The sequence below is a fragment of the Dysidea avara genome, chromosome 4, assembly GCF_963678975.1.
Source record: "Dysidea avara chromosome 4, odDysAvar1.4, whole genome shotgun sequence".
Lineage (NCBI taxonomy): Eukaryota > Metazoa > Porifera > Demospongiae > Dictyoceratida > Dysideidae > Dysidea > Dysidea avara.
The window spans coordinates 11,164,836-11,221,936 of record NC_089275.1 but is presented as its reverse complement, the minus strand read 5'-3'; the positions used below and the strand labels follow the sequence as shown (position 1 = coordinate 11,221,936).

The 57,101-nt window shown below is 36.4% G+C and overlaps 1 protein-coding gene and 1 long non-coding RNA gene across 3 annotated transcripts; one reads left to right on the top strand and one right to left on the bottom strand.

Moving 5' to 3' along the window:
* The first annotated feature begins 31,520 nt into the window (after positions 1 to 31,520).
* LOC136253348 (extracellular serine proteinase-like) lies at positions 31,521 to 33,430 on the top strand. 2 transcript variants are annotated; one of them, XM_066046003.1, is made up of 3 exons: positions 31,521 to 31,580; positions 31,663 to 31,956; positions 32,174 to 33,430. In XM_066046003.1, the coding sequence occupies exons 2-3, from the start codon at positions 31,669 to 31,671 to the stop codon at positions 33,320 to 33,322; spliced, it is 1,437 nt and encodes a 478-aa protein (XP_065902075.1). In that variant the 5' UTR covers positions 31,521 to 31,580; positions 31,663 to 31,668; the 3' UTR covers positions 33,323 to 33,430. The 2 variants fall into 2 exon arrangements, with proteins under 2 accessions (XP_065902075.1, XP_065902076.1); XM_066046004.1 differs by lacking the exon at positions 31,521 to 31,580 and having other exon boundaries at positions 31,662 to 31,956.
* Positions 33,431 to 34,488: 1,058 nt separating this feature from the next.
* LOC136254478 (uncharacterized) lies at positions 34,489 to 52,960 on the bottom strand. Its single transcript, XR_010700506.1, has 4 exons — positions 52,756 to 52,960; positions 43,363 to 43,414; positions 43,244 to 43,307; positions 34,489 to 34,651 (listed from the first exon to the last, which is right to left on the bottom strand). It is a non-coding gene; the product is annotated as an uncharacterized lncRNA (long non-coding RNA).
* Positions 52,961 to 57,101: the final 4,141 nt, after the last annotated feature.

The window sequence follows — 57,101 nt, the reverse complement described above, 5'->3', positions numbered from 1 at the left end:
ACATACTATAACCAACTTGTTAGCTATATGTGACCGAATCTGCAAAAAGGGGTCTATAGACTATGTATTTGGCAATCCATGACTTGTGTACCAGCCTGAAATTTGGTCATTTTACACTCTTACATAGGCTATTCCTGGATGTAATTTTAAGACAATAGGTTAAACACATGATGAGTTATGACTCGTCATCCTTTTTTGCAGATCTGGTCACATATGGGTTGTTCATAATTTGCACCATTAATACTTTTTACTTGAGTCAGATCAAGATCTTTATGCACCATAAACACTGACATTGTCCATTTCATTTATAATATCAAAATCGCATTTAGACATTCCTGATTATATGACTAGCTATTCATTGAATAATCAAATGTATTTAGATTTTTTTTAAATGCGTGTTCATGAATCATGATCACCCACATATATAATTGTGTTCACTGGCTGTGGCAAGTGGACATTACATGCAACATTACATGACCAACTGCAGTCATGAAGCAAACCAAATGCTGCAGCCTTTAGCAAAATCGACTATAAATGACTGTATCAACACTTTATTTCTGTTGCATGTTTATTATTAGCCACTGTACCTATCCTGTAAGGGCCATATTCTTAAGTAAATGGGAAAAGGGATAACTGGGTCCCTAATGCACTATTGTAGTGCATCACACAACAGTTTTAAATGATCAACGATAAGCATTGTAGACAATTCTTTGCAGAGATAATGGCACTACTATTGAAGAGAAATAGTAAGAAAGGATTATAGACTCGGAGGTTATAGTGATGTGCTTCTACTTCTCACGTCTCGGGTCAGTAGCCTTGTGCATATATCTAAATTTGGGGAAACCGTGAATGTATGCACATCAATAGACTGTGAGATATGTGAATTTAAACATTTCAATCCAGTATAGCTGAGCAAGGCCATAAGCTACAAATATGAAATTTTCACCATAAACACAGCAAACCATAGTGTGTAACCCACAGCAAAAACTAGCTACTGATATAATTATGATTGTGAACAACTTTTTTCATGATGGTATCAGGTGGTGGTGGAGGGTGGTGCATGGGCAATTGGTATATGAACAGAAATTGGCCAAGCATTTCATATGGAGTCTCCAGCCTAAATATACGCATCAGGATCTAAGGACCACCTGTGCCACTCAAAGTGAAAGAAATATATACAGAAACCATCTGGGCAACTATCCAAGGAGTGTCCATAGACTCCATACCTATATCTGTGTGCATAATCACTAGCTGTTATTTTGACTATAACATTTAAACACAAGAGTGTACCACACATTCTATTAGAATGATAATTGGATAATTAGTGATATATTGTCAATGAAAAAGGAAGCAGTTAGCTTAGCGTTTTGGAGCAAAAATCCTTAGCCCTTATGTCAAAAATGCATAATTGTGTTCTGTTGTCTCTTTCAAAAAACCCTTTGAAAGGATATAAGCCCTATCACAGTTAATACAATCAATTAGCAGCAAAAGATGGTGCAGTGAACTATCTTGTGAGTGATAAAAGAGGGAGCTCAAATTGTGTCATTTCATTCTCCTAAATGTGCTTCTGATACTGCTCAAGTTGAAGTCAAACTATTGTCAAATCTCTGTTCACAATGATAATCATCAATGAATACTTACAGAATATACAGAACATTCAAATATTAAAAGTATAAAAACACTTTAATGCTTTGCAGCATCTTCCCTCAGAACCAGCAAGAGCAAAACTTTTCCCACTAAAACATTCGCTCTTTTACACTGTGAATATCATTTCACTCCTCACTATAAACTGTGTGCCCTCATATGTAGGGGTACAAATTTCCTAAACTATTTTCAGTATACACTGTAAACTTTGTCTTCAGGGTGCACATATAGTCATATAGTCATCAACATAATAATATAGCACATATTTCTCATCTTGGTGATTATAATGATTGTGTATGTTTAAGCTATAGCACAGTACCAATAGGAGTGATTATGTCTAACTAAGGGATATACTTTAACATAATATAAAGTAAAACATTACACACCTAGTCAGCAGTAGTTCATTGTCAGGGCTACACCCAGTTACCCTAATGCACTTGTAATACATACACTGGTAAGTGCTGAAGATGAAAGCAGGATATTGCACCTTTATATAACCCTGTAAACAAACTAATGATGGATGACATTAGCAATAAGCAATAACTCATGGGTCCAACTACGTAGATGACTTAAATGTGTATGCATGTATAAATACACTACATCTCATTGAAGGATCAAATGTGTTACACTTTTGCATATAACTGGTATACTTTGGATTGTGGCTACACATTCATTTAATATATACATGTGGTGTACTTTACACCTATCGCAAAATCCTAAGCTATAATTTCTAATTCCAACTCGCCATTAGTTGCCTGGATTGTTCACTATATCATTGATGCAATCTCTCCGTTATGGACATTTTAATGATCACAAGTGTTTTACTGTAAAGCATTAATACAATAAAAAAACATGTCATTGACCAATCATCTTTAGTGCCACACCTACGTACAGCCTATACACCTGTATGTATCTCACACAAGTAGTGTGCAATCATGTGTAGACACACTTGCACTGCATCTCTCAAAACAGTAGCAAATATTGTAGTATTACATAACATCTTTGTTTGCCATTGCCGAATTATTGTCGAGTTACTGTACATGCAATAATACAACATATGCCATGCATGGGCATGATACACTACAAAAGAATCATGATATTATACAAGAGCTGCTTGTCAATATTAATGTTAGTGATGGGTGTATATACGTATGTGTACATACATTTTGTTTCTTATATACAAGTATATGTTTACTGTGGTGTCTACCTGTTAATAGGTAAGTGGATAAACTAGTTTGTAGTAAAAGGATATGATTAAGCAGGCGACTTGCCAGGAAATATTTGCCAGTAGATAATGCGTACGTCAGCAAATCTACAATCAGATCACAACTCTTTTAAGTATGGTAAAGCTGGGTAAAGATGACAGTAATAAAATAGCCTCGCTCTTGCTGCCACTGGGAAAATGAACTGAACACATATGGCACATCATCTAGCAACCATATTCTTAAACATAAAAACTGAGCACACCATTTGTTACTTCAAATTCATTTATAGTACTGATTATCATTCAGGTATGTATTGTACTTACTCACATACAATTCAGAGAATCCTGCTATAACAACCTTGCTGTGTATATGTGGGTGGGTACATGTTTGATAATTAATCTATAACAGAGAAACAACTCACTGAACGATACTTTGGTGTACGTCTAATTTCCTGATATCATTTTCATATGTGTACCTATCAAAATACCTAGTATGTTTGAATGTCCATGAAATGGCTAAATGGCAAGCTTTACTCTGAGGTGCCTTCTTTTTGCCAGTTTTAAAACAGGTTTAGCGATTCTCTACAGACTTTGTGAGCTACCTTTCAATTGGGTTTTACAGGCATTGAAAGACTGATAAACAATTTAAAACAATGATGTATTACGCTTTGTCGGTTAACAGGGATAGTGTATCTCTTTGCATCAAAACGTGATGTGTCCCCTTCATGCATGGAACAAAACCAAAGACAGCCTAGAGACTGTATCTAAAGAATTTGTGTAAGTAAACATGACAGACAAACTATAAAACAGTGAAGAAGACACTTCTGCATGTAATTTGTGGTTTGTTCAAGTTGTACTTCCTTAGCAGTGCATAACAATGATAATTGATGTATTACAAAATACTTCAATTACAATAGCTAAACAATTTGCATGTAGCTATAATAGTTAATTACATGGCATTCATATGTAAATAACTAAACTTTAAACATGGTCGATTACTTCCCTATTTATTTAGTACCCGGGTGCCTGGTTTTTACAAGTATGCAGTGTAACATCAAACTGTTACATATAAGATGCACAAGTACAGTAACTGTTATCACTCACAAAAATAACATCAGAGTTTATAATGTGTACCATTTGCATGTGTAACATTTATCCATTTTAATAACCCTAATAGCTTATTGTAACTAACTATAGTGATGTTACATATACATATCCGAAAGTCAGAATTTTATTTTATTTTTTGATGTCACATGCAGTCACATGCATTAAGAACTGCATGCTTTAACAATAATGATTTTGCTCTTAGCAACATAATAATGTTCTACTACTATAGTATGTTCACGTTGAGCTGAATCCTCAAAAACATTTAATAACTCATGGATGCAATTACACACGATCTTGAAATTTGGCTCATTTGTAGTAATGCTTGACCCGCTAAAAATAATTCAAAATCTTTTTGTTCAAATGTTTGACATAATATTTACAGCCAATCAAAATTTTCACAATACATTTCCTATGTGGAAGCCATATAAGTACAGTGTCCAGTACAGCCCTTTCCTGAACTTGTAATGGAGCCAAACCATACGTGTTTGTTGTTGACACCTTTGTTGTTACCAATAATCATCTGGTTGGCTGAAATGTTAACTCTGTTGAGAAAAATACACTTATAATTTTTAGCTGTTTTTCAGGATTCAGCTCAACGTGAACATACTATAATTCTGCTAAACTAGTGTTAGGTCTGCTATTGATACCTGTTGTAAGCATGACCAAAAAGTAAGTTGTGGAAATACATCAGCAACGATATGCCTAGTTTGGGATTTCTACGTATGTGGACTTCTGAATACAGATCAAGGAAGTCAATAAAATTCCTGCGTATGGACACGTACGTACAGATGTTCTTGCACTAGACATTTTTTTTTTATCCAAACAAAAGCCATGAGTGTTCACTGTCCCTAACACATGTTCATGTTAACTATAACAAGCTGTTATGCTTCCTGAATAGAACGTAATGTTTTTAATTTAAAATATTTTACCGCAAGCAGGGAGAAGACTGTAAAGGCTGGGAGTAAGAGTAAGAAGAGAGGGAGTAAGAATTATGACATTAAAAAACCCTGCTGAATGCTGAAAAAATTTATGCACAGTAGCTTTGTTTTATGTAACCAAAATAGAATAAAACACAGCATTGTAAAGTTGAAAGGTTGATAAATAAGCATTGATTTTAATTACTGCAACCTCATACAAGCATAATTATGTGACCACCTTAGCAAAAACCCACCTAATTCTGAATTTCTTTTATTTTCTCAGCATAATCTACAGCCAAGAAATGAATCACCAAAGTTTCAGCTTATTGTATAGTTAGTAGTTGTGGAATTATAGTGCTAGACAGTAGGAAGAACAAGAAAATTGATTTGTACAGCAACTATATACACTGAAAATACATCAAATTATAGGCACTTACATTCACAGCCATAACTTTCATTTGCATAGTTTACAGTTTTGGGATTTGGCTTAAAAAAATTCACCATGGATTGGCAAAAATCAACAAAGGTATGGTTTTAGCCCTGTATAGTCACTTGTGCATACAGGCAGTTTTATTGAAGAAATTACAATGATCTTGTTTATGTCTACTGCTTCATAAACAAACACATGTGGCATGCATACCATTGGGACTACAGAAACGAAACAAAGATTTTCTTCTAACTGTTCATGAGCAGGCGAATAAGATGTTGTATAGGTTTAATTGATTTGTAACTGGTGCTCTTGAGTAATGGCTCGATTAAAACTTTGTTGTAGCACATGTAATTTCACTATTATTTTCAAATTTCTTTTTTTTCCAAAATGCATGCTTGTGCAAACTAGGGCAGGTTTTAGCTGAGACAGTCACATATACATATAGAATCTGCAGTGGGTGAAACTTATTGTATTAAGATACGTAAAAATAATTCAATATTAATTTAAAAAGCAAACATGTGTTGGTAAATAAGTAGGTTTTGGTCATTCACTGCTTGAAACATGAGTTACTTGACAACATGAGTACTACAAAGTTGCAAAATATTCAGTGCTGTGCTGCCATGTAAAGTACTTGTTTGGTCACTGAAAATTTAAAACCGCTTAATGGCAATAAGAAGATAAATCACAAGGTAACTATAAGGTATTGTATATCTACAGAACTTGCACTAATTACACAAAATTAATGTACACACTTGATCTATCAGACTCACACAGAAGCCTATTGTAGTACCACAAAACTTACAAGTGTTTCCTCTTTGTTATGCACTTAAGGTAACTCATTTTGTATGGGAGAGTTAATGACAGTAGACTTTTTTTTTACCAAGGACTCTACTACGTATTTAAATTCATTGGGGTCAAACAGAAGCCTAATATTTACAATAAGTACACATGCTTCCTGATTTACACTTTACAGGTACATTAGTTATTTAATAACATGTACAGCTAATGCATTTTGTGTGGGGGAGAAAAGTGCCACACTTTCACACAATGAATCCATTGAACAGCAACTGACACATGTACAGATCAAGAGAGATTGTTGAAGTTAATCATCCGGCATTACAACATCAATTTACGTAGCTACATTAAGCTATACACTTGTACTCGGCTTCAATTCACCGACAGTTGTGTCTGCAAACAATTATATTTTGTATTTCATTTAGTAATGGTTGTCTGGTCATTGACAGCTCTGTGTACATATGTAAGAATACGTGTACAGTAAGGGAATAAAAGTGCATGTACAGTGAAACCTCACTAAGCAGCCACCCCTTCAATAAGACTACTCCATTATAATGGGTACGTACCTTCACTAAGGTGTACTTTAAGACCTCATTGATGACACCACCTTAGTAGTACGGATCCAATAGGTAGCAGGTCCATTTGTAACATTTAATATCATTGTTCAACTATCCCTCTAGGGACAGGAAACAAGTTAGCCTGTGGCACAGGGAGTCAGAAACCTGAACCTAGCTGAAAACTATGTTGACTGCAGAAAAAAATACCATCATACTAGAGTTCCTATGGACTAACAAAGTTAGCCTCAATGAGGTCATAGTTTTATTATTATTTTAAAAATACAATAGCTGCTGCTGTCGCTGTCTCCACCTCTCCTGCTATTGTTGCTGCTGTAGTAGCAAGTGTACTGCTTTAAGCTTGCCTTAGCAACCATAACAAAGTACACTATTGGTTGCAAAACGAATGAATGTTGTACAATCATCACAATGTTACTTCCCCTAATTAAATACTTTACAGTGACCAGCACTGAAGGTCTGACAGCAACATGTGCTGCAGCCTTAGGATTACTTAACCTATTTCAAGGACTTAGGCGTAATGACTTATAGCTGATAAGGTGTAACAGAAAAGGGGCCAAAGTAAGGAATTGTGCATACATAAATAACAGAGTAATATTCTACTGTGGATTATCATTTCAGACAATAATACATACACATCCTTGGACATGCAGCCAAACCAAATGGGCGTGTCAACCGGCATTGTGGTAGCAAAACATTTAAGCATGTACACAGGATTTCAATATCAATGCTATTCTGACCTCAGTGTTTTTAGCATTTGTAAGACGATGGAAGGAGGCACGTTTAGTTTTAGTAGTTCAATAATCTGTATGATAACAGTTCATGATGAATTAACACCAAATAACAGTTACCAGACTCACTATCTTTGAGACTTCTCTGTTGATGGGGGCTCCACTAAGTTGAACTAACTCCCACAATTCATCTGCAATGTATAACAATGTTAGGAATAGTTTGTACACAATGCCAATATGTGAACGCATCAAGTAAAAATCAGGCCTTAACGCACCAACCATTTTAGAGAAATAAACTGTTTTATACCGAGAAACATTCACTGGATGCATGCTATATAGTGGTATAATTGAAAATGAACAGTGGTACAAATTTACTTGATACATGGACATGGTACATTCAATTTGAATAAAATTTTTACAGTGAATAGACCATGAATAGCTATGTAAGTTAATTACAATTAAAAAAGCATTTTTAGTTGAGTGATCTGAAGGCCTGGTTTTTACTTGATGCATTCACATATGTGTAACAGGTAAATAATGTTTGATTATGTTAATTTTATAGGTGCTCTGTTTATGAGATTTCATCATATAAAAATACACTATGTGTTAATTAACAAACTGTGTTGACCAAAATATTCTGTAAAGTTGGAAGTTACTAACATGTGACCTAATTTTCAAAAATTAATAGTGCTTCCAGTGTGTACAAAATTTTGAGATATTGCAATTTGCATTATTCAGTATATTATTTTAAAGTTTGTTGTTAGTGAGTTCCAGATACGTACATGTACAGAATTCCATAGAGTATTTCATGGCATTCAAAATCAATCCATATTAGCTCACGGCTAATTTTCATATATATATACTAATGGCAGCTTCAGATGTACTGTAGGGATGGTGGCTGATCAAATGGTGTTATCCTGTAGCATGCCAAAAATACTGTAGAAGCAAGTCATAGAATAGGCCTAATAATGATATATCAAGAGTACAATTTCATCAGAACAGTACATACGTATTAGTTAGTTCAGTATATAGAGAATTCAAGTCGGCAGTATCTCATCACAGTTGGCCAAAGCCGTCTTAAGCTATTCCCAGTATTTTAGTAGCCCAAAAAGCCTCATCAACTTCCAAAGTCTTTACTTGTCAGGTCACTTGTGCTACGTATCTAATTTTTCCTTCCACCTTTACCAATATCAAACCACGTGGAGTTCACTGCACTATTAAATTATGCTATAAAGATAGCTTTCATTTGGCACTTTAATCAATATCCCATAAAGTAGTTTTTAAAATTACTTTATAACAAACCCTATCAGCTCACATGAGTGTGTCATACATCCTCTGGAGTTTCCCCAGCAATACAAATTGTAACTGTTCCACACAAATGCTTGTAAACTGCCAACAGGAGAATTTCATTCTCTATCCATATTTCCCAGAATGATCTTTATCTCCTTGTACCACAGGTGCCATACCAAAAATGGCAAACATTACTCAACAATGACAATAATTTGTCATCCACATGGTTAAGAATACAACTAGACTAAATTATTTTGCTGGTTTACATCAAGAGATAGAATATAGCATTGATACAGAAACATGAATAGACAAATAGATATGTCAGTATGATATTGGCCTAAGCATAGTAGTCCAGTTGACAATGTTAAGCTGCCAGAATACTGCATAATGCCATTACACATGTACATTAAGAATAAGTATAAAACAGTAACCACATAAGAAAAAAATGACTATTACATCAATAGACTATTGATATTAACTCCACTAACCAGCCTAAATGAAAAGCATAGAATATATACATATATTGGGTCCATGACTTTACCTTATAGTTGTTAGCAATGGAGACATCATATATTATTCATTAACACAACGTCTGTGCCTCATTCGACCATGGTTATGTGAATGTACTTCGCACTGTAACCAAGGAAACAATATGAATTTAATGAGTTGGCATAATGGTTGTTATGTAACAAGGACCACAAAGAAACAAATGTTAGATCATAAAGAAGCAACAAATTAGTATCAATATTCTTGTAAAACCAATAGCACCACGGCACCACAGTAATGACTGAACAAGTGAGTGCAAAAATATGCTTTCATGCTAATTTGCATAAAGAGACAGCCTCCTTGGCAATACAAATTGTGTTTCTGTTTTGCAAAATTGTTCACAAACTAGAGTCACAGTAACAATTTCATGCTTAATAGAAACTTCATATTTCTTGTACCACAGATACTATATGGACCTACATACATACATACGTAACAGCATGACAAATCTTAGTTGGGGTTGCTTGTTGCCAACGATGACAACTGCACAAATGCCTTGAGTGATAATAGTGGAGCAGGTACTTAAAAAAAACAACAGAAAATAGTGTGATGCACAATCACAGCTACATACACATATGCAAACCACCAAGAAAGATTATATAAGCACAGTCCAAAGTTGAATTGTATAATTGTGTACATACAGCATTATGAATACATTTACAGACAATTAAAAGGGAATACAAAACTAATAAAATTACAGAAACAGCTGCCATGTAAGAAAAGAAAAAACTGTGTATACATGTGTATACATATAATAGTATACATGCACCTCATTGCATGTATACTGTGTATACATGCAATGAGGTGCATGCATGTATGAACATATCAGAATATTGGATCAATATTGTTATAGGAAACTTACTGCTAAACAGTAACTCACATGCTAGAAAATCACACAAAATAAATTCGTTAACTTTTTTTTACATTTCTTGGCCAAGGGTACATCAGTCTATGTAACTAAACTTACATACCCCCCTCCCGCATCATGATACGGTGAACAGTGTTTAAACAATATTGGGATCAATATAGTTCAACCTAACTACGCAGTAAGATGCATGCAATATTAGCTGCATGTGCATATATTTATACATAAAAACACATGAGTCAAATAATTATGTATTTTATCACCACAGATATGTACCTCATAGCTATTACCAAGTGGGTGAGAATATATGTAGGTATGTATCATTTATTTCATAAATAATGCTAATCACAATACTACAAGATGTAGTACCCAACCACAACCGTTTCATAATCAATCATACTGGTATTTATATATGCAAGTATATACCAGCAATCTAAAACACACACAAACACATACATACTCCCCTACATCAACTACGTATACATTCCTTAAACTAACAAAGCATATTAAACCAGATGGGCATCTGACCAGATAGCATGATATCAGAAGCACAACTGGTTGATCCAGTTGATCCAGAAGCATAGCTGGTTTAACCAGAAGCATAGTGGTTGAATTAAAAAAGATAACTGGCTGATCCAGTTGATCCAGAAGCATAATTGGTTGATCCAGTTGATCTAGATGCATGAACCAGAAGGATAATGGTTGAATCGAAAACATAACTGGCTGATTCAATTGATCCAGAAGCATACTGGTTGAACCAGAAGCATAACTGGTTGAACCAGAAGCATAGCAGTTGAATCAGAAGCATAACTGGTTAAGCCATAAGCACAACTGTCTGAACCAGAAGCACAGCTGGTTGAACCAGAACCAGAACTCAAAGAAAAACCTTTTCTATGCATTTCAAGCCTATCATATGTGCTATGTAATTTTCCAAGAGTACCATACACCATTAAGCTACTATGAACTTATGTACTATGAATAAAAAAAGTTTGAAAAGTATCCACTAAAGGTACATATGTGAAATAAACATGCTACTGTATGTCACCAACTGGATTTGAACACACAACCTCTGCACTGCAATTGCACATAAACCAGACACTCTACCAGTTGAACAGCTTGTCTACATTGCACTAACTTACCACAAAACTATTTATAAAGGGATGCACAAGTTGAATGACACAGGTGTTTATTTGCATGCATGTGGTTTACTTGAAGAATTCTAGCCAGTTTTGCTCTACACTAGTACTGTTGCGTTCAAGGCACTGTAGACAGCGAACAGCAGCCATTAAGAGCTTCATTTAAACACAATTGAGTCCCAGATAATGAGCACTTCATTGCATAATAACCACTTTGACGTATGCAGCAGCTGGCGAGATAATAGTCTGACTGTAGACAGATGGCTTTTCAGATATAGTTGAAAAGTGCTGTGGTAGAGACAAAACTGAGGGCTAATTAAGAGCACAGTCTTAGTTTTCTGTGGACAAAGGCAGCCCTCATTTGTCCAATACACACCATTATTGTGCTAGGTGTGGTAGGCAAGATATCAAGCCCTGGAAAATGGACAATATGCAAGGCTAAGGTTATCAGGGAAGGCAAGCACTACTAGTGGCAATGATGAAATGCTTGAGCTGACATGTGGCAGCAGATAGCAACACTAGTACTGGCACAAAACTCCAAGCTCACTCTCGTCCACTAAACTTCAATAATATTAGTAAAAATTGTTGGAATTGTTATGAAAATTTTACTACAAATATAACATGTTGCATAATGGTATCGTACAGTGCATAAACACTGTATACAGTGGAGAGTAAATTATCCAAACGAATATGGGGGAGGTGTTAGTATAACTAATATAGGAAGGGTGTCAGTATAACTTGAAAAAATCAAATGGTCTTTTTCATTTATAAAATTATACAGAACTTTGTTTAATTACTCTAATAGAACATACACCTGTTAACAAAATACCCTAATTGAACAGCCATTTTGGAATTTTGATAATTGGTGGTCTAATAACTGACTGTCTATTGTAGTAGTGATTACAGAGGTTTGAATATTTCTGCCAAAAACGCTGAATAAAGATCAGTGACACTATATCTTCACAGCACCTTGGCACAAGAGAAGATTCAGTGGGTGATGAAGTAACTGACTAAAGTTTTTAGTAGTATAAAAAACTACTGGTATACAGTAGGTGTAATTGTATTTTAAAGCATAAGCAATGGAAATATGACAAAAATGAAGGGGGAGAGCTTAGCTATTCTAAGAATCAAAAATCTAAATACTCTAATAGAACATCCCAAACAAAGCTTGCCATACTATATTAGCGTGAGATGAAACTGAACTTCTTCTTGACCTCTCTTCTATTGTCTCACAACTGTGCAAAACAATCTGCTAACTAATATTAATTTCATCACAGAACATTCGACTTCTGTGGAATATTGCAGACACCTTGGGATCATGTTAAAGGTATGTATCTAAATAAAAATCAGTCCATAGTCTTTAGTGGGCTGACTTAAATGGCATGACTCATGGTTAATAGCAAATTGACTGGCATTTAAATATGTATTAGTAAACTACAGTATATCCCTTCTTACTCCTCAAACCAAATTTCATTGTGCAGTCAAAAAGAGTTGGAAAGCAGATATTTACAAAAAAATTCAACTAAACTATTTTGTGTAGCTATCAACGTCAGGTAAGAGGCACAGGGAAAATTGACTTTTCACCTGATTAGGGATCACAGAATTAGAAGTAATGAAACAAAAGAGGTCGCATGATGTACCTGCAGATATAATATAGTGGAAATTTAATCTTAGGGCTAGATTAAAACATGATTTAAATGTCCACTTGTAGGTGCAGGTAAACTCCCTTGTTTCACTACCTTTTTTTATTTCTATACTGAATTCGGGATTAGGTGTCTGCTAGATCTTCAGGTGTAGGTGACCTAACTATTAAAATTCATAAATTTTGTATTTGTATAAGAGTATCTAATCAAAAACAGCCAAGCTGTAAAAAAAGGAGTGCGGCCCTTGAAAAGGCTATGGTGGGTGAAAAAAAGATGTGAAATCCAAGGTGGCGGCCAAGAAATGGCTGTGATGGTAGGTTAATGGTACAAATTTTAATAATGACAATTCAGGTGAATTTGGTGCCGCTTGGTCAATTGGCACAAAATTCACCTGAATTGTCGTTATTAAAATTTTTACCATTAACCTACCATCACAGCCATTTCTTGGCCGCCACCTTGGATTTCACATCTTTTTTCACCATAGCCTTTTCAAGGGCCTCACTCCTTTTTTTATAGCTTGGCTGTTTTTGATTAGATTTCACTTCTTTTTGTATTTGTATAACCCAAAGCCGGCCTATGGCCAGCTTTGGGGCTTTTTAACCTATATAATTTTCTTTTCCACAGGAAATAGAAAAAGATGAAGCAGATTTTATAAATACTTTAACTCATTCTGATTTTATCAGTAAATGTACAAATTATATATATAATGCAAATATCAAGAGTTCATTATAATATGAACTATTGCATATATTTATTACATGTCAATTAATCCCCACAGGATAATTTGCAGCTGATCTCTCTACTGGGTGACTTGAAATGTAGCTGAACTCTCTACAGGGTGATCTGCTTGTATGTAGATGAACTTTTTACAGGATTCTCTCTACAGGGTGACTTGACTCTAGCTGAACTCTCTGCAGGGTTATCTGTTTGTAGTTGAATTCTCTACGGGTATATTTGTTTGCAGCTGAACTCTCTACAAGGTAACTTCTTCTAGTTGATCTGTCTACAGGGTGACTTGTTTCTAGCTGGTCTCTCTACAGGGAGATTTGTTTGCAGCTGAACTCTCTACATGGTGGTTGCTTTGTAGCTGAACTCTCTAAAAGGTGACTTCTTCTAGCTGAGCTCTCTACAGGATGATCCTTTCATAGCTGAACTCTCTACAGGATGATTTGTTTGCAGCTGAACTCTCTACATGATGATTTCTTTGTAGCTGAGCTCTCTACAGGTGATTTGTTTGTAGCTGAACTCTCTACAAGGTGATACTTCTAGGTGATCTCTCTACAGGATGACTTGTTTCTAACTAAACTCTCAACAGGGTGATCTGTTCATAGTTGAACTTTCTACTGGGTGATTTGTTTGCAGCTGAACTCTCTACATGGTGGTTTCTTTGTAGCTGAACTCTCTACAAGGTAACTTCTTCTAGCTGCATTGATCTCTCTACAGGATGACTTGTTTGTAGCTGAACTCTCTACAAGGTGATACTTCTAGGTGATCTCTCTACAGGATGACTTGTTTCTAACTGAACTCTCAACAGGGTGATCTGTTCATAGCTGAACTTTATACTGGGTGATTTGTTTGCAACTGAACTCTCTACATGGTGGTTTCTTTGTAGCTGAACTCTCTACAAGGTAACTTCTCCTAGCTGAACTCTCTACAGGGTGACTTGTTTCTAGCTGATCTCTCTACAGGGTGATCTGTTCATAGCTGAACTTTATACTGGGTGATTTGTTTGCAGCTGAACTCTCTGCATGGTAGTTTCTTTGTAGCTGAACTCTCTACAAGGTAACTTCTTCTAGCTGATATTTTTACAGAGCATATTTGTTTGTAGCTGAGTTCTCTACAGGGTGATTTGTTTGCCGCTGAACTCTCTACATGGGAGTTTCATTGTAGCTGAACTCTCTACAATGTGACTTCTTCTAGCTGAACTCTCTACAGGGTGACTTGTTTCTAGCTGAACTCTCTACAGGTGATTTGTTTGCAGCTGAACTCTCTACATGGTGGTTTCTTTGTAGCTGAACTCTCTACAAGGTAACTTCTTCTAGCTGATATTTTTACAGAGCATATTTGTTTGTAGCTGAGTTCTCTACAGGGTGATTTGTTTGCCGCTGAACTCTCTACATGGGAGTTTCATTGTAGCTGAACTCTCTACAATGTGACTTCTTCTAGCTGAACTCTCTACAGGGTGACTTGTTTCTAGCTGATCTCTCTACAGGGGGACTTGTTTCTAGCTCAACTCTCTACAGGTGATTTGTTTGCAGCTGAACTCTCTACATGATGGTTTCTTTGTAGCTGAACTCTCTACAAGGTAATTTCTTCTAGCTGATCTTTCTACAGGGTGATTTGTTTGTAGCTGGATTCTCTACAGGGTGATTTATTTGCAGCTGAACTCTCTACAAGGTGACTTCTTCTAGCTGAACTCTCTACAGAGTGATTGATTTTTTTTGCAGCTGAACTCTCTACATGGTGGTTGCTTTGTAGCTGAACTCTCTAAAAGGTGACTTCTTCTAGCTGAACTCTCTACAGGGTGATCTTTTCATAGCTGAATTCTCTACAGGATGATTTGTTTTCAGCTGAACTCTCTACATGATGATTTCTTTGTAGCTGAACTCTCTACAGGGTGATTTGTTTGTAGCTGAACTCCCTACAAGGTAACTTCTTCTAGCTAATCTTTCTACAGGCGATTTGTTTGTAGCTGAGTTCTCTACAGGGTGTTTGCTTGCAGCTGAACTCTCTACATGGTAGTTTCTTTGTAGCTGAACTCTCTACAATGTGACTTCTTCTAGCTGAACTCTCTACAGGGTGACTTGTTTCTAGCTGATCTCTCTACAAGGTGACTTCTTCTATCTTAACTCTCTACAGAGTGATTGATTTTTTTGCAGCTGAACTCTACATGGTGGTTTCTTTGTAACTGAACTCTCTACAGGGTGATTTGTTTGTAGCTGAACTCTCTACAGGGTGATCTGTTCGTAGCTGAACTCCCTACAAGGTAACTTCTTCTAGCTGATCTCTTTACAGGGCATATTTGTTTTGTAGCTGAGTTCTCTACAGGGTGTTTGTTTGCAGCTGAACTCTCTACATGGTAGTTTCTTTGTAGCTGAGCTCTCTCCGATGTGACTTCTTCTAGCTGAACTCTCTACAGGGTGACTTGTTTCTAGCTGATCTCTCTACAGGGTGACTTGTTTCTAGCTGAACTCTCTACAGATGATTTGTTTGCAGCTGAACTCTCTACATGGTGGTTTCTTTGTAGCTGAACCCTCTACAAGGTAACTTCTTCTAGCTGATCTTTCTCCAGGGTGATTTGTTTGTAGCTGAATTCTCTACAAGGTGATTTATTTGCAGCTGAACTCTCTACAGAGTGATTGATTTTTTGCAGATGAACTCTCTACATGGTGATTTGTTTGTAGCTGAACTCTCTACAGGGTGATCTGTTTGTAGCTGAACTCCCTACAAGGTAACTCTTCTAGCTGATCTTCCTACAGGGAATATTTGTTTGTAGCTGAGTTCTCTACAGGGTGATTTGTTTGCAGCTGAACTCTCTACATGGTGGTTTCTTTGTAGCTGAACTCTCTACAATGTGACTTCTTCTAGCTGATCTCTCTACAAGATGACTTGTTTCTAACTGAACTCTCTACAGTGTGATTTGTTTGTAGCTGAACTCTCTACAGGGTGATTTGTTTGTAGCTGAACTCTCTACAGGGTGATCTGTTCGTAGCTGAACTCCCTACAAGGTAACTTCATCTAGCTGATCTCTCTACAAGATGACTTGTTTCTAACTGAACTCTCTACAGTGTGATCTGTTCATAGCGGAACTTTCTACTGGGTGATTTGTTTGCAGCTGAACTCTTTGTATGACTGTTTCTTTGTAACTGAACTCTCTATAAGGTAACTTCTTCTAGCTGATCTCTCTACAGGGCAATTTGTTTGAGCAGAACTCTCTACATGATGGTTTCTTTGTAGCTGAACTCTCCATTAGGTACCTTCTTCTGGCTGATCTGACTACAGGGTGGCTTGTTTGTAGCTGAATTCCCTACAGAATAACTTGCAATGTAATATAATTGAGTAAATTATAAATGCAGCTGAATGCTTTATTAGGGTGACTGTTCTATTAGAGTATCTCGATCTCGCATTTGTTACACGTAGTTGTCTTTCGAATCATAACTCAGTGGTTTGTAATCCGATTCTTCTGTACTACTGCAAGGGCTTTCTATGATGATTAAGCGGTTTGCCTGGTAGACACGAAAACTAACAGTTTCTTTATTCATAAAAATCGATCGCGTAATTTTGACACAGGTCGGGTTTTGTGTCATATCTCCATGGTCTTTATCCCGATTCCTTTCAAACCACAAAAAGGCACTCCTACGATGGTTGCTCCATCTACATATCAATTTTCAACTGATTCTTCAAAGGAGTTTACCCTGTAGGCGTGACAGACCTTCGACCTTATTATACGCAAATAATCGGTCATAACTCCGTGAATGTTCATCGCATTCCTACCAAAGTTGGTACAGAGATCCGCCTTAATGAGCCCTTTAAGTGTGCCAAATTTCAGCCCGATCCGAACACGCATTCGTGTTTTATGGCGGATTTTGCGAAGTGTGCGAAATGAAGAAGTAGAAGAAAAAACGAAGAAATTAAAACGAAATTTTGTTCGCTCGTATCTCGGAAATGGCTGGAGCGATTTTCTTCAAAGTTGGTGTGTAGACTCCCCTAGCTGGTCGGCACGTCTGTAGCAAATTTGGTTCCAATCGGATAAGGGATCACAGAGCTACATAGGTGTGAAAATTGCGTTTTCTTTCTTCCTGCATGTTAATATACTCACGGGTGGCATGCCGGCTTCTTGGGCCGCACGACACACTACCGTGTGTCTTGATCTCATAAAATCCCTTTATGCAAAATTCAAATATGTACCTATACAAGAAGAAAAACTGATAGAAAACCCATAGCTAGTCAGTGGCCTTAAAATGATGTCAATTGTGTTGCCTAGGACACAAACAACTTCAATCAATCATCAATATAAATTTTATGTTAATTGATTTTTTAACTTGTCTGACACAAACATATTACACATTGGAAAGACCTTTTTAATGTGCATATGCATTTGAAACTTAAGATACTTGCATAGTCCCTACACTAAAACAGCCAAGTTGTGAAATATTGAGAAGCATGTAGCCTTCAAAAAGCCATGGTTACAATTAGACAGGAAAAGCAACAATCTTTTAAGTTTTCTAAAACTGGACTTCAATTAATTAAGTCTTAGGTATAGGCCTGTGTCAAATACGCCAGCATAATAAAAAGCATAATAGGCTAGAGTGTTAAGCTAGCATATTAAATGCTAGCATATTAGGTGGATATTATTTTCAAACTATGGAGCTTAATTCCATGAAAATAGATCGATACTCCCTAATAGAGCAGTCAGTAGAAACCAATCTTGTACATAGCTCCTCTCTCTAATGGAACAGTCACTGTGAAATACTCTAATAGGGCATTCACAGATTAAAATGTTCCAAGATAATTGAAGAAATGTTGTTAACCTAGGAGAATAATGGAAGCATAGTGAGAGTACTGAAAAACATAAGTGAAAAATTTGGGAAATTTTTGAAAGCATTTTGGGCATATGTGACCAGTTCTGCCAAAAGGGGTCTTATAGCCTTTCCAAATTTCCAAGTTTGACAAGTCATAACTCATCATGTGTTTAACCCATTGTTTTAAAATTACATCCAGAAATAGTGCTATGTTAGGAGGGTAAGGTGACCAAATTTCAGGCTGGTACCGTACACACAAGTCAAGTTATGGATTGCCAAGTACATGCAACTGGAAAGGCTATAAGACCCCTTTTTGCAGATCCAGTCACAATTATTTGACTCCAGCCTACTTAGGACATATATGCAAGCATCTTAACTTTCATTATGTGCACAATAAAAGGTGTTTTGCACTTTATAACCCTTAAATCTCCCAGCATCTATTTTTCCATACATTTTTTGCATCCGATTGAAATGCGTTTTTTTTGTAACTGAATGGAAAGTGTTTTGTCTAGACCACCCATTTTTATCAGTTCAGTAACTTCTTAGCTATAACTAGAAGTATAAATTTCCATAAAAAGATCTTGTTTATACCAGATGACAAATAAATTGCCATTATATTCCTATTCTTTCACACGCCAATGAATAATCTTATTCCTGTCATAAAAATATTATAGAATATTCTTTTCTGCTCCAGTTTTTTCTGCTTTTAGCTGAATACTGTGGCTATCCAATGAAACACCAAAAATTGCCAATAAATGTACTTTTGGTAAAAATATTTTTTACATTTAAACCTATCACAATCCTAACTGGTTCTATGATCACACCAATGTTCTCAATTGGTCACTGGACAGTAGAGAACTAGTCCTGAAAATTTCATCATGATTACTTATGCATGTAGGAGATAACAAAGCAATAAGTGAAGTAATGTAAAACGACTGCACAATACTAGGGAGATTAAGGGATAATAAACATGATGTCATCAGCTTGATGTCTGAAAAGTTAAAAAATCAACTAACATATATATACATATACTGTTACATAAAGCATTTTAATGATACGAATGAAGTTGTTTGCGTCCTAGGCAACACAGTTGATATCATTCCAGCGGCCACTATATGGCTTATTTATTTTTTCATACATTTGCCATAAAAGGATTTTACTAAATATGCTTGTAACAGATCCCATATGTACTGTACAATCCAATAGACAGTAAGTCTGTGGTAGTAGAGTCCAATATCAACCAAATGCTGAGATCATAAGGGTATAATACTAGTCACCCATGCCATAAAACGTCTGACTCCATATATAGCTTGTCTTTTGATATGTCTCAGCAAGTAGACACTGTGCCTGACAACCTACTCACTTTACACACTTATACATACCGATGTACATTAATTATAGACGTTAAATTGATGATTTCAGTTGGCAGTAACCAAAGAATTAAAACATCATTGAGACTGTTGTTAAGGAAAGCAATTGTATGGTGTAGCAGTTGTTACGCATACAACAAGATCACCAAATTTGTATCAATATTCTTGTGAACACACTTTTACCACAATGAGAAAATAGCAAGTACGTATGTAGTTGACCATAACGTGCACAATTATTATGCTGAGAGTTTCCTTGGTAATACAAATTGTTCTTTTGTTCTATATGATTATTTGTAAACCATCGCTGGTAGCGTTACAGTAACAATTTCATGCTCAACAACGTACAAGTTAATCTTCTTGTATCTCACAGGTGGCACACAGTAAACTTTAGTTGACTTGTTCACTGCTGATGATACCAACTATTAATGTCCTCCACATAACTAAAAAAGTTTCAGTCACACAGACTTACAAATTACAAACTAAGCATTGCATAATTATTTTATTACATATATCTCAGGTTACTTCATTTCTTACTTCTGGACACTTGGCATGCAAAAGTAAAACAATGGTTGAACAGCTTCAATGCTAGCGTATTTAAGAGCTGGCAAGGGGATGGGGCACCCACAACAAAGGGTTGGGGAGAGAATTCTTTAGATATAATGTTGATACAGGCACTCTCAATTTTACAGTGAGGTATTTATTGCATGTGAGTGTTAGACCTCTAAGTATGACGTATAGCTTAGTACCAAAATCAAAAATCTTGTTGAATAATAACTGAAACACAATAATTATATTGCAGTGACCTTTCTATTAGAGTTAGAGTAAATGGCTGTTCTATTAGAGTATTTTGATTGTGTATTTCAGTTTGATTAAGGTGGAGAGATCTAGTGTTCCCTTAATAATTGCTGCAATAAAACTGTTTAGATCCTTTATACAGTACGTACCATGTGTCCTTAGCTAGTATTCATTAAGCTGCAACTTGAAAAGTAGCAGCTACAGGTGGTGGGGGGGACATTTGCCTCAAATGCCCAATACTGGATCTGCCCTTAATAGTTAGGGGTAGATGCAGGAGCTGGCAAGGGAAGTTGCACACCAAGGCTAAGATGGAGGTGTGGAGAGTAATGTTTTATAGCTCTATATATATACATAGCACTAACAATTTCAAATCATTATTGCACCTGAATATATAGTTAGCTGAATGGGTTGAATAGATATTCAGTAGACATTAAAGCACATGCATTGCAATGACTGTACATCTGTTAAGCTGTAGAGGGTTGTGGGAGGATGCATTGGACCCCTCCTTATAGCATAAATACAGTACATACCTTGTATAGGACCATGCTAGCTAGCAAACACTTAAACTTCTGCAACTTGAAAGTTGGAAGTTTGGTCATTTGTCCCATATGTCCATGCTGGATCCGCCTGCCATTTTATGGTAACCAGTTTCATAAACTTACTTAATGGTAATTGAGGTGTATACAATACTCATCTTTTTAACTTAACATAGCTAAGCACATTACAAGCACACACCTCCATGTACAAATCAAACATTAGTTACTGCATTCCTCTGACTATCATTGATAACAAGCCTATGTAGATCTGTTAACCAGGTAGACAGCTGAAATGAGCTATGTACATATATATAGATGCACATCTACTTTTAAATCACCTAGCTACAAATTCGTGTATCAAATAAAATCATTTATGCAAGAGAATGAATTGCAAGCCATACTGACTTTAAAACACTTGAATGATGTCAATTGTGTTGCCTAGGAGACAAACAACTTCAAGCTAATGGTATCAATACATCCACATCTTTTATGTTAATTGATTTTTGACTTGTCAGCCAACAAGCTGATGATATCACATTTATTATACAGTGGAAAGAACTTTGTAAAAGGCACATCTGAAAATTATAGTCCCCACACTATAACTGAAGTCCAGCATTTCAGTACTAAAGTGGCCAAGCTGTGAGAAATAGATGTAGCCTTCAAAGCAGCCAGGGTTAAAAAGGTTTGGCTGGAAATCATAGGTGGTGGCCAAGATGTCAGTAGGTTTTCTATGCTAAAGACTAGGCTGGACTTCAAGTAGCTAAGTGTGCAGACTATGTAGGCATCTTAATTTCCAATTTAAAGATCTTAATAACATGATATCATCAGTGTGATGGTGTATTGTCTGACAAGTTAAAAGTCAATTAACATAAGAAATGTGTACATGTTAATTTATATGTATGATTGAAGTTTTTTGTATCCTAGGCAACACAATTGACATCACTGAAGTGGTTTTAAGGTAATTCTAAGTTTTTTCTTGTACTGTCAATACTTTGCATTAACGGATTTTACAAAAGTGTAGCTAGTGGATCAAATCCCTTGATTACTAATAGACCATAAGTTCAAGGTTCTAAAGTTCAAAATCAACCATATAATAAAGCATAAAGGTGTGCCATAGTATACTAGTCACTTGTGTTATAAAATGTATAGCTTGTCTTTAGACATACGTATGCCAGCCAAGCAAACACTGTATGTATATACCTGCACACCACAACCTATGAATTTTGTACACTTGTACATATGGATAATGTACACTAATAATACTGGTTTAAGTTGATGATTTCAGTCGGCATTAACCAAGGAGTGTCTATATTGTTAAAAGACGCCATCAAGACTGTAGTTAAGAAAATGAATATGAATACAATTATGTGGTGTAGCAGTTGTTACGCATACAAGAAGATCACAAAGAAACAACTAATATTCATGTTTTACCACATTGATGAGAAAATAACAACTACGTAATTGACCGTAACATGTACGCACATGCTTTCACATGACCTTGCTGAAGCGAGTTTCCTTGGAAATACAAATTGTTTTCTTTTAGTTATTTGTAAACCATCGATGGCAAAGTTTCAGTAACAATTTCATGCTCAATAAAATACAAGTGTGTACCACCATAGATTAATTATATATGTGTATACCTGGTAAGGTATATATTATCTATATGGTACCACAATGATCTTCAATCTCTTCATCTTCTTGTATCTCACAGGTGGCGCACCTAACTAAGCTTGCAATTGGTCAATAATGACAACCAATTGTCTTTCACATAACTAAAATTTCAATCACACAGAAACTCCAAGTTTCACTATTAATATATGTATACACATTAACACATACGTACACTTAGCTTACTTTGACAGTTACAAAATGGGATTGAGACATACAACTAGAACTACGTAGCAGCATTGTAGCTATTGTTGGCGTGTATTTGTAAGTTTTGAACAATAATTACGCCGGGAGAGAAAACCATTAGCTATTAATTAATGGGGAAGAACCCTTGTGCAGGCGTAGCCTTTTGGTGCCACCCCTTCCTCTTTGGATAAATCAGACAATTAATTACTTAATTAATTTAAATAGATAAATAAATAATGAGGAGACATATAGCTAATAAATACAATACATTGTTAAGAAGATGAAACCAACTGAGTATTTTATCAGAAACATAAAAACTGATAACCCACCTTAATGTAAGCGGAACTACCATAGCTATTTCACTTTTCTGTTGGAAAATAATTTTTCGCATTAAAAAGTTAGCTACTGTAGCTATACGAAAAAGCTCTTACACCAAACATTTATTGCACAACTAAGATCGAGATACTCTAATAGAGCAGTCACTTAACTTTGACGAATATATATGTGTGCGTCTGTAATAAGGCAGAGTTATACGGTATCACAAAGATCATAACTTTGAGGGATTTGTCTCCGGCAGGGGCAAATCTAGGGTTTCCAGAAACTGGTAAATTATGTTCAGGCGATTGAAAATATATTAATTTTTTTGTGCGTACAATCCTAAGGCTGCAGCACATGTTGCTGTCAGACCTTTAGTGCTGGTCACTGTAAAGTGTTAATAACAAAACATTCAGATCAAAATACTCTAATAGAGCAGTCAACCACCATATTATATAAAAGTCACATTTTGTATCTACAGTCTGATACAGTCAGATTTGTATCTAGCTACAGTCTGTTATCTGTAACAACAGTCTAAAATCCTACCTCAGCGTGTTTACAATACAATTTTCCTGGAGGCATGCCCCCAGACCCCCAGAATGGCATCCATATCTGTTGTACGTACATATGATTCAAACCTCACATTTCCCCACACTATACTCTTTGGTCTGCTTCATCAGTACTGATGTTGTACCAGCAGAAACAAACTAGCTATATATAATGTGTAAGTTTATGTCGATAAGCTCTAAACATAATTATGTGGAGAAAAACACCAGCTTATAAAGACTTTTTTTTGCTCTCAGATTCAATTTCAGACTACATAGCTACTACTCAAAGAATTTTCTGGGAAAGCATCTCCCTCCAGTGCCTAACTGGTAAAGTAGATCTAGATAAAAACAACAACAAAGATAAACAAACAAATCTCCCAGACTCCCCTAGATTTAGCATACTATAAGTGTGCTTGAATCAGGAAGTTTGGAAACCAGTCACCACAATTCCTGGAGAGGCCCTTGTGTCTGATTTACGTATTATATGCTGCACCTGTAGGCAGTAATTCACTGAAGCATTGTACAAAATCCAAGACTAAGTCTCTAACAAATTGCTAAGACCAATTAGTCTCTAACAAATTGCTAATAAGCACTATTATATCACATTCCTGTCAGTGTAAATATAGTACTACTGGACAATTGGTTTGCAACAGTGAAATAACTTGTGATTGAATGGCTTCAATGTTGAAATAAATAGAGTTTTCTGTTAGACTAACTGAATGCTCTACTAAAGTATCCAGAATGTGTATTTCAGTTTAATAACTTGAACAAGTATAGCCGGCATTTGCCAAAAATGCCCCATACTGGGACCGTCCTTGAATTGCGGGGGCAGAACCGGCAGATGCAGGAGAAGGCTAGGGAGTCACACAGTGAAGGTGTACATGTCAGAGAGAAATGTACACATCTACAGCCCGGATTTACAAAAAAAAGGGGTCTTCCACACACATCTAACTTTGTAAACTTGGAAGACCATAACTAAGTGTTCAAGTTATATATTATTCTATAATGTTCATCATCTATTCAGCTATGTTGGTGTTCACTTCTGATCAAATTTCAAGTCAATAGCTCTTTCTAATCTGACGTTATGTGTTGTCAAAGTTGGTAAATTGGATGTGTGTGGAAGACCCCTTTTTGCAAATCCGGTCACATAATTATAGTGCTAAATCTATACATACGATTTCACATCATTATTGAATCTGAGTAGTACATAGCTATGATGGATTTAAAAGATAGTAAAAACTAACTTGAATCATTGTAGTGACTGTACACACTATTAGACTGCTCTATTGAAACTGCATGCTTTGTAGTTACAAGAAGGTTGTGGAGGGAATATTTGGTCCCTAAGCTACGTAGCATGAATACAGCTTCTCTTTACATACTTTGACCTTGAAGTTTAACAACTACATCCTGTAGTAGCTGTTGTCCTAACTGCCTATGCTGGATCCGTCATTATAATGAACTTCACTTGGTAGAATAATGTTCATTCTCTTTGGCTATCCAATATGCCATTGTATGTATACATAATATGGGATTTCAAACCACCACCATGTATCTACATAATTATTATAAAATTCCTTTTCTGCAAATGTACCTACAAGGTAATACAACCCATAGTAGCCATTGAATGATGTCAATTGTGTTGCTTAGGATATAAACAATTCAACCATATCATTAACATCTACACAATTTTTAACTTTACTTATTTATTTTTAACTTTACTTATTTATTTTTAACAAACTGATGATATCATGCTTATTATACAATGGAAAGTACTTGGTAAAATGAAAATTCAGACACTTGCATTGTCCCCACACTTTAATTGAATCCAGTGAATCTATACCAAAATGATCAAACTGTGAAATAGACATAGCAGGGTTAAAAAACCTTGGTACAAAAATCAAAAGTGGTGGAAAGCTGGTGATACCTATCAAGTTTATTATACAGTGGAAAAAAACTTTAAATGTCCACATCTGAAATTTAAGATGCTTGCTTGGACCAGACACTTAATTGAAGTCTGGTCTTCAACATTATTGCTAACATCATTGGAAACAGGATGGAGGGACAGGGAGCCTCCACCGGTATAGGTCAATGCTTATTGAGATAGAACAGTCAGCTACTCCATAAGAAGCTGAACAGTCATATTTTGCATGAAATTGCATCTTAAAACTGTAAATAACTAATTTACCTGCACCAACACTGCAAAACTATGCAGTCTAAGCTTCTTATATTAAGAACTGGAAGCCAGGAAATGTATAATTACATACATAGTATGCAGGGTTTTATTCTGATAAAACATCTAGCCACAACCTTCGACAAAGCATACTTTGTGGATTCCTAACAAACTCCAGTCGTATAGACCGATGTCTAAATAATGAAGATATGCAATGCTAGGGCTCTTCAGTGGATAAACGGGCTCGGGAATTATGTAACAATTATACTTCTGCCCTACCTCAGCGTAGAGCTGTGACAATTAACCGGTTAACCAATTAATCGATCAGTTATTTTTATAAATTCAGATATCGGTTATCTTTATCTCATAACCGGATAACCGATCCCTAATATTTTCACTCAAAAATGTATGGTTTGGAAACTCTTTTCATTCTTCAACATTGATATCACACTTGTTGTAGGATTCAGTTTTACGTATAATGACTTGTTGCTTATTACTTTGGCCACTACAAGTATAATCAACTATAAATTTAAGGTGCACATAGCTTAAAGATTAAGTCCAGCATAAAAAATAGAGAAAATTTTGTAAGTTCAGTTAACCGGATAACCAGCAGTTATGATTTGCCCAATAACTGGTTATGATATTCTGTCCAATTTCACAGCTCTACCTCAGAGATTATTACATCATTTCTTTGAAGTTGTACCACTGAAGAATCCTAGTACCACATTCCTTACCTGTACACAATATCTCCTGGGGACATGGATGCCCTAGATCCTTTTGAAAGACATCCATGTGCACATGCCTGCTGCGTATACCTCAAATTCCACCGTGTAACTTCTTTTCCACAGTTTCTTTGCCCCACCTTTTGGCCTCCTTGTCTGTACAGGTGTTCTATCCCTCCATTCAATTCCTGCTACCTGGATGTGTCTTTATGCATCTGTCCCTAATACTCATGCCAGAGTTGGGGTAGTTACTTCAGAAAAGTAACTAGTTACTAGATACTTTCATCAATAAGTTACGTTTGTTTATAAACTTTTGTATTTTGATTATTTTGCCCAGAGCAAGGATGATGAGAACTATATAATAATTATACGCACACTTTCTGAAAATAACGATTCTGTAGCCATTTCAGCTCAGTTGCAACTGCTACGTCTGTATACTCAAGCTGAATCATGAAGAACAGTACACAGAAAGTGTTTACTTAATGTGGCTGTAGCACAAAATTGACTTTTAAAGCATAATTACCTATAGTTACAGTGTAACTATTGTAACTTAGTTACTTTCAGACAGTTGTAACTAGTTACAAGTTACTAGTTACAAAGCAAGTAACTAGTTATATTACTAGTTGCTTTGTTAAGTAACTACTAACTAGTTATGTAACTTAGTTACAAAGTAACTAGTTACCCCCAACTCTGCTCATGGCAAATTAAAGTGTTAATTTGTGCAAATAGTATAAGAATTGACTAAACAAACTTTATTACATATTCTAAACATATCCATGGTGGGAAAATAATGGCAAGCTTTGGAAAATGGTGTAGCACACTCTAGTGACAGTAGCATTAACTTTATGACTGTTCTATTAGATAGCAATCATATTCTTTGATCTACTAGTTACTTTATCAATTGAATTTGATATGATACCATTGAATAGATTATTGCTAACTATTAAATTAAATGTAATAATACCATTGCTGCATAAGCTCAGCACTATTTGTAAATAATTTAGGCATGTACAGATGATTATGTAAGGCCTATATTACAATTCATAGAGTCCACACACACACACACACACACACACACACACACACACACACACACACACACACACACACACACACACACACACACACACACACACACACACACACACACACACACACACACACACACACACACACACACACACACACACACACACACACACACACGCACACACACACACACACACACACACACACACACACACACACACACACACATGCACAAAGCAAGCAAAGCAAAGCCTATGGTAGCCGTATGAAATACAGCTATTGCTGCCCAGTGAACCAGCACTGGGATGCCTCTGCACCACTCAGGCGCTTGAGCCTTGTGCAGGCAAATCCTCCTGGGGTAGGGCTAGTAACCTGCAGGAGAACTGTCCAGGTCTCACAGAGAGAGGTCATGGAATCCAAAGTTCCACAACGACCTCAACACCGCTAAACGAGACAAGGACAGTTGGGAATTTGCTTCCCCAGTTAATACTAGGTACTCATTGATGTTACAGCTGGGTGGGCTGCTTCTCCAGTTGACACCAGGCCACTAGGTCCACATTTAAACAGCTGGGTAGACTGGAGCAATGTGAGTAAAGTTTCCTGCTCAAGGAAACAACAACAAAACCGAAGTGGCATAGCCGAGAATTGAACCTGGAACCTCTCGATCACCAGGCAGATGCCCTAACCATTTGGCTATACTGCCTCACAACACACACACACACACACACAACATACACAAGCACGCCAATTTTCTTATCACACTATCCACGTGCACACAGATTTCCTATGTAATAGCAATGAATCAGTAGATACAGTAATGTAAGCATTATGTAACAGCATACATACTGAATTATCTTTTACTATAATGTTAACAGTCTATATTATGAAGACCAAACTAAGCTTTATAAATATGCTTTCCATATGCATCCACTCATGTGCAGCAAGTAAGGAAACTCATCTCATGAAACATTTAGTACTTAAGTGTAGATAAACAAAACAAATTCACTATGAGCAGGAAAATGTGATGGTATCTGCTTATCAATATGAACATTAATTCACTGTGTACATAAATAATTATGTGAAATAGTTATATTCTGTAACATGCACATTTTAGTGATTTACCCCACGTGTTTCAATGTTTCTATTACCAAAATAGAATTTTGCAAACATGGCAGGCTTTCTAACAGCCGATGACTAATGTCTTCAACATTTTTTGCTTTGGTTTTGATATCTTCATTAAGCCAGTCATGATTTTCTTTTTTATTGATAAACACACATCAGAAAAACCACCTGGAATTTGTGCTTTGTTACCAAATTGCTTGCAACATATAATATATTGGTACAAAACAATAGAAATATCTGTAATGGCATCTAGATGGAAGATGTCAGACGAGATGTTGTATTAAAACTATAGTGGTATTAGAAATATATAGCAGAAGTTAATATTTAAGTATGGGTTAAATGCAGAGAAGATTTCAGATCCCAGCTGTTGTGGTTCCCTTGGTGCACGCCTAAATGGCATGTTGCTGTGGATCCAGTCACCAACAGGTCTGGGGATTTTTTTTCTGTATTCCAGAGTTTTAGTTACATGTTTCTGACTCCTTGTATTTTCACTTTAATACCATACCTGTTTCACTGCCCGTACAAAAGTCTCAATAGTAGCAGTGAAATTTATCCCGTATTTCACTGACAGCAGTGGAAAAGTTGTAATTGCAATTTCATTGGCTAGAATTTATGTTAACAATGTAGCGCCAATTAGTGTCGACTCGTGTTTAGTACATAGTGACAAATTGCGTACATAGCAAAGCTAATGCAGCATATGCAGCGAGTATGGTATTAACTGGGAATAGCATGGGTTATGATGATGGGTAGCAGTGAAATTTGGGATAAATACCACTCTTGTTGTATTGGAAATGGTAAATTTCACTCGGCTTCGCCTCGTGAAATTTATCCCCATTTCCAATACAACACTCGTGATATTTATCCCAAATTTCACTGCTACCCATGCTATTACTAGTACTAATCACAAGTCCCTAGTGGGATAGCATCTCAACATATACACATTTAATAGTCTCATCTATACATATGCACATATCAATCAGTGAAGTACAGGTAGTACTTAGAGGGAAACTTTTGGTGAATTTGGCGTGATTTGCTGTAAAATTGCCAACGTTTAACCCGCCATTTACTCATAACGCCTCACATTAGCATCTTTATAGCTAAACATTGAGGTTGAATTTGCCAAAGTTTATTTTGCCAAAGTTTATTTTGCCATATGCAATTTAATTAGCTTGCAATTTGCCAAAGTTTACCCCCACCAAAGTTTCCCTCTACATATATGGTATGTGTTGGAAGTACCTTTATTGAGCACATCCAGGTGTTGTAACAAAGCTTGTAACTAAATAGTACTGATTTCTGTAAATAATGTTGCAACCACCTGTTTTCAATCATATATGATTTCGCACTGCTGAATTTAAGATGGATTTTCTTTAAATGCAAGCACAAAAAATCCACACGCTTGATTGTATGCACACATCACATTTATAATAACAAACCATAAGTTGGTAAAACATCATATAACATTACCTGCATCATCATGATCATCAAGTGGTTCCATATCCAATTACCTTGTGTGCATGAATTGAAACAGCTGCAAATCATCTTTATTTTGCAGCCAAACTATGAGTTACATTATTATATTGTGACTTGAAACCAGTCACTTCAAACTTGACAAATCATAGTACATCTTGCAAATAAGGTAGAAACTAGCGTTGAAACGAACAGCAATTTTTACTATTCAAATAGTTGTGAACAAATCAATCGAACATTCGATTATTCATTAAGCTTATATACTTCTATTGAATAAGTACTGAAACCTTTTGTTAGGGAGCAAGGTAAACCCTAAGAACTATTTCTATCTTTTCTAAAATAGAATTTTTACAGCATAGATCACTTCATTCACAATCTTAAGTTTCAAGCTGGCTTTCCCATTTGAATACAGTGTACAAAGTGCTAACGATTATTCGAATAGCATTTTAACGAATCGAATAGTGTCATACCGACCAAATAGTCAAATAACCGAATAATCGTTTCAGCACTAGTAGCAACTATTACCTTGCAATTGGTCAGTTTAAAGCTAGCTGTTACATAGTAGAATAATGTGACAAAGTTTCACTAGATTTATTTAAAGACTTGGAAAGTTTCGTGTTACCAAAAGTAATCTTACATGCATGAAGCAAGCACTAAGTGTGTCATCTCAACATTTCATATACCAGGTGTATGCATGTCTCCAAGCAGAACTCCCGAATCTACAAAAAGTTTGTATGTGGCGTGGACAAGTCAAATCATGTGACAATCATTATTTATTACTAAGCAGCAACTGTAGTAGTTTATCTGTGTCTGTTTGCTGGTACCGAGTAAATTTATAGGATACACGCAAAAAAGGATATTTAATTCATGATCTTATAATTAGTAACATTAATCGTTTGTTGTAGTAAAGCTTGTCTCATCAATATCATCATTAGTTTTACAGACATTTACATACAACTCTAACACGTTGAGGTTCTAAAACATCTAGTGACTAATTTATGTTTCCTTGTGCTGCTGAATGGTTACTGACACAGTTATATACTTTTCATGCATGTCTGAGTGACACAATATTAGCTAGGGGACTCTACCAAATTATTCTTTCTTTCTAGTGATTCAATCTGGGAAGCCATTATAGTGTAATATTGTGCACTATAAAAGGACTGGCTGGAGAGCAGTATACATCAATCACACTGGAGACAGTGCTGGTAACTTGCAACTAATCAGTGATACTCTGCCGTGCTGATCCAAAGGTATGTATGCACTACTGACTGTAAACCTATACATAACTATAATTTTATAGAGTAGCTGGTATCTTATGCATATTACTTACAGTTAAAAATGAGATATTACCAGTGCCTAATTCTTGTACTGATCTTTGGTTGTGTCATAATCCAAGATGTTTCTGGTGTTGCAAGAGTTAAAAGATCTGCTGATGAAAAATTACGTAACCCAGGAACTTACATCATCCACTTTGAGAACAGTACAACTGATGCACAACTACGTCACTTTGTTCAGCAGCTGAATAGAAGGTCCAGTAGAAGAGCAAAGTTTGAAGCAAAGATAATTGCAGAATATCCTAACATTAAATGTTTATCAGCAAGACTGTCAGAAAGAGCATTAAAATGGGTAAGAGTAATGGTTATATATTTTTGCCATCAGCAAGACACATGCAGTTACATTCATTTCAGTGCTATATAATTTTACTGCATGTATACACATCAGCTACTGGTATTACATTCATCAAACGGTAGAAGTGAAACTCTATTACTCAGATTTTTACCTCCTTTAATTATATTATGGTGCAATTTGCTGGTATCACTACTGCTTAACAATATACTTGCAGGTTACGCATCACAAATTAGTTTGGGAAGTAAAGGAAAATGAATACATTGTATTCGTATCTGGAACTGATTCTGTTTCATCTGCCAAGCCAGGATGGCACTTGGATAGAGTAGACCAACAGGCATTGCCATTGGATCAGAAGTACACTGCTAGCCAATACACTGGGAAATCAGTTGATGTATATGTACTGGACACTGGTATTCACTATAATCACAGTGTATTCAATGGTAGAGCTCACTATCCAGGCTGTGATCCAATTGACAAGATAGATAACACAACACGTAAAGGGGAAGACTGCAATGGTCATGGAACTCATGTAGCTGGTCTTGTTGGTGGAAATGGTACTGGACTAGCCACTAGTGTAACTTTGTTTTCTGTAAGAGTAGCAAACTGTAGAGGCCGAGCTTCTGAGGCATCTCTCCTTGATGGACTAATGTGTGTTCGTGAACATAGGAAAAGCAGAAATGGAACCCGAGCAATTATTAACATGTCTCTTGCCGGAAGTGCAATAATGGAAAGTGTTAGTAAATTTGTGAAAGGATTAATAGCTGATGGTGTAGTAATCACTGCTTCTGCTGGGAATGGTCGTGATGGCTTTAGGAAACTAAATTATGACTCCTGTAAAGTTTATCCAGCAGGTTATAATGGTGTTATCAATGTAGCTGCTACTGACATGGATGATAATGCATTGATGGGTGAATTTAAAGGTAGAAGTTTAATCACCAACATGGGATCATGTGTGGATGTGTTTGCTCCCGGCTATACCATCCTCAGTAGTGACATATGTATCCCTAACATCCCCTGTTACAATTCCACAGCTAATAATGGAGACAAATGTAACACATGTCAAAGATTCCGATCAGGAACTTCTCAGAGTTCTCCAATAGTCACTGGAGCTGTTGCCCTACTACTGGAGAAATGCCCACATATAACCAATACAGAAATTAGAAACATGTTAAGAACTTACTTATCCAGAGGCAGAGTCCGATTCTGTAAGGCATACAAATTCCTGAGTGAACACACTACTCTGACAGCTGTCAATGATGTTGTTGGCACTACACTTAATCGTTTACTATTCATAGGAGTTTTGCATTATATAAATTGTGAAGAATTTCACGGCCAACCATTATTTACTTCAATTAATTATTGATTTTGTAATTTACGCTATTTTAAGCAGGCTATTTACAACTCTTTTACTTATGTACAAACAAGTTACATTAATATACTATTAAAAAGTTTATATTTATGTTATCCCAATGTAAACAATTTATCAAAGTTATTATATAATTACTGTACCATCAATATTATAAGTGTAAGATTTTCAAAAATTCTACAAAACAATTAATTGTTTCATAGTGAAGGTATTGATGACTTACAACCACCAAGAGTTCATAATATTTCTATGGGGAGAGTGTCTAACTGGAGAACATTTAGCAAGCACACTGCTGCAAGTAACACCTCAGGCTTCTCTTAGAAGAAAGACTTGACCTCATCAACGTCAATCATCATCACCTATCAACAGTTCTTTGCCATCAGTAGAATCAGGCTTGAGGTGTACATATGATCAAAAGTGAACTTGCAGCACTGTTTGTACAGGCCATACTGGCAGTTAGACACTCTCCCCTACACAAATATTATGAACTCCTGCAACCACATATGTACCAATGACCGAGTGCAACTTCCCTCCTTGGTTCCGAGAACGTGTGTGAGCTACTAACTCAAAATATCCCATCATTCAAGTTGCATACACACTAGCTCATTACATTATAAATATAAACTCATGTTGTTTAAATGTTCATGGCTCTACAAATACAGTATCTGTAAAACCACATCTACACAATTTCTGAAGTCAAACATTTAACCTAGTGTGTATAATAAGTTAAACTATATACACACTTTATAAAGTTGTATAGGTGAAGGGAAAAGGGTGAATGCGTTAAACTTATTTTTCAGTTAACAATCCTGCTACAGGAACCATTATACCATATACACATTGGCTATTTCATATTATGCTGATGGAAGAATTAAGGTACCTTCCACCCTGTTTTACAATCAAGTATATAAACCACTCATTGACTGACCACAATCAGTAATGTAGCTATTATTGATAAACACACTATATTGTGCAGTTTGATGTTGCCATCTGAATTCTGGAATGAAAACTGGAGCTGCACAATGTAGTGATGACAATGACTTGAATGAGACACAATCATGTTTTTTTCCAAACTCTACTTACGAAAATCACCAAAATTGGATGTGTGTGCATATGTCAACTTTCTGACCACACTAATATGTTACAGGTAAATGTATAGTCAATAACAGTGATCTAGTGATCTAATTGAATCATAGCCGTAAAAATAAGCTTCAAATGGTCATAATGACATAGTTTAGCTACAGTGTTAAAAACTTAAACAAGATATATATTTGATATCAAGGCAAGTTTCTTAGGTATCATCAGCTGGACTGCTTACTTGAAGAGCTACAAGGAAGATAAAATTACATGAATTCCAGAGAGTAATTTTAGGCTTATATGTACACAATAATTTTGCTGTTTAGATCCTTTTATAAGTGAGGTTATAATGCAGACTAGTCAATTATGCAGTTGTTGGTTGTTTTAATATGCTTACATGCCAGATGTAAATTGACAAGTATAAGGAAAAATTAGGAATCTTAACTTCAATCAGGGATCATAGAAAAAGTCAGGGATCACAGAAAAAGTAGGGAGGTCACCTAACCCTACAGATATACTAGTGGACATTTAATCCCTACTTCAGTCTATACCCATGACTGAATTAGGGATGTCCACTAGTATATCTGCAGGTGTGGGCGACTTACCTTGTTTCCCTACTTTTTTTCTATGATCCCTAATCGAACTTGAAACTTCTAATTTTTCCTTATACCTGTTTGTTTACCTTTTTTTGTAACATTATTGTGACTGCATGGTGAACCATCGCATACCACATCAAAAGAAAGGAGAGCACCAGAGTTAATGTTTTTGCCTGAATGTGTGCCCCAGCTATCAATTACTGACTCAAAAATAAAGTGGCCATTACACTTGGCTTTCTGCTATGTTCACCCCATTACACAGTGCTACAAATGAAGGAGAAGCCCAAATCCAGTCACCATGAAAAATACTGACAATTCACACACCCCAACTATCAATTACTGACTCAGAAGTGGCCTTACGCTTCACTTTCAGCTATGTTCAGCCTGTTACACAGTGGTACAAACAAAGAAACACCAGGAGAAGGACCAGCAGTTAATCAGTCACAACAGAAAATTCGGATTATTCTCATCACATGTAGGAAAGCCATCACGCCGTGCTACCTCAAATTGACACCTTGTGCTGTCAGCAAAGATAAATGGGACACAACGGAGGACAAAGGTAGGTTCATGAAGCATGCATTGTATGTACTGTGGTATGCCAAAAGGTACCAGTCAGGCTAAAATGATGTCAAAGGTGAAAAAAATGAAGCCTGTCGCCTTAGATGTTATCGATGTCTGAAGGCATCAGTTAATCAGTCAGTCAGGCAGTCAGCAAGTAGAAAACTCCACTAAATAAAAGGAAAAAAAATTGTTTTGGAAGTATTTCAGGTCGTACTGAAGGCATTTTTGGGCATGGCATAAAGATATTGTGAGGCTGGTTATAGCCGGAGATATTTTTGGTTAGAAAAGTCCAAACCTTAATTTAAAACACTTGTGTGGGCAAAGATCAAACACAAATAAGAGCGCTATTATTTCCATACAGCACTACGTACAGAGAATACAGCAATGTAGATCATGTGCATAATATTTGAAATCACCAGAAGTAGCCAAAACGATGCTATCTATTTGTTTTACGACCAAACTTACATGATGTAGACACTTACTGATTGTGTGATGGCTGAAAACTGATACGGTTCAAGTCTACAAAATGAACACTCCGAACAAAGATGACCAGAAAGCACTTTAAACCAGTTGAAACACTGCCATGCTTGTGCAGTATGAAAACAATAGCACTCTGGTATGTTTTTGAGTTGAATACAACACTTGATTTCACCTCGTGCTGCATTAGTCTCTGGCCCATGCCCTTGTGCTATTTTCCATACTGCACTCACAACGGTGCTTTAACTAGTACGTATATACAGTGTACAATTGCTAAGTAATCTTTGCATAAATTTGTCATTTGACAAAGTATTCAAACGTACAACATACTATAATCAACCTGTTATATGAGTTGTTCATAATTTGCACCATTAATACCTTTGATTACTTGTAGTTGAAGATCTTTATGCACTAAGACATTGTCCATTTTATTTTGTAAAAAATATCACAATTACATTTAGATATTCCTGATTATATGACTATTCACTGAATAATCAAATGTATTAAGATCTTTTCAAACTCATGATCACCCACATATATAATTGTGCTCACTGGCTGTGGCAAGTGGACTTTACATGCAGGATTACCTGACCAACTGCAGTCATGAAACAAACCAAACGTTGCAGCCTGCCTAGCCTTTAGCGAAATCGACTATAGATGCCCATATCATCACTTTATATAAGCACTCTGAAATTCTTTGCATGTTTATTATTTGCCGCTGTTCTTATGCTGTAATGGCCATGCTCTTAAGGGAACAGGAATAACTGGTGACTATTGTGGTGCATCACACAGTCAACACAATAAGCATTGTAGACAATTCTTCACAGAGATAATAGCACTAAGAAGGGATTATAGAGGTTATGGTGGTGTGCTGCTACTTTTGCATGTCTCAGGTCAGTGGCCTTGTGCGTACAGTATATCTAATTTGGGAATACCATCATTTTACACACATAAATAGACTGTGAGATATGCAAATTTAAACATTTCAATTCAGTATAGCTAGCAAGGCCAAAAGCTACAAATTTGAAACTTTCACTATAAATGCAGCAAACCATGTATAACCACAGCAAGCTACTTAGCTACTCATATAACCATAATTTTGAGCAACTTCTTTCATGACAGTATCTGTAACACAGGGCACACCACCATGGTGGCCACCTGTGCCACTCAAATACATACAGAAATCATCTGGGCAACTGTCCAAGAGGTATTCATGCTCTAGTTGTGTCTATAATCACTGTTATTTGACTATACCACCTAAACAAAAGAGTGTACCACACATATTGGAATGATAATTAGATAATTAAATTGAGTGACACTTGGCAGTTTGTGGGGCAGAATTAAGATGAGAGGTTTGTTTACTGTGTTAAGTTGTGATGAAGTTACAGATATTGTTTAGATATCTGTGTTTATGTTTTGTCACTCCCAGTTGAAGGAGTAGCTAATTGTTATAGAAACTGACTTCACCACATGTTTGGATATGCTTACTAATGACTAGATATACACACAATTATGGTTCTTGGTCACAAATACTTTGAAACTGAAACTGATCAGTGACTTCAATTAATCAGCATAGCAAAACTCAACTATATTCAATACTGTAAGATGGTTCATAAAGCATTCAATCAATGGTTAATTTATATATAAAGGCATTGTGTACTTGGTAAATTTAATTGTACTTATTAGTCAACTTTCACAGTCTTTACCTACATAATATGGTTTGGTATTTATGGTGTGCTGTGTTGTACATAAAGTGAACAACTACATGGCATCATTAACAGTATACATCATTAACAGTATATAGATGCCAGCAATGCATGACCGAATTTTGTTGAACCCAAAGGAGAACAGATGTTTGCACCAAATGAACCCAGCGACTTCAGTACAACTATTAATGATATGCCATTAAAGGTATGTGTATTGTACATTTGGTGTACTCAGATTTAAACAAAAAATTGTTGCATACCTATAAACATTGTGAAATCACACCATGAATCTTTAATTAACATCTCAAGTTGTTTCTGGAACTGTCCTTGCATTTGGCGAATTGCTGATTCATTAACCATTGTATGATGATCTGTACAGCAGTGTACGTGGGGTTTGATATATATCACAAAGTATACACCTATATGTGCATCCAGGAATAAAATTGCATGTCTTACCCCACACAGATGGCTTGGTAGACACGTAGATTAATGAAGATGTGAGAAATGCCATATGTGGTAGCCAGGTAGACAAATAAAGCATTCAGATGAATCCATTAAAATGTTGATAGTTAAAAAAAAAACAAGCATGGATCAAGAAGTCAAAGACCAGGAATACTTTGTAACCCCTTGATGGTTAATATCCAACATATTATCAATGAAAAAGGAAGCAGTTACCTTAGTGCTTTTGAGCAAAAATCCTTACCCTCCCTTACAGTACTGCCCAAGTGCAACATCGCACTTGCTCACACATGCAACTTTGCTCAAGATTTTAAAAAAATCGTTAATTAAGGGACGTGACAACTGTTTGTTCACAATTTTCATGAACAAAACAGTTGCCATGTTGTCTCACAAGCGAAACAGTTGTCACACCCCTTAATTAGCAATTTTTAAAATCTTGAGCAAAGTTGCGTGTGCGAGTGAGTGCGATGTTGCACTTGGGCAGTACCATATGTCAAAAATGCATAACTGTGTTCTGTTGTCTCTTTCAAAAAACTCCCTTGTAAGGATATAAGTCCTAGCACAATTAATACAATCAATTAGCAAAAGATGGTGCGGTGAGCTATCTTGTGAGTGATAAAAGAGGGAGCTCAACAGCTGTGTTGTGTCGTTTCATTCTCCTAAATGTACGTCTGATACTACTCAAGCTGAAGTCAAACTGTTGTCAAATCTCTGTTCATAATGGGAATACTTACAGAATATACAGAACATTCACATATCACAAGTGTAAATATACTTTAATGCTTTGCAGCATCTTCCCTCAGAAACCAGCAGGAGCAAAATGCTTTGAGCAAAACTTTTCCAGCCAAAACATTCACCCTCATATAGCTAAAACATTTACCCTCGTATGCACGTAGGTGTAGAGAGGTACTAATTTCCCAAACAATTTTCAATATACACTGTAAACCTTGTCTTCAGGGTACACACCTAGATTTAGTCATCAAAAAATATAGCACATATTTCTCATCTTGGTGATTATAATGATTGTGTATGTTTAAGCTATAGCACAGTACCAATAGAGTGATTATGTCTAACTAAGGATACTTCCATAACATGTAAATTAAACCAATACACACCTAGTCAGCAGTAGTTCATTATCAGGACTACACCCAGATACCCTAATGCACTTGAAATACATACACTGGTAAGTGCTGAAGATGAATGCAGGATAGTGGACCTTTATATAACCCTGTAAACAGACTAATGACGGATGAAATTAGCATTAAACAATAACTCATGTCCAACTAGATGACTTAAGCGTGTACATGTACATATAAATAAACTACATCTCGTTGAAGGATCAAATGTGTTACACTCAACACTGTTGCATATAACTGGTATACTTTGGTTTGTGGCTACACATGTGGTGTAACTTCACACACAGTGCAAAACGTAAGCTATATTTTCTAATTCCAACTCGCCATTAGTTGCTTGGACTGCTCACTGTATGTCATTGATACAATCTCTCCATCATGGACATTTTTAGTAATCACAAGTGTTTTACAAGTCATCCTTAGTGCCACACCTACATAGGGCCTATACACCTGTATGTATGTATCTCTCACAAGTAGTATGCAGTCACGTGTAGATACACTTGCACCGATTGTTGATTGATTGATGATTTAAACTCCACCAATCAGCCATGGCCGTTCCTCCTTGGCACCGCATCTTTCAAAACAGTATAGCAAATTGCAGTATTAAATAACATCTTTGTTTGCCATTACAGAAGTACTGTGAAGTTACATGCAATATTACAACATATATCGTGTACAGGCATACTACAACAGAATCATGATACTATAAAACAGCTCCTTGTCAATATTAATGTTAGTGATGGGTGTATATGCATACAGTTTGTTTCCTATATACAAGTATATATTTACGTGTTGTCTACCTGTTAATATGTAAGTAGATAAACTACACTTATATTAAAAGGATATGATAAAGGAGGGGACTTGCCAAGAAATATTTGCTGGTAGGTAACATGCACGTCAGCAAATCTACAATCAGACTACAACTCTTTAAAGTATGGTAACGCAGAGTAAAGATGACAGTATATTAATATTTGTTGTCACCGGGAAAATGATAGATAAAAACTGAACACTTATGGAATATCACATAGCAACCATATTCTTTAAATTTAGAAGCCAAGTACGTTATTTGTTACTTCAAGTTCATACCCACGCACATATACACAGCAGCATTGTTCTGTACAGCAGGAATCTCTGAATTGTATGGGAGTAAAGTACATACCTGACAGATAATCAGTACTATACATTACATGTCTGATAGTTGTAGAAAAACAACTCAACGAATGATGTTTTTAAATTAGGTGCATGCCTGATTCTTGATATTGTTTTTGTATGTGTACCTATCTAACTACCCTGTATACGTTTGTCCAAGAAAAACTATTAAATGGCTAAATGGCTTTGCTCTGAGTTGTTTTCTTTTTGTCAGTTGCAAAAACAGGTTTAGCAACTCTCTACAGACTTCATGAGCTACCTTCTAATTGGGTTTTACAGACATTTGACAACTGATAAACAATGATGTACGTATCAGGCCCTGTAAGTTAACAGGGATAGCGTATCCCTTCGTGCTGAAATGGGACGTATCCTCTTCATACATGGAACAAAACAAAGACAGCCTTGAAACTGTGTTTAAAGAATAACTACAAAGAAGACACTTCTACATATAATTTGAAGCTTTAAGTAGCAATTTAATTGAATTACAAAGTAATTCAATTCAATTACAATAACAATTTGCATGTAACTAATAAAAAACTAACTATGCTACAATAGTTAATTGCATGGCATTTATAAATAACTAAACTTCATACATAGTTGATTAATTCCCTACTTATCTAGCACTCCGGAAACTGGCTTTTAAGTACACTAGTATAGCTATAAACTGATGCACAAGTACTGTCATCACTACAAAATAACATCAGAGTATATATGTGTTCTAATTGCACGCACAACTTAAATCAATACTTAATGCATTAATTATTGAAGGAAGTAAGGAAAGAAAGAACAGTTTTGGAATTGTAGCACTATAGAGTATAGGAAGAACAAGATAATCAATTTGTAAAGCGAATATACTAAAAATATGTAAACTATAGGTACTTATGTTCACAGCCATAACTTTTCCGTTTGCAGTAGTCTACAGTATTGGGATTTGTCTAAAATATTCATCATGGATTGGCAAATCAACGAAGGTATGGTATTGATCCTGCAGTCACTTGCACATACATGTGTGAAGGAAGTTTTATTGAAGAAATGATGTTTATTTTATATGTATGCCATTGGGGATACAGTAATGAAACAAAGATTTTCAAACTCCTCATGAGCAGACGAATAAGATAACGTGTAGGCTTAATTGGTTTGAGACTGGTTTAATTCCTTGAGCAATGGCTTAATTAAAACTTGCATTTTTCTTTATAGCATGTATAATTTTACCAGTATTTAAATTTTGTTTTTCACAAAACACATGCCTATGTGAACTTTGCTGAGACAGTGACATATGCCGTACATATGGAATTTGTAGTAGGTGAGACCTACTGCATTAACATACATAACAATGATTCAATATTACAGTGATTGCAGTCATAATGTTGGTAAGTAGTTCTGGTCATTCACTGCCTGAAACATGAGTTACTTGATCACATTAAGCTCCAGCTAAATTTTCAGTTACGTAGGTAGCAACCAAACAGATTTGCACAGCACTTAACATTATGGTTTTCATGTAAAGGAAGATAAAATAGGTAACTATAAGGTATCCGCAGAACTTGCACTAATTACATAAATGACCAAAAAAGTTAAGGTACACACTTGAACTATCAGACTCACACAGAAGCCAACTGTTAGTTCCACAACACATACAGGTGTTTCTTCCTTATTACGCACTTAAGGAAACTCATTTTGTGCGGGAGAGTTAATGACAGATGTTGTTTTTTTTTTAACGAGGAACTCTACATGTTGAAATTCATTGAGCTCAAACAAAAACCTAATATTTACGTATGATAAGTACGCGTGCTTCCTGATTACAGTACATTAGTTGTTTAATAACTTGTACAGTTAATGCATTTTATGTAGGGGAAAGAAGTGCCACTTTCACAATGAATCCATTAAAGAGCAATTAACACATGTACAGATCAAGAGAGATAATCATCCTACATTACAACATAAATTTATGTAGCTATACACTATATTTGGCTTCAACACACCGACAGTTGTTTCTGGATACAATTATATTTCGCATTTTGCCTAGCAGTGGTTGTCTAGTTATTAATAGTTTCATTCTCTATGTATGTACACATGTAAGAATACGTGTTACTATAAGGAAATAAAAGCTTGTGCATGTACAATGAAATATCACTAAGTAGCCACCCAACCACTCGTACCTTCAATAGATCTTTCAAACACAGCTTATAAGGTATACTTTATGACCTCATTGATGACACTACCTTAGTACTTTGATCCAATAGGTGGGTGGTTTCATTTGTAACATTCATACTTGAGTGAAAAATATGGCCTCCTGTGGGACTAAGAAAGTTAGCCTCAATGAGATCATGGTTGTATTATTTATTACAATAGCTGCTGCTGCTGCTGTAGTTGCCTCCACCTCTCCTACTATTGCTGCTGCTGCTGTTGATGCTGCTGCTGCCGCTACTGCTGCTGTAGTATCAAAGGTTTCACTAAGTGTATTGCCTTTTTAAACTTGCTTGACTCAGCAACCACAACAAAGTACACACTTAGTTGTAAAATGAATGAATGCTGTATGATCATCACAATGTTACTTCCCCTAATCATGCATAAGTTAAATAACAAGAGTAGTGTTCTACTGTGGATTATTATTTCAAACAATTCCACAATCATATTCTTTTATATGTATGAACATGCAGTCATGCCAAATATATAGGAACATCAACCAAACATTTGGCATTATGATAGCAATTGAGGAATTTAATCATGTACACAGGATCACAAAATCAATGCTATTCTGACCTCAGTGTCTTTAGCATTTGTAAGATGATGGAAGGAGGTACGTTTAGTTTAGTAGTTCAATAATCTGTATGGTAACAGTTCATGATGAATCAACATCAAATAACAGTTACCAGACTCACTATCTTTGAGACTTCTCTGTTGATGGGGACTCCACTAACTCCTACAATTCATCTGCAATGTATAACAATGTCAAGGAAGTGTTTGTACACTTTGGGTAACATGGATTACAACATGAGTGCTCTCTTTATCAGGTTTCATCATACAAATATAATACACTAAAGTAAAGATTTTGCTATAAAAGTAGTCATCAGCTATGTATTAACAAACCGTGTTGACCATAATATTTAGTAAAGTTGGAAGTTACAGACACGTGACCTAATTTATGCTCCAGTGTGTACAATTTTTTTGAGATATTGGAGTTCGCATTATTCAATATATTATTTTAAAAGATTGTTGTCATCGGTTCCAGAGAATTACAAACTTCCAGAGTATTCCATGGCATTCGTATTAGATATACTTCAGACGTACTGTAGGGATGGTGGCTGATCAAATGATATATACTGAAGCATGCCAAAAAATAGAAGCAAAAAAAAAAAAAACTGGGATTCATTGGATTTTACTGCACTATAAAATAGTCTTTGATTGGCACCGAGTTTTAACTGATATCCCCATAAAGTAGTTTTTTTAGATACTTTATAACAAACCCTACCAGCTCACATGAGTGTTGTACCTCCTCTCAAGATTCCCTAGCAATACAAATTGCAACTGTTTTACACAAATACTTGCAAACTGCTAACAAGAGAACTCAATATCCTTTTCCAAGAATGATCTTTATCTCCTTGTACCACAGGTGCCATACCAAAAAATGGCAAACATTACTCAACGTTGACAATAATTTGTCATCCACATGGCTAAGAATACAACTAGACTAAATTATTTCACTGGTTTACATCAAGAGATAGAATATAGCATTGATATAGAAATAGTACATAGACAAACACATATGTTAGTTATGTGAATGTACGTACCTCACACAAACAGAGTCAAAAAGGTACTGTGTTTCTACTGGGATATCAATGTAATTTGTGCAAACACAGGTGCACTAATAGAATCACCTGGTTAATGATATCAGTACGCAATAACCATGCAATAACCAAGGCGTACATTGTTATTAAAATTTACCCAGACTGTCACCAAGGAAACAATATGAATTCAATGAGTTGGCATAATGGTTGTTATGCAACAAGGACTACAAAGAAACAAATGTTAGATCATAAAGAAAACGAATTTGTATCAATATTCTTGTAAAACCAACGGCGGCACCACAGCGTCACAGTAATGACTAAATATGCTTCCATGCTAATTTGTATAAAGAGACGGTATCCTTGGCAATACAAATTGTTTTTCTGTTCCAAACAATTATTTACAAATTGCTGACAGGAGAGTTACAGTAACAATTTCATGCTTAATAGAAATTTCATCTTTCTTGTACCGCAGATTCCAAATGGACCTATGCACGTAACAACCTGATGAATATTAGCTTATTGACAATGATGACAACTGCACAAATACCTCAAGTGGATATAGTAGAACAGCTAGAAACATGATGCACAATTACAGCTACATAAGTATGCAAGCTATCAACTGACTACAGTCTTAAGTACAGTCCAGTTAACAATATTGAATTACATAATCATATACATACAGCATTATGAATATACTTATAGTCAAATTGAAAGCAAATACAAACTAATAAAATTATAGAAACAGCTGTCAAATAAGAAAGGAAAAAAAACGTATGTACTGTATACATTGCTACAATGAGGGACATATCAGAATATTGAATTGGTATTGCTTTGAGAAAACTTACTACCAAACAGCAACTCGCATGCTAGAAAATCACACAAAATACGGAGAACAGTGTTTTAACAATGTTGGTATCATTTTAAAATATTTAGTCCGACCTAACTAGCAAGATGTATACGGTAGCTGCATGTGCATATAACTATATAATTATGTATTTTACATACGTATAATATATACATATAGTGCTTTTTAAAAATGTACAAATGTTGCAAATTATGAAAAGAACCACTGAAGTTACAGATATATAGTGAATACTTTGAATTCAATTACTCCTTGAAATATACACAACAATTTGATTAGTACTGAAGGATATGACCCAACACCATGGATACATACCCCACAGCTTATTACCAGCCTATATACATAGGTACTCCTTGCAACAATTTGATTAGTACTGAGGGATAAGACCCAACACCATGGATATATACCCATGGCTATTACCAGCCTATACGTAGGTACCATATATTTCATACTGTGTCTACAGTGCTCAGTCACAATACTATAAGATGTAGTAACCAAACCACAACAGTTTCATAATCAACCATACTGGTACTTGAGATGTACACAATATTCACCCTCCTTAGATACGCATGTACCAGCAATCTAAGCAAACACATATACGTACATACTTCCCTGTACATCAACTATGCATTCCTCAAATTAACAAAGAGTGTTAAACCAGGTGGACATCTGACCATGCAGATGGACTATATAATAGTTAGACGTCAAGAACCAGGGTTCTACGGGATTTAGAAAACTCGAAAGCCCTGGGCTGTAGCGCCCTCGCTGCGCTCGGGTGCTACTAAGGGCCTGAGGGTTTTCTAAATCCCATAGAACCCAGTGGTTCTTGACGTCTAACTTATTTAGACTACAACTCGTTATTGTACCTTGAGTTGACAGCTGCTTGTAAATGGGAAATGTATGGCTAATTACTAGAAACAAGCCCTCTACACCTCCCTACATGGCGGGACCTCAGCGTGGCTGTTGCTTCCCGTTTAAACGCCCATGCGTTGCCAATGTTACAGGCACGTGCTATGTATCGAAGTACTGGACTCAACGACTGGACTACAACTCATTGTTGCTGTTGCTGTGCCCCGACAGCTGCTTGTAAGCAAGTAATGTAGTGTTGATTAGTATAAACAAGCCCATTACACCTCCCTCTAATTCAGTACGGCTGTTACTAGCCATTTAAACGCCCATGCGTTGCCAATGTTACAGGCGCGTAATTATCGCGCTCCGTATCGCCTCAGAGCGTGGTCTCTATTGGACATGACCGTGGCTCTACGAGATTTAGAGACCACGTTTTCAGCCAATCAAATTTCAGTATCAAACTTGTTGTATTCTAAAGCACGATACGAAACAGAAGCATAACAGATTGATCCAGAAGCATAACTGGTTGATCAAGAAGAATAACTGGTTAAACCAGAAGCATACACTGTAGCTGGTTGAACCAGAAGCATGGTGGTTGAATCAGTAACATACGTAACTGGCTGAACCAGAAAAATAATAAGCATAATTGGTTGAACCAGAAGCACAACCATCTGAACCAGAAGCATAGCTGGCTGAACCAGAAGTACAACTCTAAAGCAAACCTTTTCTATACATTTCAAACTTATCATATGTGCTATGCTTTCCCCAACAGTATGATACCCGTAAATGCTACTATGAACATGTGCACTATGCGTAAAAATAATAAGTTTGAAAGGTACAAAAGGCACATACGTATGTAAAAAGAAAAATGCTATGTCATCAGCTAGATTCAAACACATGACTTACACACTACAATTGCATGTAAGCCAGACACTCTTCTGGCTGAACAGCTTGTCTACATTACATTGTAAAACTATTTATAAGGCATGCACAAGTTGAATGACACAGGTATCTATTTGCAGCTTGCATAAATAATTCTAGCCAGTTTTGCTCTGCACTATTGCTTTCAAGGTGCTGTAGACAGCGAACAACAGCCATTAAGAGTTTCATTAAATGCAACTTTAGTCCCAGATAATGAGCACTTCACCGCATAATAACCACTTTAACATGTGCAGCCACTAGCGAGATAATAATCTGATATCAAAGAATTGTAGACAGACAGATGGCTTTTCAACTTTATACATATAGATATATAATTGATAAGTGCCATGGTGGAGACAAAGCCAAGGACAAATTGCAAGCAAGTCTTACTTTTCTGTAGACAAACCTAGTCCAATACACACCATTCTTATGCTAGTGTGGTGAGCAAAGGTGGTACATCAAGCCTGGGAAAATGGACAAAAATGCAAGACTAAGGTTATCAGGGCAGGCAGGCACAACTAGCGGTGATGATGAAATGCTTGAGCTGACATGTGGCAACAGATAGCAAATACTGGTACTGGCACAAAATCCCCAAGGCTCGATCAAGTTCACTCTCATCCACCAAACTTTACATATTCATTATAAACAAATTTGAAATTGTTATGAAAATCATCCTATGAAAATACAGTGTAACATGTTGCATGGTATCATAGCACTGTATACAGTGGAGAGTTAATTATCCAAACTAATATAGGGAGGGTGTTAATGTAACTGAAAAATTAAACAGTCTTTTCATTTATACACAGAACTTTGTGTTAATTACTCTAATAGAACATACGCCTGTTGATAAAATACCGTAATTAAACAGCCATTTTGGAATTTGAGTATTCAGATAATTGACTGTCCACTGTAGTAATGATCAGAGGTTTAAATTTTCCTGCCAAAAATATTGAACAAAATTCAGCCTCACAGCATCTTGGCAGCATTGGTCACAATGGAAGATGGAAAGTAAAGTGCATTGAGAATCATTCACGAAGAGGAAAAAAAAGTTTGTGAATTTCATGATTTTAGATACACTCACGAATATTTTCTTGCATATTTTTCCCCATCATGCCTGTTGTAAAAGATGCCCTGAAAAGCTTCCAGGCTTGAAAGCTACTGATCATTCTCTTTCCTTAGCAGGTCTATAGCTGTATCTACTTGTACAGAATCTCCAACCCTTCACACACAACTGATCACAATTTTATGCATCAGTTCAGCATTCATATGGTGAGTGGCAATAATTGTACTGAGGTTTGTAGTAGCATCTGAATCACACAACAACTGTGTGGGCATTACTGTGATCACAATACCGCAAAATGCTATGTAAGCTTTTGCACAGATAAACATGTACTAGCTCCAGGTGCAGGATTGGAAATGGTGCGGTGCACCCAATAGTCCTACTGACACACTCTGTGCTCATTGAATTCTAAGATTTTTGCACCCCTTCCCTGCCTTTTGGAAGCATGGTCCATGATCCTGCATTCTGTCTCCTCTAAGAAAAGTGTTTTGGTTATTCTTGCAAGTCGCTGCATTATATGTAGTAGACTGTACTTAATCTTTTGAGCAGGATTAGTCCCGTACATACTGTACGAGAGTAGCAAACTTTGCATGCTTATACTGTCTTGCTGGATAGGTGTACTTAGTGTTTAGTTGAAACAGTCCTTTAAGCCTATACTTTTGCACGATGAAGTAGCTAACACATTTTTCTGGGTATTCTAGCTTTTATCTTTAGTGATACTACAATTTTGCTACAACGGAGCAAAAGTTTTTGTCTACCTATTGCTTTGTGAAATAAAGGTCATTAGCAGTGCGCTTGTATAAAAGTCATAAAAATAAGAGTTTGTCTTTGCTACGTTATGTTTCATATCTTTAAAAATCAGCTGTTTGAGTGCTTTCTACAAAGATATGAGTTGTACACAATGATTTTCTGTCCATCGGAAAAACAAGAAGCATGCTAAGAAATGAGGGTACACTGTTACAGTCACACAAAGTTTACCAATTAGTGCACCAATAAGCTAAGTTGATGTACTGAAAATCTCTATTCCAAACCATGCTAGCCTTTATTGCTAGGTGGTTATGTCAAGAACAAGTGAACTCAGGTGCAGACTTCAAACGATGCCAGTTGTTCCAGATGATTAGTGCATGGCTATATTCAAATGCACCTTTTCAGGTCTTCACGATTTTAACATTACAATTATCTGAACACTAATTTTCAAAATTCCAAAATGGCTGTTCAATTAGGATATTTTGCCAACAGGTGTATGCTCTATTACAGTAAATTGTATTATAAGACTTCAATTTTTCAGCTATACTAACACCCTCTCCCAAATTTAAACCCCAGCACAAAACAGTAGTAGCAGGTTGTGCTTTCTCAAATGTAAATAGGGGTTGTCACTATGTATTTTCATCATCATCCCAAGTTGTCAGAGGAGTGCCCGACATTGAAACTGTGCTCAACTTGATGCCCTTTGTGTGGGAAATGCTGATGAGAACCACTTGTGTCTTGCAGAAAAGGAAAGCTCATGGATAGTAATAGTAAGGTTTTCATTGCATTAAGAATTGCTATTATGATGGTGCTATCCACTGCGGAGTTTGTGAAGAGTTTAGGCAAATTTTAAATTGTATGCTGTATCGACATCAGGGAAAGATAATGATAAGACTGATTGCCAGAGCCATACCAATTACAGGAGGTACTTGTCATTGCCAGAATCTGCTGTCTAATTGATTTAAATAATGACTTTAAGGATTTGTGGTTTACATTACCACCCCTTCTTGTTTTATGGCTTTTTCGGTAATCCCTATTCCCCATTTAAAAAATTTCCAATTGTTATACATCATACAGTACGATAGTACTATATAGTAGGAACCACAAAGGAGTAGGCGTGGTCACAAAATAAAACCCAAAAACCAGTCTCAATCTTCCCTGACAACAATGAGGCAGTATTGGTTAGGCAAAAGTAAGCCCAAACAAGTTTTCAGATCGACCCAAAATGCTTTCAAGAAGTTGCAACGGAATTTACAAAAAAAAATTATTTAACGGAATTTTCTACTGACTGGCTGACTGAGCAACAGACTGATGCCTTCACACAAGCGTAACTCTAAGGCTACGGCTTGATATTTTCAGCATTCGACGTCACTTTGGCCCGAGAGGTGCCTTTTGGCATACCGCAGTATGCACAATGCATTCTTCATGGACTTATCACTGTCCTCCTTTGTGTCCATTCATCTTTGCTGACAGCGAAAAGTGTCGATTTGGCGGTAGCACATGATGCTTTCTCTTCTTAACGGAGTTCGTCCGTAATTTTCATAGTAGCTATTTTGATTGCAGAGGTGCTTTTCGAACAGTTCTTGATTCGTACTGCTGTGTAACTGGTTGAACATAGCTGACAAGGGATACTTCACTTTTCAGATGATAATTTATATATGTAATTTCAGATGCAGTATACGTGGGTTTGCTTGTCATAATTATTTACAAAGAAAGTTAACAAACAAGTACACAAAAATATTTGGAATTTTCAACTAGAGTAGGAACCATAGCACATCAATAAAAAGGTACTGTAACAAGCTGGAGTAATGCACAAAATTTAATCACAGTACAACAATAGGAAGTGTTATATCCCTACTGTGCATTTCCATTGTGGTATCTTGCAGCACAGTACAAATATAGCGCTTCTTATTGTTTTATTGTGATTTAATATCGTGCAATACTCCAGCTTCTTTCAGTACTTTTTTATCAATGTGCTGTGGTCCCTGCTCTAGTTGAAAATTCCATTTTTTTGTATATTTGTCTATTTTAAAATCCAGTAATGGATTTTTTGTACCTTATGGAGGGAACTTTGGCCCCATTAAAATTTGGTGAATTTGGCGAATGACCATGAATTCGCCAAATTTTCCCCATTCAAATATTTTCGCTGGTGAAGAAAATAGCAAACCAAGCGCCTCGGATTAATCAATTTTCTACTCAACCAAGGGCTACTGGGCCAGGCATCACGCTAGAGCAAGGCTTGCCTCGACTATACCTCACTACACATATCCTCAAACCTCACCTTGAAACGGGTGTGACAAGTAGCAAGTTATACCATATTAAGTACGACATTCACTATTCCAGAGGGTGTAGATATACTGTTAGTTGATAGCTGATTCCAGGCGTTGAAGAGGCATGGCACTCCCAGTTCTCGCTTCAGACACAGCAATCAGTAATCTAATTAATTAAATAAGGTGTGTGCTTTGCTAATAATTCGCCAAATTTTATTTCGCCAACAGCGATATTTTACTTGATTCGCCAAATTATTCCTCATCCAAAGTTTCTCTCCATACAGTATCACTTCGTTATGTCTCTGTGAGGGAGTGCCTCAAGTGCAATTATGCACTTACAGGAAGAAGTACTCATCATGCAGACGCTATGTGCGATCATCTTCTTAGTCTAAGAAGTGCTGTTATAGCCTTGACCAATAAGGCCAAAGGAGCTCACACAATGGAATCCTGTAATTTTACTGTTATAGATCTAGTATACAGAATGCAGCAGCCTGTAATGGCGAAGAAAGCTTAGAAATTTATTGAGGTGTAGGGTGGTTGGTGACCTGTGGAATACGGGTTATTTAAGGTCATGGACATGCGGAGCTAACACCTTGATAGTTAATATCCAACATATTATCAATGAAAAAGGAAGCAGTTAGCTAAGTGCTTTGGAGCAAAAATTCTTAGCCCTTATGTCAAAATGCATAACTGTGTTCTGTTCTCTTTCAAAAAAAAACCCTAGTAAAGCCCTGGCACAGTTAATACAATCAATTAGCAAAAGACGGTACAGTGAACTATCTTGTGAGTGACAAAAGAGGGAGCTTAACACATGTGTTGTGTCATTTCATTCTCCTAAATGTACGTCTGATACTGCTCAATCGGAAGTCAAGCTATTGTCAAATCTCTGTTCACGATGGCAATACTTACAGAATATACAGAACAGCCAAGTTTCACAAGTGTAAATATACTTTAGCGCTTTGCAGCATCTTCCCTCAGAAACCAGCAGGAGCAAAATGCTTTGAGCAAAACTTTTCTGGCTAAAACATTCATCCTCGTATGCATAGCCATTAGTGGTCAACATTGCTGATATTTTTTTCAAAGTTAGCTATATGTACAGCGACCAATGGGAACTGATGGTAATCAGCGGGACAGCAGAGTTTGTCAACTCCGGACACATAATAAAAGTCATACTTTATTCATCTATGCCCTTCTATGCATACACAGTGACACTTTGTCTGTGGAGATTCTACCACTTCTTTTGTAGGGTAAGTAACATAGGATAATTTCTGTACTTCGAAAATGTTTATTAAACGGCAAGACATTACATTTCGTCATTATTATTATTATCAATTTTACCACAAGGGAAGGCATACACAAAAGGCAAAGCCTGTACAAGGTGTCAGCCCAAAATATAACATTATAAAAACAAAGAAATCTACAAAACTACACTAAATACAAAATACACAAAAACAAACAAAAGCAGAGATACAAAACATCAATTAACACACACAAAACAGTATAAAGAATGCCGGAAAGATTTGGGGTTGGAGTCATTGAGAATGTATAATGGTATGGAATTCCACAGAAAGACAGTATTGATAAAGAATGAATAACGACGAGAATTGATCGTCATTTCTTATTGGTGTAAAACGATGGTAATTAAAATATTAATAGCCTTGTTTTCATCATACACGGTACTTATATCGCGGATATCGAGTCACTGGCATTTAAATGAATCAGGTGATACAACCACACAACACATTGTGTTTACAACGCGTACACGAAAAGAAACTCACTGAAATGACGACACAACCGTTCTGGAGTGCTAAAGCGGCAGGAAAGAAGGTTCTGGCTTCACTACACATACAACATACCACCACAAAGATGTAGAATAAATCACGTGCCCGTCTGGCGTGCTCTATGATAAATCAACAAATGCAAGGGGATGGCACTCCAATATATTCTGCACTCCACTGAATCTTCGTCCTCGGTCAAAACGAAAGTCAAAAGTCAAGAAATAAATTTGCAGTAGGTCAAAAGACAAGCTTCGTTTGTAAAGTGTATACCGTGTCTTCTATTTATATCACGTGTAATCAGTATTGAAGCGTTGTAATCAATGAAATTCACATATTAATAGTCTTATCACAGTTAAAATGAATATACCTCAGCGTGGCCCTCAGATTTTCTGACTGTTCCAATTGTATAATAAGTGACTGTTCTATTAGAGTGTTTTGATCTGGCTAATGTAACTGACATTTTGGAGAGGAAATTTTGACATTTTTAAGACAGGGGTTAGTAAAAACTCCATATAAATGGATTTGGATTGTGTATATGTGTGCTGAGTGCAGTAGGTAGGCTGCTACTGTCAGAGAAGCCTAAATGTAATGTAGCTATTCGGGAAAAAATCAAGGTGCGGTCATTGTGAATGTATCTATTTACTATTGGACGGTAGCTGATGCTCTCAATGTTCATAAAAATAGCTTTGAATTCGATATAGGTAACTATTTGATTTGTACGAGCTTCACATGTGGCCGAATTTAAGATTGCTCGACAGAGGTGACTTTTGAGCTTTGTAATTCACAGCCAATAAGTACTAAGCCAAATATCTACATATATTTGGAGAGTATAAGAGTTGCTCTTTCATATCAAGCACAAAAAGACTTGATCAGCTTCAAGCATTACTAGCAGTGCTACTCAACCGATAATGCATATTTTTTGTCCGAGAATTGAGAACATTCAGACAGGTCACTTTTGCACCTCCTGCAGCCAGACAAAGAAAGCTGCAGGTCTAAAATTTTGCATGCAAGAGTTTATGGCCTAGACCTCCCCAAAGGCATAGCAAGAGCAGAAATTTTCTTTGCAAGTTTAAAGAAAAATCGCGTCCTAACCGATGGTGGTCAAACATTGGTGGCTTACTCTAATAGAACGCACGTTTTTGCTTTCGCTGAAATCATCTAATAGAACACACATAGAATGTTCTAGAACAATCTAGATCTTCTATTGGTAGATCAGGTTTACTTATTAAGCTAGAATTTTTGTTTGTAAGGTCAGGTTTACTTATTAAGCTAGAATTTTTGTTTGTAAGGTAGAAATTAAGTGAAGTGATCAGCCGAGATAGCAGTGGTTCAGTGGTTAAGGATACAGGCGTTAGGTATGGAGGTCCTTGGTTCGAACTCTGGTCATTATTATTATTATTTATTATTATTGGGGGTACAGGTAAGGAGGCAAAGCCTGTAAAAACCTGATCTAAACAATCAAACTACTACAAAAATAACTATACAATATCATACTGGTAAGGCCACTCCAAACAAATTCTCTGTTTCCCGTCCACCACCCGCATCTGGTTACTGCCAACTCCAAATATTCCATTATTCCGTATTCTTCCATTATTTTCCGGTTATTCTTGCATACTGATAGGATCAGTAAAAGCTATCTTGAAACAGTGTCACAGGGGCGGATCTAGGATTTATAAGGCCAGGCCAAATTAATTCATAGTTTATCGTCACCGCCCGCACGGGTTTTTAGGAATAGAGCAATAATTTCATAATTCATTATTTCTCACGTGATAATCATTGCTTACGCTTCTGAACTCGTTTTTGTATATTAAAACATGGTGTGTGCAACAAACGTGACGATTCTAAAGAGAGATTGCATAAACGAATAGCTAAGTATTAACAGTGATGTAATCAAATAAGCTCTGCAATCATTGTTAAAGTAGCTAGCAACTGTGTGAAGCTACTTTTTAAATGTTTTTCCATGTTAAAAACTATGAAATATGAAAAATGACCTCCCGCCCGCATGACTTTTTCAAATATCCCGGACGATAAACTGTCAATCAACTTTGCCTGGCCTAAAAGGGGGGGCTAACTCAATGTACTAATCTCTTGGGTAGAGGTGTGCGAAACACACTTCCCAGCATGCGAAGCATGCTGGAACTAGGGGGGTCTGGGGGCATGTCCCCCTAGGAACATTTTGAAAAATAGATGCTAAAATACTGCAATTTGGAGACATTTCCACATAAAATTCATAATATTTTCTGCCTGTAGATATTTTATATACTGCCTTTAGATTATAGGTATGGCTCTCTGACTCTGAAGTATTTTGCTAATGGAAAAGTTTGGGTAGGTACAGGCAACCAAGTACATGATGCACCCCTCTCACAATTGCACAACATTGAATAGGTGCATGTTAGAATAATAGTACGTTGAAAGTGGAAAATTTTGAAATTTGAACAATACAAGATTGAATCTGAGAGCATTTTCAATGGAAATTGTGTACCTGAATTAAGTATTGTCATACATATTAACTATGTACACAAGTAGATGAATGAAGCCCTTTAAACAGACTATTGCACTTCATTGTATGTATAGGTGCAGGCAGATTTGGAAAAATTCCATAACAGAACCAACTACATGTTCCAGTGAATGTTCTATTAGAGTAGTTAGCTGACTGCTCTATTAGAGTATCTCGATCTTGTACACCTCCAATGCTGATCCGGGTCCTTGTTGCATAAACTGTAGCATAAATCCACTGATAATACCTTGGAAAAATGCTTATAAGGTGGTTCTATGAGTATTTGTATTATTAGTGATCATATAATTATGCTAAAACAAAATTTCATTATAATACTCAGCATATTGATCAAGTAAAGCCTAAATATGAAGGGGGGGGGGGGGGGGGGGGGGGGGGCTTCAATGGCGGATCCAGGATGGGGCAATAGGGGCAAATGCCCCCCCCCCCCTCTCACCTTGTGGAAGAGCCAGCCATACTTGTAATTAAAATACTACCAGGCCAAGATCAGTTTAGCTATACACCTCATGAAAATATGTACATTTTACTAGCACTTATTACAATTTCACCTGAAAACGAAGCAAACCAATGTCAAACTAGCTGTTAAATTGTTACCTAGCACCTTCGTGCGCACTAAGCGCCTCTAAAATTAATTATCGTGTTGCTGTTGTTTAAGACGTTTGGAGCCTTTAAACAGCTTTTAAGACTTTACAACCATCTTCAAAGGCCAAAATGGCAAAAATCATCAGTGAGATACTACTAAGAGGTGATTATTTGCTGTTTCAAAAATGCAGCAACTAGCAAGAGAATCTGGATCTCCCCAACCACCAACAACTTAACCTGTTTGTGCCCCTCCCCTTGCTGGCTCCTGGATCCGCCCCTGGGCTTCAGCCCCCAAGGTCCCCCCCCCCCCTGGATCCGCCCCTGTGTCAGCAGTGCTATCAAGTCAGCACAAACCTTCGTTTGTGTTATTTTTGTAACTTACAAAAGAAGGACAAGCTTATTATGCATGCTTTTATGCAGCCTTTTTGGCTGTGCCAGACAAATAATGGCTTCAAAAGATAGCCAATCTTATCAATGGCGGATCCAGGATGGGGCATTTGGGGCAAATCCCCCCCCCCCCCCCCTTCAAGAAATTGCATACAAGATCGAGATACTCTAATAGAGCAGTCAATTACTCTAACAAAGCAGTCACAATGTTCATGAGGCAGTGTAGCTTACCTATGAAGCTATAAATAGGATTTTATTTTACATAACAGACGTGATAATTATAGTTGGTAAGGATAACTAGCTATTATTGTCGTGACCTTTTTTTTTTTTTTTTTGCGGGTCTTCAACTGGTTTTCAGCAAGTTTTTTTGGTCTTCAACTGTTTTTCAGAAAGGTGCTCCCCCTCTTTCCAAACTCTGGATCCGCCCCTGCTTATAATAAAATAATGGAAATGGACCGTCCGCCCGCATGCAAATATGCCTGAATCCAGGACGGGAAACAGAGAATTTATTTGGAGTGGCCTAATCATAATAAAATCTATCTAGGTGTGTCTTAAACAAATTAGTTGAATGAACATTAACTGAGTCATATGGGAGTCCATTCCAATCATTTATAATTCTTACTGAATAAAAGTCATGTTGAGTTAATTTTTTTCGACATTTTTTATGCACCTTTTTTGCCCCTCAGTGACTGCTCTATTAGAGTAAGCCACCGATGTTCGGCCACCAGGAATTTTCGGACACTCGTACGCAGATACTATGCGACGTATTCTCTTGCATTTTGCATTGCTATTACCGTAGACACTCACCATTTAGCCCACCAAGTTTCTTAGGATTTCTTCAAGGAATGTGTGTTTGGCGAAC

What these genes read in the sequence shown, in the direction of transcription:
- LOC136253348 (XM_066046003.1), top strand. Translation starts at nt 31,669, where the DNA reads ATGAGATATTACCAGTGCCTAATTCTTGTACTGATCTTTGGTTGTGTC. An exon ending in CAGAAAGAGCATTAAAATGG is followed by an intron (nt 31,957 to 32,173) that starts GTAAGAGTAATG and finishes ATATACTTGCAG; the next exon opens with GTTACGCATCACAAATTAGT.